The 72,089-nt window shown below is 39.6% G+C and overlaps 1 protein-coding gene and 1 non-coding gene across 3 annotated transcripts; both read left to right on the top strand.

Moving 5' to 3' along the window:
• The first annotated feature begins 36,057 nt into the window (after positions 1-36,057).
• LOC110628543 (universal stress protein PHOS34) lies at positions 36,058-40,192 on the top strand. 2 transcript variants are annotated; one of them, XM_021775264.2, is made up of 3 exons: positions 36,062-37,013; positions 39,468-39,509; positions 39,880-40,192. In XM_021775264.2, exons 1-2 carry the CDS (start codon positions 36,272-36,274, stop codon positions 39,488-39,490), a joined length of 765 nt encoding a protein of 254 aa, XP_021630956.1. In that variant the 5' UTR covers positions 36,062-36,271; the 3' UTR covers positions 39,491-39,509; positions 39,880-40,192. The 2 variants fall into 2 exon arrangements, with proteins under 2 accessions (XP_021630957.1, XP_021630956.1); XM_021775265.2 differs by lacking the exon at positions 39,468-39,509 and having other exon boundaries at positions 36,058-37,013.
• A 26,553-nt stretch (positions 40,193-66,745) lies between these two features.
• Positions 66,746-66,817, top strand: TRNAN-GUU. Its single transcript has one exon. It is a non-coding gene; the product is annotated as a tRNA-Asn (tRNA).
• Positions 66,818-72,089: the final 5,272 nt, after the last annotated feature.

The raw sequence follows: 72,089 nt of genomic DNA, 5'->3' as shown, positions 1-72,089 counted from the left end.
TATTTTTATAGGAAACAACTGATCTCATAGATTGAGATACATTGAGATATTTAGAACTAATATGTAGGTTGATGACCACTGGATTTCCCCACCCCAGTCAGGGGCCAAGCCCTCGATCGCGGCCCATCGCTCAGAAGCCCACACATCCTCTACACTAACAGGTCAGGCCCTTTCGAGCCTTGATACCGGGCCCCTCCGAATTTTTCAACCAGGCCGGCCTCGCCTTCACTGCACCTCAAGCCGATCTCCTTTGGGCCCAGCTTTGCTCCCATCTTCCGGCCCAGTCCAGAACCAGAAGGAAGACTCATTCATCTGCCTTGTGGACCCCTCTATACACGCACAGGGAGAATTAAAGGTCGTTACGTATGGAGCAGAGATCTGATTCCCTCGTACGTTCATATCAACGTAGCAGAGACAGGTGGACCAATGGTATACGTTCTATTAGCACGTCACTAGCAGACAAAAGGAAATATATAAAAGGAGAAATATTCTCCTCTAGGTATAAGCTTTTTTTCAGTTTTACAGAACCCATTGTAAAACCCTATTTCTCTGGATCTCAGATCATCAATTGGCGCCGTCTATGGGAAAACGAAGCAGATCTTTTCATCACCGGAGTTCCACTCTTAACAAAACCCACTGAGATCCACGATGGCTAATCACAATGAAAGCAACCTTAACATCCCAAATGACCTGAGCTCTGCCCAAGAGGGGCAACAGTTCTCCTTTTCTAGCCCTACAACACTAAATAACCAAACACCCATTCCTCTCAATCCCTCGCCAAGCTTGGCAGGGAATGCTCCCAATGCTGCCTTATCTAACCAGGACCTTCAAACCATAGCCCTCCAACTACAGAACACCGCCCAATGGTTGGGGCAGATGATGCAACAAAGGGACCTCAGCACCCCTATAAATACACTCCCAGTGGTAGAAGAACCCCAAACCAATGAACCCTAACCTGCCCTTGACCGTCTTCAAACCAGCAGCCATGGTACCGGAGAAAGAGGGAGAAGAGCCGGGGAAGAGGAAGAACCGGAGGCTCGAGTCCATGGAAGGAGGGTGAGGGAGATGATAGAAAATGATGAGGCTAATAACTATTCCGCCGGGACAACCAAGTGGACGAGAAGTGAAGCAGAGGAGGAGGAATACCACCTAGAGAAGAAACCTAGGCTGGAAGATGAGAATGTAGACCAAAAGCTGCAGAAGTTGAGAGAGCAGCTCTTGACCGAGCTAGGAAAGAAGGATCAGAGCCAAACCTTCTTGCCCACTTCTTCACCTTTCTCGAAGTGGGTACAGCAGGAGACTGTTCCAAAGAAGTTTATGATGCCATCAATGACGGCTTATGACGGAGCTGGAAACCCACGAGAGCATGTCCTCAACTACAAGACTTTCATGGAGCTGCAGACTCTGTCAGATGCCTTGATGTGCAAGGCATTTCCAATGACGCTCTCGGGGCCAGCGAGGGCGTGGTTTAATAACCTTGAGGCTGGAAGTATCAGCAGTTTTGGAGATCTGGCCACTCGCTTCATTAGCCGGTTTATTGCCGGGGTGCCTGCGGATAGGAAGACGAGCTACCTGGAAATAATCAAGCAGAGAAGAGACGAATCGCTCAGGGTGTACATCGCTCGTTTCAATACGGAGGCTCTGCAAATTCCCGAGCTCGATGAGGGAAGGGCGGGAGGCCATGCAGAAGGGAACGACCTCTGCTGAGTTCTTCGGCTCACTAAGCAGGAAGCCTCCGACCTCACTAGCCGAGCTGATGCAGAGCGCTGAAAAGTATATAAGGCAGGATGATGCCTTAGTGACAAGCCGATTCGCCAAGGGAGCGGTAGGTAAGGAGAAAGCCCTGGAGGAAAGGAGGCCGGAGAAGCATGAGAAGAAACATGGCAAAAGGCCTGAGCCTTACAGACAGCCCTGAGAACGAAGGGACCAAAGACCTCTCCCCCCTCGGGTCTCAGAACAAAGGCCACTCCCTCCGTGGGTCCCAGAGAAGCTGACCCCACTTAACGCTTCTAGAGCTGAAGTACTCATGGCCGTCCAAGGCAAAGAATTCGTAGAGTGGCCCAGACCCCTGAAAACAGAAGCCGACTAGCGAAATCCTGACAAATACTGTCAGTTCCATCGCACTCATTGCCACGATACCAATAACTGCTTCCAGTTGATCGCAGAAATCGAGAGGCTGATAAAAAGAGGGCACCTGAAGAATTTCGTGAAGAAACCGGAAGGACAAAGACCTCAACCCAATTCGGCAGTCCAAGCGCCGAGAAGAGTGGGAGCAGTGAATGATGGGTCTAGTGGGACCATTAACATGATTGTGGGGGGAACAGGAGGTCGGATGAGTCGTAGAGGAAAGAAGAGGAGTCGAGAGGGAGAAAGCAGTGGCGCCGAGGTCATGCAGGTCGTCGAACACTTTCCAGTGGCCATCACTTTCTCTCCGGAGGATGCTCAAGGTGTTCAAATGCCTCATGACGACGCCCTTGTCATTGAAGCTGTCATCCACAACTATCGGGTGAAGAAAATCCTAGTGGATGATGGGAGTAAGGTCAACCTGCTACCCTACCGGGTCTTCCAGCAGATGGTAATCCCTGAAAAACAGCTGGTCCAGGATCAGGCACCGGTCAAAGGAATCGGAGGAGTCCCAGTACCCGTAGAAGGGAAGGTGAAGTTGGCCCTCACCCTAGGAGAAGCACCGAGGACTCGCACTCATTATGCGGTGTTCCTGGTAGTCAAACTTCCTCTGAGCTACAATGCGATCCTGGGAAGACCTGCGCTGTTTGACTTTGAGGCCGTCACCAGTATCAGATACCTGGCAATGAAGTTCCCAACAGAAGCAGGGGTGGGAATAGTTCGGGGAAGCCAGGAGGAAGCAAGGGCAGTGTACCTAGCCACGATAGCAGAGCCGAGCCCAACAGAGGAGAGGCTGGATTCAGAAGTCCTGGAGGTCCGAAACGAGAAAACAGAGGCCAGGACAGAACCGGTGGGGGAACTGGAGATTTTTCCCTTATCAGAAGTAGAAACAGATAAAGTCTTCAGTCTCAATGCCGACCTCACCAAAGAACAGAAAATTGAGGTCATGGCCCTGATCCGAAGTCACGCATCAAGCTTCGCCTGGAAGCCTTCTGACATGCCAGGGATTGATCCTAAAGTGATGACGCACAAGTTGAATGTCCTCCCTGAAGCCAGACCGGTAAAGCAGAAGAAGAGGGTAGTAGGAAAGGAGAAGCAACAGGCTACCAAGGAGGAGGTACTGAAGCTAGAAGAGGCAGGCTTTATTAGGGAAGTCATGTACCCACAGTGGTTAGCTAATCCTGTACTAGTCAAAAAAGCTAATGGCAAATATAGGATGTGCATAGATTTCACTGACCTAAATCAGGCCTGTCCCAAAGATTGTTATCCCCTCCCTGACATTAATAAAATGGTTGACTCTACGGCCGGTTTCGATTACATGTCTTCTTTGGATGCTATGTCTGGTTATCATCAAATCCCAATGGACAGGTTAGATGAAGAGAAGACCTCGTTCATAACAGAAGATGGGACGTACTGCTACAAAGCCATGCCCTTCGGGCTAAAAAACGCCGGGGCAACATACCAAAGATTGATAAACAAAATCTTCAAAAGCCAGATCGGCAGAAACGTAGAGGTTTATGTAGACGATATGGTAGTCAAAAGCCTAACTTTCCAGCAGCACATAGCAGATTTGAGGGAGGTATTCGAAGTATTAGACCAATACAGAATGAAGATGGACCCAGCAAAATGTGCCTTCTTCATCAGAGGAGGAAAATTCCTGGGGTACATGGTGAGTGGGAAAGACATCGAGCCCAACCCAGAGAAGGTAGAAAGCCAGGATCACCAAGATCTCCTGGCATCAAAAGATCTCACTGAGATATAGAGATCTCAGAGAGATAGAAGACCTCACTGAGATATAGAGATCTCAGGGAGGTAGAAGACCAGGATCCCAAAGATCTCCTGGCACCAAAAGATCTCACTGAGATATAGAGATCTCAGAGAGATAGAAGACCTCACTGAGATATAGAGATCTCAGAGAGATGGAAGACCTCACTGAGATATAGAGATCTCAGGGAGGTAGAAGACCAGGATCCCCAAGATCTCCTGGCACCAAAAGATCTCAGTGAGATATTGACAGGAGCGGTTGTCGAAGCCGGTCAAAAATAACATTCTTGGTTACCTACAATTTACAACTGTAGACAGTGGTGAAGGATCGTATCCACAGAGAATTGAATACCTATTTATTTATATCAAACAAGACCAATAGAACTAATTGAAAGCACAAGTGAAAGCAAGTAATCAAAGAGAAATAGAAACAAGTACAAGGAAAGTAAATAGGGGGGTTTTGAGATGATTTGATTAACACTATTGAAAGCAATTAAAACAGCAAGTAATTAAAATAGAACAAGAAATCAATATGAGAAAGGTCTAGTTGAAGATATGGATCCACTTTGGTTGTTTGGGTTGATCATTGAAACATGGTTATCTTGATTGATTCAATAGGTTGGTTATGGGGGTGGAAGACGCTTCTCACCACCATGTCTTTCCTTATGAACAAACTGATTAGGAAACGTCCTCTAACCAATTACTAATCAACAAATTGATATGAGAAAGGTCTAGTTGAAGATATGGATCCACTTTGGTTGTTTGGGTTGATCATTGAAACATGGTTATCTTGATTGATTCAATAGGTTGGTTATGGGGGTGGAAGACGCTTCTCACCACCATGTCTTTCCTTATGAACAAACTGATTAGGAAACGTCCTCTAACCAATTACTAATCAACAAATTGCCAAGGAATGTCCTTGGGCCTTAGGCATCAAAACAATTGCCAATTGCATGAAGAACAAGAAAGATCCAAACCCTAACTACTCAAACGCATGAGATGATGTTAGATCATACAATTTCTTGGTTTTTATACCAAGTGTTCTTGGATCAGAATATTTCCAGCAATTACGGACTAACAAATATCCTAATCAACAATCAATTAACTTTGCAATCAAGAATCAAGTGGCCAATTTGATCAAAACAACAAAGCAATCATGGAATTAAACATCAATTGCATGAATATTGAATAAAATCAAAGACAAAAGTTTCTGTTCAGATCTCACAACCCTTTAAACAACCTTAGTTTCAACCAAACTTCAACTAGAAAGAGGGTTTCAGCCACTCATGGCTGAACCAAACAGAAAATAAAAGATAAGAAAGCAAAAGATGAAGAACTAAGGTGGGAGAGAGGCTTGGAGAGCCTTGCCGAATTTCTTTGAGAAGAGGTGGATCAAAATCTGTCTTCTTGTCTTCTTGAAGCCTTTAAATATGTCATGAGGAGCTGCCTAGGGTTTCATGAAAGTCCAGGAGAGTTTTAGAGGCTGTCCAAAGTGTCCTTGGTGTTGCATGTGCCTTGTTTGTGCATGAGTGAAGGCAAAAACGAGTCACATGTGTTAGAAGGCAAGTGGGGGCACTTTGGTCTTTTCATAGCTGCCCAAAATCCTCAAGATGCTGTACATTAAGTCCAAGAGATTGGCCATGCACTAATGAGGAAGGTGGAGCCTTCTTTGGAAACTTGAATGAAGTGGGAAACATGTGATCTTTGGATTTGGCTTCCTTAATAAGCTTGATCTTTGAGATCCAATAATTGAATGTGAATCTTGAAGATTTAGATCTCAAGATATTTCTCTTATTTGGCTCCTCAAATATGGCAACTTGAGATATGGCTTCTTGAACAAGGAAAGAATGCATTAGAGTGCATTTTCGGCTGCCTAAATTGAGTTTCGGAGGCTGGACTCTCGGTTCTGGTCTGAAGGTTCGGGGGCCGAAGGTTGGGGTTCGGCGGCCGAAGGAGGCCAACTTTCGTCTCTGGAGCCAATGTTCGGTGGCCGAAGGTGCCGCCGAAGGTGGGGCAGTTTCGTCTCTGGACTGGGCTTTCGGCGACCGAAGATGCTGCCGAAGGTGGCTTTTTTAGATTTTGCACTTTTGAGCGTTTTTAAGAGCATTTTCTCTTGAATGTCCCTTTTCACCTAATATCTACAAAACATGATTAAAACCACAAAATTAGGTAGAAAAGATGTAAATAGACATCAAGAATATCATGATAATATGGGCTAATTTATGCTCTATCAAATACTCCCACACTTAAGCTTTTGCTTGTCCTCAAGCAAATAAACATAGTCAAATAAGTTCTCTTTGCTCTAGATCCTTGTTACCACTTAAGCTCATACTCTAGACACTTATTTTGAAGCATTGCAGTGAAGAATATATGCATGAAGATTACTTACCTCTTTCCTTGTTTCTCTTTGCTTACCATGGCTAGGATTTGTTTTCCTCAAGAGAGACATACACATTATGTTAAGACTTTTTCTAGCTTTTGGATTGACTTGCCCTTACCTTGAAGTACTTTTATTCAGGCTTTTGCACTTTAGATCTTGCTTGGAAAGGTCACCAACCTATTTTTGATGTCATGGTTTATATTTTTCAGTTGGTCACCTATCCAAATGGCTAGTAGCTCTTATTTTTGTGCTTTTGAGGTCTATGCCTTTGCTGAATTTTCTTTCTCTCAATGATTTGGGCAAATCAACACCAATTGCTAAATCAAATCATATTAAGTTCATTCACACAACTTTAATTTATTCTCAATCAATTGAGGGTCATCAATACATTTTTCACCATGGCAAACTCAAAGATTCAATTCAAAAGGCAATTCTCAAACATGAATACAACTCACTGCAATTGATTCAACATAAGTTTAAAGAGTTTTCACATCAATGGGATCATAGAGAGAAAGACTTATCCAACATAGTTCATCAGTTTGAGTAGAGCAAAATAAAAAGAAGAAGAAGGTTGTGGTTGTGTGTGTTTTATTGAAAGCATAAACAAATTAAAATTTAACTGTGGCTAATTAACTTTTTTGCAATCTGAAAGCATGAGAAATCGCAGAAGAAGAGGGGAGGAGAAGAAGGAAAAGAAAGGGAGAAGAAGAGGAAAGAAGCTATATGCACCCCCACACTTAAATTATGCATTGTCCTCAATGTGAAAGAAAGAAAAAAAGAAGAAGAGAGAAGAGAACAAAAGAAACTGAGTACTTCCCTGGGGTGTGGTGTGCTTGGCATGATCCTCTAGGCAGAATGAGTGACGAATAGATGTTCGTCTGGGAACTCTTCTTTGACTGGGCATGGTGCAGAGCTGGAGGGAAGTCGGCTGAGGTGGTCTGCAACAAGGTTTTCTTTGCCTTTCTTGTCTCTTATCTCAAGATCAAATTCTTGTAGAAGTAGAATCCACCTAATGAGCCTTGGTTTTGCTTCTTTTTTCTTGATCAAATATCGCAAGGCTGCGTGGTCAGAATAGACAATGACTTTGGTTCCCAAAAGATATGGTCTGAACTTTTCCAAAGTAAATACAACTGCTAAGAGTTCTTTTTCAGTTGTTGTGTAGTTGCTTTGTGTGGAATCCAATGTGCGAGAGGCATAGTGAATGACATGGAGGGAGTTTCCCATACGTTGCCCCCAGACTGCTCCTACTGCATAATTGCTTGCATCACACATGATTTCAAATGGCAGGTTCCAATCAGGCCCTTGAATAATTGGGGCAGTCACAAGCAATTCTTTAATCAAATCAAACGCCTTTTTGCAATCTGCATCAAAATCAAATGTTATATCTTGTTGGAGCAATCTGCATAATGGCAAAGTAATTTTTGAGAAATCTTTGATGAATCTTCTATAGAATCCTGCATGTCCAAGGAAGGAACGGATGTCTCTAACATTTGTGGGGTAAGGCAAATTTTTGATGGTATCCACCTTAGCTTTGTCCACTTCAATGCCCTTAGCTGAAACAACATGTCCTAAGACCATACCTTGATTAACCATAAAATGACATTTTTCATAATTAAGCACAAGGTTAGTCTCAATGCATCTTTGCAAGATCTTTTCTAAATTGGTAAGGCATTCATCAAAGGAATTTCCATGAACTGTGAAGTCATCCATAAATACCTCAATTGTCTTACCCACATAGTCAGAAAATATGCTCATCATGCATCGCTGAAAAGTGGCAGGTGCATTGCATAGTCCAAATGGCATTCTTCTAAAGGCAAAAGTGCCAAAAGGACAAGTGAAGATAGTCTTCTCTTGGTCTTCTGGAGCAACTGGAATTTGGTAAAAACCTGAATAACCATCAAGACAACAATAGTGAGATTTACCTGCAAGCCTTTCTAGCATTTGATCAATGAAAGGCAGTGGGAAGTGGTCCTTCCTTGTTGCAGTATTGAGCTTTCTATAGTCCATGCATACTCTCCATCCATTTTGAACTCTAGTGGGTACAAGTTCTCCTTCAGCATTTGGAACAATGGTAATTCCAGTTTTCTTTGGAACTACATGTACAGGGCTCTCCCATTTGCTATCAGAGATTGGGTATATAATGCCTGCATCAAGGAGTTTGACTATTTCTTTCTTTACCACTTCCATCATGGGTGGATTCAATCTCCTTTGAGCATCTCTGACAAGTTTGCATTCATCCTCCATGTGAATTCTATGCATGCATGTGGAAGGAGAGATACCTTTTATGTCATCAATGGTCCATCCTATGGCTCCCTTGTGTTTCTGTAGTACCTTTAAGAGGCTTGCTTCTTTATGTTGGTTCAATTCATTGGACACTATGACTGGAAGTGTCTTGTTGGCTCCCAAGTACATGTATTTCAGATGGTCTGGGAGAGGCTTCAGATCAGAAGGTTGTTGCAGAGGAGTTTCAGAGGAGCTTGCTTGTGATGAAGGCTGCTGGGAGAGGTTCGGCGGTCGAAAAGTGTCTAAGTTCGGCGGCCGAATTTCTTCAGTTTGCGGAATGAGCTGTGGCGATGGATTCGGCTTCCGCAAGTCGGTGGGGTTCGGCGGCCGAAAGATGTTCGGCGGCCGAATTATATCTTCTTTTTGCGCAATGTGTTGCAAAAGTGGTGCAACAAAATCTGGTGTCTGTGGAGCAGTAGGGTTCGGCGGCCGAAAGTGGGCTATGTTCGGCGGCCGAATGTCTTCTGTCTGCTCGATCTCAACTTGCTGAATGCTGCAGATTGTCTCTTTCAGTTTCAGGTTTTCAATCCTGCAAAGATCATCATCTAAAACAGAGTCTTGATTTTCATTAAACACATCTTGGCTCAAACAATCAATAATATCAAGACCATAAACAGGGGATGTATCATGAGGATATTTCATAGCATCATAAACATTGTACTTGATTACTTCCCCTTCAAACTCCATGGTAAGAGTACCATCATGCACATCAATTTTAGTTCTAGCAGTACTCAAGAAAGGACGTCCAAGAAGAATATCAGAACTAGTATTGCAACTATCTTCCTTAGTATCAATCACATAAAAATCAGCAGGAAAGACAAGTTCATCTACTTGGACTAACACATCTTCTAGAACACCTATGGGGTATACCACAGATCTATCAGCCAATTGTATCACAACTCTTGTTTCTTTTAGTGCACATGCATTGAGAGATTTATAGATGGAGAGAGGCATGACATTGATAGATGCACCAAGATCACACATGGCTTTCTTGATACCAACATTCCCAATTTTGCAAGAGATAGCAAACATACCTTTGTCCTTGCATTTAGTAGGGAGTTCTCTTTTAATAACAGTAGTAACTACCTCACCTACACTTACTTTCTCTCTTTCAGCTAGCTTTTTTCTGTTGGTGCACAACTCTTTCAGAAATTTTGCGTACCTTGGAATCTGCTTGACAGCATCTAGCAGTGGTATGTTGATCTCCACTTTTCTGAAGGTCTCAAGGATCTCTTTTTCTTCTTTTTCTTTTTGAGTTCTTTCAAATCTTTTTGGAAAAGGAGGTGGGATGTAAAAACTTACCTTCGGGTCAGCTCTTTGCACAGGAGGTGGTGCAGAATGTGATGAAGAGGCTTCAGACTGCCTTGGATGTTGTGCAGAGGGTGTCTCAGATGATGCATGCTTTGGTTCAACTTGCTTTTCCTCCTCAAATCTTGCATCTTGAAGCTCTTTCCCATTTCTCAAAGTAATGGCACTTACATTTTGTTTGGGATTTGCCTCAGTCTGGGATGGCAACTTTCCTTGAGCTTCCAATCTGTTTATGGAGGTGGCCATTTGTCCCATCTATTGTTGTATCATTTGCAAGGTCTTCACTACCTCATTCATAGTGTTATTGTCCATTGGAGGTGCTGGTTGGACTTGGCTTCTTTGGTAACCTTGGTGATTCTGATCAGTGTTGCCCTTTCCATAGCTGAAATTGGGATGGTCTCTCCAACCTGGATTATAGGTGTTGGAGTATGGATCATATCTAGGCTGGTTGTTGTACCTCCCAATGGCGTTGGCTTGCTGATGGTTTTCTTGGAGTGTGGGACATTGATCAGTTGGGTGTTCCACACATAAACAAATCCCACATGGCCTAGCTGGCTGGGGTGCTTGAATCTGTTGTACAACATCCACCACAGCATTTTTTATAACAAATGTTAGTTCAGACATAGTAGGAAAATTTACCTCATTGGCCCTTTGTAGTTGCCTCTCTTCTCCATATTGCCTAGATGAGGCTGCAAGAGTGGAGATTAATTCTCTCATTTGTCTAGGTGTTTTGTCTTCAATGGAGCCTCCACAGGTTACATAAATGAATTTTCTTTCTGAGGGAGATAATCCTCCATAGAAGAACTGTATAAAGGCCTTGTCTGACATGTCATGTTGAGGGCATTCTGTGCAAAGTCTTGCAAACCTTTCCCAATAATCATATAGGTCCTCTCCTCAGATGGTTTTTGCTTTATGCTTGTAATTTCTCTTATTATGCCAATTGATTTATGAGTTGGGAAGTATTTATTCAAAAAGGTTCTGACCATATCATCCCAAGAAGTAATAGATCTAGGTGGCAAGTAAAATAACCAATCTTTAGCAAAGTCATCTAATGAAAAGGGGAAGGCTCTCAACTTAATTTGGTCTTCAGAGATACCTTGAGGTTTCATAGATGAACAGATTATATTGAATGCTTTTAAGTGCTTGTGTGGATTTTCATTTTCTCTACCTCTAAACTTAGGGAGAATGTTTATCAAACCTGTCTTCAGTTCAAAGGGAACTGTCAGAGGTGGGTAGGTGATGCAAAGTGGGGCATAATCACCTATAGGAGTTGCCAATTCTCCCATGGTCCTTTCTCTTTGTTCTTGGGGCCTAATTGCTGGATTTTCTTGAACCACTTGGCCTTGGACAGCATGTCCATCATGGGCAGCAGCTGGTGCTTGAGGTTCTGCCATTGGTGCAAGATTCGGTTGCTGGAGTTCAAGACTTTCGGCGGCCGAATCTTGAGGAGGTTCGGCGGCCGAAGGTTGGACAGATTGCTCTACGGCTTGCTTTCCAAGTCTTCTGAGAGTGCATTCAATTTCTGGATCAAAGGGTAGTGTGTCCCTGCGTTCAGACCTGGTCATGAAAGAAAAAATAAACAAACAAGTGAAATCAATTCCCCGGCAACGGCACCAATTTTTGACAGGAGCGGTTGTCGAAGCCGGTCAAAAATAACCTTCTTGGTTACCTACAATTTACAACTGTAGACAGTGGTGAAGGATCGTATCCACAGAGAATTGAATACCTATTTATTTATCTCAAACAAGACCAATAGAACTAATTGAAAGCACAAGTGAAAGCAAGTAATCAAAGAGAAATAGAAACAAGTGCAAGGAAAGTAAAAAGGGGGGTTTTGAGATGATTTGATTAACACTATTGAAAGCAATTAAAACAGCAAGTAATTAAAATAGAACAAGAAATCAATATGAGAAAGGTCTAGTTGAAGATATGGATCCACTTTGATTGTTTGGGTTGATCATTGAAATATGGTCATCTTGATTGATTCAATAGGTTGGTTATGGGGGTGGAAGACGCTTCTCACCACCATGTCTTTTCTTATGAACAAACTGATTAAGGAACGTCCTCTAACCAATTACTAATCAAAAAATTGCCAAGGAACGTCCTTGGGCCTTAGGCATCAAAACAATTGCCAATTGCATGAAGAACAAGAAAGATCCAAACCCTAACTACTCAAACGCATGAGATGATGTTAGATCATACAATTTATTGGTTTTTACACCAAGTGTTCTTGGATCAGAATATTTCCAGCAATTACGGACTAACAAATATCCTAATCAACAATCAATTAACTTTGCAATCAAGAATCAAGTGGCCAATTTGATCAAAACAACAAAGCAATCTTGGAATTAAACATCAATTGCATGAATATTGAATAAAATCAAAGACAAAAGTTTCTGTTCAGATCTCACAACCCTTTAAACAACCTTAGTTTCAACCAAACTTCAACTAGAAAGAGGGTTTCAGCCACTCATGGCTGAACCAAACAGAAAATAAAAGATAAGAAAGCAAAAGATGAAGAACTAAGGTGGGAGAGAGGCTTGGAGAGCCTTGCCGAATTTCTTTGAGAAGAGGTGGATCAAAATCTGTCTTCTTGTCTTCTTGAAGCCTTTAAATATGTCTTGAGGAGCTGCCTAGGGTTTCATGGAAGTCCAGGAGAGTTTTAGAGGCTGTCCAAAGTGTCCTTGGTGTTGCATGTGCCTTGTTTGTGCATGAGTGAAGGCAAAAACGAGTCACATGTGTTAGAAGGCAAGTGGGGGCACTTTGGTCTTTTTATAGCTGCCCAAAATCCTCAAGATGCTGTACATTAAGTCCAAGAGATTGCCCACGCACTAATGAGGAAGGTGGAGCCTTCTTTGGAAACTTGAATGAAGTGGGAAACATGTGATCTTTGGATTTGGCTTCCTTAATAAGCTTGATCTTTGAGATCCAATAATTGAATGTGAATCTTGAAGATTTGGATCTCAAGATATTTCCCTTATTTGGCTCCTCAAATATGGCAACTTGGGATATGGCTTCTTGAACAAGGAAAGAATGCATTAGAGCGCATTTTCGGCTGCCTAAATTGAGTTTCGGAGGCTGGACTCTCGGTTCTGGTCTGAAGGTTCGGGGGCCGAAGGTTGGGGTTCGGCGGCCGAAGGTGCCGCCGAAGGTGGGGCAGTTTCGTCTCTGGACTGGGCTTTCGGCAGCCGAAGATGCTGCCGAAGGTGGCTTTTCTAGATTTTGCACTTTTGAGCGTTTTTAAGAGCATTTTCTCTTGAATGTCCCTTTTCACCTAATATCTGCAAAACATGATTAAAACCACAAAATTAGGTAGAAAAGATGTAAATAGACATCAAGAATATCATGATAAGATGGGCTAATATATGCTCTATCAGATATAGAGATCTCAGAGAGATAGAAGACCTCACTGAGATATAGAGATCTCAGAGAGATGGAAGACCTCACTGAGATATAGAGATCTCAGGGAAGTAGAAGACCAGGATCCCCAAGATCTCCTGGCACCAAAAGATCTCACTGAGATATAGAGATCTCAGAGAGATAGAAGACCTCACTGAGATATAGAGATCTCAGAGAGATGGAAGACCTCACTAAGATATAGAGATCTCATGGAGGTAGAAGACTAGGATCCCCAAGATCTCTTGGCACTAGAAGACCTCACTGAGATATAGAGATCTCAGAGAGATGGAAGACCTCACTGAGATATAGAGATCTCAGGGAGGTAGAAGACCAGGATCCCCAAGATCTCCTGGCACTAGAAGACCTCACTGAGATATAGAGATCTCAGAGAGATGGAAGACCTCACTGAGATATAGAGATCTCAGGGAGGTAGAAGACCAGGATTCCCAAGATCTCCTGACACTAGAAGACCTCACTGAGATACAGAGATCTCAGAGAAGTAGAAGACCTCACGGATCCCAGGGAGGTAAAAGGACATAGTTCCAACCTCTCACAAAAGATTGAGGCAATCATAAGAGGCACCGACCTCGAAAAGTGACCGCTAGTCCTGAACCAGCTCAACTAGCCCAGAGAGAGGTCTAAACAGCAAAGAACCGAGCTCCCAGCTCGGATAGACTCGCAACATGCAACACTCAGGTAGAATGAAGCTAAGTATAGCGGAAATAACAGAGAACCGAGCTCCCTCTATGACAAGGCCCATAAAGGCAGGAACGTATAGGAGGATAACTGAAGCCATGCAAGTACGAATAAGGTACAGGGATTTACTCCCTCACTAATTATGTAATAAGTACTGAGAAAGTAAAGGGGCAATCCGAGGAAAAGCTAATGACACGAAGCAAATAAAACCTCAGCTCCAGCCCCTGTAAAGATAGAACTAAAGGCAGAAAGACGAGCCCTGCTCATCATCGAGACAAGTACATGATCTGACTTACTATCATTCAGCAAAGGTTGTGCGCCCGAGCTCAATTAATAAAGTAACAAAACAGAACTCACGAGTGCAGCTAGCCCAGCTCGGAAAGAGCTTACGAATACGAATGCCTTGAGAAAAAAGGAAAAGTTTATAAGTCAGAGACTAAACCCCTGGTTAAAATTTTCAGCCTTGATTAGCTGAGAGACAAGAGATGAAAAACGATGTAATCCATTCTTTACAAAGTTTATTAAGCACAACTTAAGTGTTTCTTGTCAAAATCTTTAAAACTTAAACAAGTCAGACTGTTTAACAGAATAAGTGGTCCGATGAGGCTAAAACAACAAGCAAAGTAAATGCAAGTGAAATTTCATTAGAGCATATTACAACTTATTCATCTGATGAGGTCGAAGGAAAAATAGTCCTTAAGGGACTTACATTTCTAAGAATGTCATCGCCTACATTATCTTTATTTACATTCGCATCTGAAGGAGATCGGACACCCTCCAATTCAGATTTCCCAACGCCCACAACAGGTGCATTCTCCAGCCCTGGGCCGAGGTCACCCCCTTCAGGCTCGGGGTCATCTCCTTCAGTTCCGAGGTCCTCCATATCTTCCCCGTCCAGCTCGGATTCTTCCTCAGGAGACCCAGCTGCAGTGCGAGAGGTTCCTCTAGGCAAGGGGAAATCATCTTCCCCATATAACACATTCTCGCCATCAAAATCCACTTCGGCAACTCGAAGTTCTGCCAGAGGAGTATCAGGAGCATGTCTGGCTTCTCTTAAACCTCGATTATAGCCAGTCCTGAACATGCGGAAAGCTTTCTGCCAAATAGCAACCTTCATCTCCACAGAGGCTTTATACTCCGCAAGCTGTGACTCACAGGCCTCAGCTATAACTGCCTTCAGCTCAGGGGAATCCTTGTAGTCCTGAAGGTGAGCTTCACAGGCCTGCTCAATCTTTCTTTTTAGCTCATCCGACCCCTGATACTCCTCCAAACGCTTCTCACACTCCAGCTGGATCTTACCCTCAGCATGTCTGACTGCCTCAAGCAGGGCCGAACATTTACGTTCTAGAGTCATGACTTCATGGCTAAGCTATTGATTACGAAGTTTGAACTCCTCCGCCGATGAAGCCAGATCTCTGATACGTTCAGAATTTGTGCTCAGTTCCTGCTCAAAGACCTCCACCCGAGCTAAGGCCGTCTCTTTTTGAATGTTCACCTTATCCAGGTGAACTTGAAGTCTTCCTAACTCAACCTTCAGGGCCTCATACTGGCACTGGACCTCATCCTTCTGGCTTATAGCCTCATCCCTCTCACGAAGGGCCCCCACCATGGAGGACAGCTGCTTCAAAACCTCCTCACAGCGGACCTCAGCAGCAGCTGCCCTCTCGTCTGACTCCTTTAAAATCTCCCGGGTGCGAGACAACTCTGCTTCCAGGGATTTGGCATGTTCATGCGCCTCGACTGTTCTCACATCAGCCCTTTTGAGAGCCTCCAAAGCTGTATGAAGCTCGCGTTGGAGAGACTCAGAGTGCTCTTGAGCAGCTGTGAGATTGCCCCTAGCGTCGCCGGTAGCAGATAAGTTCTCTTCCAGACGCACCTCCTCGATCCGGTGATTCACAGACTCTCGGAGAGAATGGTCGCGAGCATCTACCTCCATGAAGAGGCCCGTCACCTAGTACAAAAGAACAACCATCAAAAGAAAGAAATCAAGAGAATCAAAAGAGAAACAAAAAGACAATTTACCATCAGAAGCATCTCCCTGATTATATCCCCGAGCTCCTCTCGAGACCGAGATCGGAACGACGCTTGCTTCCTCGTAGAACTGGCTAGAAGACCAGTAAGAGCAAGCAAGCGTTGATCTGAGGCCTCCGTAATCCCACCAAACATCCGTTCTTTAAGGATTTTGGCAACTACACTGGCCGGAGATTGATGGTGATGTCCTCTGTGTTCATAATATCGTTGTCCGAAGCAGACAACAAAGGCACAACAGGAACATCTTTTCCTTTCCCAATAGGAGGGAGGGCTAGAGATGATCCTTTAGAAGCCCTGTGCTTCTTCCGAGCAGGAGCTGGGACAAATGCTTCAGGGGGGGATGGACGCTTATCCCCGGCCTTTGCTATGACGCCCACAGACCCAGATCCAATCCCCACTGGGGCAGGGGCATCTCTGGTAGGAGCCTCCGGGACACTGTCCTCAACAAGAATGACCTCCAGTCCCGTCCCAGGAGCCTCCTCTTCAATAATGGGGGATTCAAATCTTCCCCTTAGTGCCTCCTCAAAAGGAAGAGCAAGATCTGATCTCGCCTGTTCAATGTCCCCTGCCTGCTTCACAACAACTAGGGGAGCTCCCTCCGCATCCTCCGTAGAACCCTGACCAGACTTAGACTCCTGAACAGGTTTCAGGGCAGGGGCCGACCTGCCATGGCCAGACGGTCGAGAGGACCTGGCACCGTGGGAGCTCGGCTTAGGAGCTCTAGAGGAAGCTCTGGCAAGAGATCGGCCGACCTTCTTAGGAGACACAATCTGAGCCACCTCATCAACAACCTCAGACACGCGGTGCCCAGCCCGAAGAGCATCTAAGGCGGCGTTCATGCTCTCCCGAGACAGAACTAAGTTTTTTGGGGGCTTGACCTAGTCCATCTTAACGTCATAAGCTGCCAAAAAACACAAAACCAAAAAAAATTAGTGTACTTTCTAATATCACTTACAAGGAAAAAAGCAGAATTGTTAAACAAGGCACTATACCCGTGTCTCGGATATCCCTAAGGTTAGACACGAACATACACTTCTCGACGTCATACTTCTTATCAACAGAAGTCAGTCGAAGATACCCCACCTACTTGGTAAGGTTTAGTTGGGGCAGGTCATTGCAACCCAGGGGGACATCCTCCCAGCCTAGCCCCACTCCCCACGATAAATCGGTCTCTTTTCTCAGCTCTGCCACAAGAAAATTCTCTACCCATCCCTTTATTGAATCCTTGTAGCCCGTGAAAAGAGACAATCCACTACGGGGAGAAAAATAGTAAAAATTCTGAACCGATCTAACGAGGCGAAAGAAAGTGGCGAATAGACACGCCGTGGGTGTAAAACCCCAACTCAAGCAGATAGATTCAAAACAACACATGAACAAAATGGAATTTGGGGACAACATCTGGGGGGTTATCCCAAAGTATTGGAAAACCTCGATGAAGAAAGGGGTAAAAGGGAAAGTCAGACCGAAGTCCCTCTGCTTAAGGAAGAAGACTATGCAACGACCCCTCTGGGGATCTATCAAACCAGGAGGGGAAGGGTTTGGAAGAACTATCCTTTCATTTTGGAGAGGAGCTCGAATAAGATAAAGCGGAGTGTCTAAATACCCCCGAGAAATATACTTAGTTATGGAAGAAGGAGTAATGTGCGACTCGAGGTTAGCAACATCGGGAAGTTTAGAACCCTCCATGGAAGAATAAGAGAGCGTACCTGAAATGCAACGAGGTTGAAAAAGCAGAAGAAATCGAAGGAAAACAGAGAGCAGAAGAGAACAAGTTTCCTCAGAAGGCAGAGAGAATTCGAAATGAAAGGCAATAATGAAACGAAGAGTTACTCTGGACAGTTTTGTCTTGGAGCGGCTCGGTCATTATTACTCTCGAAGTTCACCCTCTCATCAGTCGGGCAATAACCGCCGAGAAGGTAAAGGGGCAACAATTGAGGACCGCTAGACTCCCCCATCCCTGTCAAGGGTTAGGCCCACGGCAATAGCCCATCATCCAAAGGCCCACACGCTATCTGCATAGAACAAACCCAACTCGTCCAGACCTTAAGGCCGGGCTCCACTTGGATCTCTCACCTAGGACGGCTCGACAGATAAGATCTACCTCATCACCACTCATACGATAAATACTGAGGAGGCAAAAGGGCACGTCGTTGAAAGATCCAAGGACGCAAGCAGAGGGAAGCATGATAAAGACCAGACCTGCGTATCACCTAAAAAGGGACATGATCCGACTTATCATTGTTAAGCAAAGGCTACGGGTCCGAAGTGATGAGGACGTCGTGGAATCATACAAACCTGTGGGTCAAGACCTCAGCTCACTGGTTAAAAACAGAGCTCACGGGTACGGTTAGTTCAGCTCAGAAAGAGTAAATCGAAAGCTCAGTTGGCTAAATGAACTCTAGTTCTGATTGGCTAGAAGGCGAGAAGGAAAAAATGATACAGCGAATTCCTCAGGAAAAAGTACGAAGCACGCAGTCTAAATACTTCACTCATGATAAGGAAAGAACAGCTTGAGTATGAACGAAAAACAAAAATTTCATTAAAAGAAAAACACATTACAGCATGTTACAAATACCTACATTACAGGATAAAACGCTATCCCTAAAGGATTTACATGCCCAGATACATCATCATCTATGTTTACATCACTGTCACCTACCCCACCGTCTTAACTTTCGATTCAAAAGAATTCTCATAGTTCGGAAGATGCGCTTCACAGGCCGGCTGAGCTCTGTCTTGTTATTATAGGGGAACTGAACAAGTTGATCCCCATAAGCATTTCTCACTGTTCCATCATAGGCAGGCTTCCTGCCGCCCAAGTATGCTGCACGATACACTCGAGCAAGCCGAGGAAAACCGGCGAGGCATTCTGAAGAGCAATGGAACAAGTGAATGTTGCAAATCTACACACATACTATGTTGGACTAATTTTAGCAGGTTACCCTTGCTAATATTACGTGTGTAGACAGCATCTTGTGTCTCATAATAAGCCTCAGAAACCATGTTATTCCATGAGTTCGAGTCAGGAGCAGACATCAGGGGCACCACGAGAATCTCCTCCTCCTCCCCGGAAGAAAGAAAGACAGGAGCCCGGGCAGGAGCGGGGGGAAGAGGTCGTCCGGACGGCCTGGAAAACATGATTCCGGCAACTTGTCGAATAACCTCCCCCACCGATCGCCCCACTAGGAAGACGTCCGAAGCAACGTTCAAGCTCCCCATGGGCAGCGTAAGAATCTTAGGAGGCTTAATCCACTTCATCTTCATCCCAAAGGCTGCAAAAATCACAAAAGCAAGGTTAAAACAGACCCCATGAGAGACAAAGTAGATTCGAAAGAAATAAGGGAAGGGTAAACCGTACCTCTTTCGCATGACAAAGAAAACTAAACTTGCATCTTTTGGGAGATTGATCGAACCAGAGGAAGGAGGATCGGAAAGAGAGATCCCGTTGTCCCGATAATGAGCCCAAGGATGAGAAGGAGGTGTTATTAATATATAGCCAGAGGCTGAGATTTTAATGTAAAACAGGGCGACCTTATACTCTAGGCTAGCGGCATCAGAATCCTTAAAGGCTATTCATAAAAGAGGAAAGAAAGCGTATCGGGAAGATAAAGGCAGGAAAGTAAGGATAACAGTGCGCACAAAGAGCAGAGGAAAGCTAGAAATAGAAAAAAGACGGAGAAGATTTAAAGCTACATGTGACAAAAAGATGAAAGGGCGTCATGAAGCAAGCCGAATTCAAACAGGCGTGGTCATAATGATTCTCGATGTTTATCCCCTCGACAGTTGGGGCAATAACTGACGAAGAGGTAAAGGGGCAATTGATGACCACTGGATTTCCCCACCCCAGTCAGGGGCTAAGCCCTCGATCGCGGCCCATCGCTCAGAAGCCCACACATCCTCTACACTAATAGGTCAGGCCCTTTCGAGCCTTGATACCGGGCCCCTCCAAATTTTTCAACCAGGCCGGTCTCGCCTTCACTGCACCTCGGGCCGATCTCCTTTAGGTCCAACTTTGCTCCCATCTTCCGGCCCAGTCCAGAACCAGAAGGAAGACTCATTCATCTGCCTTGTGGACCCCTCTATACATGCACAGGGAGAATTAAAGGTCGTTACGCATGGAGCAGAGATTTGATTCCCTCGTACGTTCGTATCAACGTAGCAGAGACAGGTGGACCAATGGTATACGTTCTGTTAGCACGTCACTAGCAGACAAAAGGAAACATATAAAAGGAGAAACATTCTCCTCTAGGTCTAAACTTTTTTTCAGTTTTACAGAACCCATTGTAAAACCCTATTTCTCTGGATCTCAGATCATCATAGGTGTTTATTTTATAATAAGTGCGCTGAATTGACTTTCCTGAAAAATTCATATGGAAAATAACATGTGTCTATGGATTACTCAAGTGATAGTTGTGTAAGTGATCATTTAACTTGAAATCAATAAATAATCTTATATAGGAACTTTTATATTTTGATTTATCTTACACATTATTTGGTTCATGAGTAACAAATGGGAATGAATTGGATATATTAAGAACTGTATGGAGGTGTTTATGTGATTGAAATATAATTCATCACCCTAGGTTAAATTAGGCAATATCCCAAATGTTCTCTCCTAATATTGATCATGAAATCTTTGCATAAGGTGGAATGAAATTAGCAAATAAAATTTAGAATTACATTCAATAGGTCAATAGCTAATAGATGAGAACTAATATAATTTAATATTATAGATACATTTCATACATTAAATATTAAATCGAAACATTTGAAAAGTTAAGTCAAACTACTTTTGACATTATGAATATTTGGATAATCCTTTTAGTGTTAAAATTTTGAATAGTAATAAAAGGTCATGTCATATTTCTTACATTACCAATTTAATATGTGTTCTTAAAAAAAAAAAAAGCTATTTTCTTATTATTCATTGGTAATAAAGCTAATAAATGCAAATATTTATTAAACATTTTTTATCCTTCTTTATACCATAAAGATATTGAATAAAATGAACTATTTTTTTTTATTACTGTAACTTTGAAAATGTGCATTAAGATGTCCGTCAAAAGTAAATAAATAAATATGTTATTAGACAATATTCTTGACCTTCAAATTAATAGTTAGTTAATTATATTTGTTACTAACATACTTAGAATCTAATAGGTCACACATAGAAAATAAAATTAGGAATTAAATCAAATAGGATATGATTGCATATAATTTGACATTGGAATAAAATTGTAATTTGAAAAAATTATGATTTTGATCTAATTAATTAAATAGAGACTTAATTAAAACGGTCTAAAATTTATATGCCTTATTAAAGTTTTAGATTATTATTTTTTTTAAAGCAAAACTACTAGTTGTATTAATAAAATTTTATCAAACAAAAAAAATGTCATCCCAAATATAGAGACAATCATACCTAATAGATTCTCTAACCAAAGTATGAGCAACTAGAGTGACATGACGACAAACCTATCTAACAGAAATATCAGTTCTAGAGTCTAACAAAGATTTAAAATCAAACCCAATTCAGAAATGTTTAAATGTGAAGACTGAAGAGTTTGAACCTCCTTGCAAACAATCCATAAGAATGTAGCCATTAAAAGGCAATCCGTCGCAAAGAGCAAACAGTGACAGAGAGCTAAAATTTCAACAATTACCGGCGTACCATTAGAATATCGCTGGATCTCTTAATAGGGACAACAACATCTTCTTCTTCATCGATAGTCAATTGACGCAGTCAATAGTCAATTGACGCAGATCGTTTTCCATGGAGAAAGGGAAAGAAGAAATTAGGTTTAAGGAAGAGGAAAAGGCGAGAGGATTGAGACACAAAGGAACCACAGAGGAAAACTTAAAGTTTTAGACTATTATTGTAATTTATTTATTTAATTAGTTAAGTAAATAAATAAATACTGTTATACTGAAATTCTAGAGTTTTAGTATAAAAATATATTTGATGAGAGTTTGAAAAGACTCTTATGAGAAACCCTTCCATGAATCTTTAAAATTCATAGGAAAGATGGAGAACTAACACTTAAAATCTTTTGTTTTTCTTTATGAACACTTGAAGAGTTTGTGATTTATGACTACTTAATTATTATTAAAAATTTTATTTTTCTATTTTTATCGTTGTAGTAATTCAATTCAAACTAAATGGTAATATTAGAGTCTGATTTAAAGGATTAAAGTATTAAAGTGTAATAGAGAATTATATTTATTATCACATTAAATTTTATATGGTAATAGAATTTGGTGTTTTTCGAAAATCTCAGATTTAATTTTGTGAAAATTGTTCTTGATCTAAAAATTAAAAAAGTTTTATTTTTTATCAAAATTTTTTAAAAAATAATTCTGCAAAATATGGATTCACAATGAACAGTCATGTGAACCGAGAAATCGGCAAGGACCAACTACAGCCAACCATCAACTGCGATGGCCACAGGCGAGCATGCGATGGGTCTCACCGCTGACGCGTGCTCGGCCGATGACGACTGGTTGTCGAAGCAATGCTGGCGAGACCGGTGGCGAGAGCTGGAGGCTTGTCGCACTGTGGAGAAGGCCGAGAAAGTCTCGGTTCGAGATCCCCTTGCAAGTCGATGGCCACCATCGAGGTACGCAGCCGCCTCACACACATGATGAGCGATGGCAGACGGTGAAGCTGCAGATGGCGTGACCGCTATGCGCAAGCCCATCACGCGTCGGTGGTGTCTCATTTTTCTTCTCCTCGTGAATATGTCGCGAGAGAGGCACCTCGATGCCGGCGATCTCGTCGCTGCAGGCTGGTCGGTGGAAGCGCAAGAGTTGCGCGGTCGGTGTCTCGTGCTGGTGGCGGTGATGGCTGGCCTGGTCGACGGTTGAGAGTTGGGAGAGGCGTGTGGCGGCTAGGACTTCTTCCTAGGGAAGAAGATGACTCTAGTCAAATTTTGATTTGGTCCCTGCAATTTTAAGAAGGTTTCAAAATAATCCTTTTTGGGCAGAAAATAAATTTTAGAAATTATTTTCAGTCTTTAAATTAAATGGCTATTTAATTTAAATAGTTTTATTAATTTGGGCCATATTTAAAGGACAGAAATTAAAATTAATTTTAATGTATTTACTAATTTGATTAGAAATATGAATAAAATTATTTTATTCATTAAATTAATTTTTAGAAATTAATGACATTAAATTTAATTATATATTTTACTGTTAAAATTAATTTTTTAATATGATTAGAAGTCTAAATAAAATTATTTTATTCATGAATTATTATTGTTAACGCTAAAATTAAAATATTAAATTTTTTAATTTTTAATTTTTAATTTTAGCACATAAAATTAATAATGAATATAAAATAAATTAATGGTTAATTTATATGCATTTAGTATGATTTATTTGCATAATAGATGGTTATGGACAAGTTTTGAAAAATCTAATGTGTTTGGACGAATTATTTGATTTATTTTTTATCATTTTTCTATAGGGACGACATGTTCTACCTTTCCTTATTATTTTGGGTTGTAAAATTTTCTTCTCATCTAACTCTCCTTAATGTAACTCAAGTTTTTTATTCAAATTATATAATAGTTATGTAATTAGAATATATAAATAGAATTATTTTTATAAACCCAAAAAGAAAATGAGACGTTTAAAAATTACAAGGAGCATTGGACGTGATGTATTGGAGGAGTCGTTTTTACTTCTGAAGATCAAATAAGCTGCCACCTTTGTTTTTAAACCATCAAATTCCTTTTATGGTTCAAAGAGAATTATTTTTAAAAAATGTCCATAATCATCCAAATTAGAATGGTATGTTAGGGATGTATGTTTATATATATGATATATACAACAACAGTGACTATGCATGAGATCTTAATAGAAAACTTAGAATTAAAATTTCTAATTAAAATTTTAAGTACACGTTAAAAACATGATGGCTTACCACCCATTGTTATAACATAAAATTAGAGTTTGATTTTTTATTAACTTGTTAGACACACTCAAGGTTAATTTCACCCGAATATGTTTAGTGCTCTGAAATATTAAATATTTCTGAACAATGGTTCTACTTAACTAAATTATTTGATTTGGATGGACAAACTCATGATCATATAAGTTTAGGGTAAGAGTTAGGTATAACGGATAAAATATGATAAAAACAAAGAGTTGTCATCCAACTGATCTAGGAGTCGCGTAGAGATGTGATAGATAAATCATGTTATTTACCTAATTTAATTTATAATAATATGTTGGGCAAACCCAATATTATTTAAATTAAATGGAATCCTAGCCTACTAAGAGATCTATCGCTGGATTTTTCAAATTAATAAAGAGGGCTATTAATTTGAATAAAATAGTGGGAGAAAAATTAAAAGCTTAAAAACTTTATCTACTAATTAGGAAAATATATGAGACTAACAATTAAAATATCTCTACATGAATATAATCTAGTTCCACCATGAGTAAATCTATCCCTACGTAACATACTTGATAGTAACAAATTAATCAAATTGAACTTCTTGGACTAGTATCGAAATTTGAAAATGCTTCTCAAGCAAGAAAAGAGGTTATATATTCTCGATCAAGACATACTTGATGTTCTTGATGAGAATACTAGTAATGATATTAAGGACAAGTACGATCATCATATTGATGATAATGTGCAAGCTACATGTGTGATGTTAGCTAATATGAGTTTTGAGCTTCAAGTATATTTATGATTGAGGAAATGAGAGGTTGACCAATGAGTGGCAAGTGGAGCAAAAGTTGCTACATTAGCTGTATAAATTTATTATATGTCTTTACTTTCTTGCTTAGTATTAGAATTGAATAATTGTTATTTTATTCTAATACTTTGTAGAAATATTATTTCAATTTCATTTTAGCCTTGAATATTGGATTCAAGTTTATTATCGAGAACAATACATGTTCTTTTATAATAAAGGAGCTTATTATAAATTTGAAATTTATATAGATGTTCTATATAATGTTTCTTCTAAAAGCCTATTCTCAATATAAAAGAGACTCAAATTAGATAATTAACTTCTATCTCTATTCTAGCATTATCACTAAGTTATATAAAAATAGATATCATGATCCATTTGATTATGAATCATATGAAACTTGTGAAACTTGTTTAATGAGCAAAATAACCAAAACACATTTTAAAAGAAAAGGTGAACAATCACAAGAATCATTGGGTCTTATACATATGGATGTACGTGGACTAACGACTACTCAAGCCATAGGTGGGTACCTGTATTTTATTACACTGATAATTATACTGGATTTGGTTATATGTATTTAATGAAATTCAAATCTGACTAATTTAAAAAGTTCAAATAATTCAAATTTAAAGTTGAAAAACAGACTGGCAAAAGTATTAAATCACTTAGATCCGATCAAACTAATGAATACTTAAGTCATGAATTTTGTGATTATCTAATAGAGAATGAGATTCTCTCACAATGGACTTCACTTAGAACACCACAACACAATGGAGTTTCAAAAATGATAAAACGTACTTTATTAGATATGGTATGGTCCATGATGAGTCTTGCAGATTTACTTTCATCCCTTTAGGGATATGCCTTGCAAACTGCGATATACCTTCTTAATAGAGTTCCATCCAAATTGGTTGATAAGATCCATATGAGATGTGGACTCACAAAATTCAGTCTTATTACACATTAAAATTTGAGGATGTAATGCTTATGTGAAGCATCTGTTATCTGATAAGCTAGGAGCTAAGTCAGATAAATGTGATTTTGTGCAATATCCAAAAGAAACTATTGAATATTACTTCTATCATCCTATTGAGAACATGTATTTGTCTCAAAATATACTATCTTTGTAGAAAAATATTTCTTTTAAAATAAGTAATGGGAGTCAGATAGAACTTGAAAAAGTTCAAGAATCACAAACAAACATCCAAGTGGAATCGGAACCAGAGATTGTAATGTCTTTTATGGAAACACAAAATTTCATGAAGATGGAACATATGTTTTGATAAAATGATCAAACTGTTTGATTTTATCATGGATGAACCTTGTGTACAAGAAGATTAGTGGGAGTGGAGTTATATTTCCTATTTTATATGTGGATAATATATTAATAATAGAAATGATATTTCATTCCATTATTATAAATCTATAAAGATTTAGTTGTCTGAAAATTTCTTCATGAAGGATTTGGGAGAAGTCACTAAGATTTATAGAGATAGATTTAAAAGGTTGTTCCACTTACATTGACCAAGTACTAAAACAATTTAGCATGGAGGAATTCAAGAAAGGATTCCTGACTATGTCACTTGAAGGGAATGTCTAATTAGATTTTGATAATAACAAATCTCAATCTAGTTATAATTTTATTCCAATGGTGAAGCAGTAAGTTGGAAAGGTTTCAAATTAGAGATCACTGTAGTTTCTATGATAAAAGTCAAGTATACTTCTGTGTCCTAGGCAGCAAGGGAGACAATTTTGGATCAAAAGTTTATTTCTAAACTTGGTGTGGTTCCTATCATTGTTGATCCAATTACAATGAACTGTGACAACAATGGAGCCATTGTATACACAAGGGAACCCAGGTCTCATTAGAGATTCAAGTATGTACTTAGGCGATTCCAAATGATTAGAGAGATAATTGAAAAAAAATATGTGGAGATAAAGCGAGTTCTACTAATAAGAATCTTAAAGATTCTATTACTAAAGAATTATTCTGGTAGAAACATAATTACCACATTTATACTTATGTGATAAGTCATATGGGTGATTGGCTTTAGTACAAGTGGGAGATTGTTAGAAATATGCCCTACAGCCAATCTATTGGTTGTAGTTAGACATTATTGTTTGTATATTCTAAGTATTTAAATATAATATTATAAAGGCAATTATTTATCTTTAATATTAATTTAATTGAACCTCGAGTAAAGATAAAACTCATGAGACTATATTACTGTGCAAAGAAAATTATAATGTGGTTATAATTGTGAGATTCCTATTGCATTTAAGTAACGTCTCCAAATATTCCTGGTCAATATTCTTATCATGATTGGACAATTATTAGAGCTGTTGAGACTAGTACATATTATATTCTTTCCTTTTAGAGTAAGCAACTAATCTCATAGGTTGAAATATGTGAGATATTTACAACTAATATGTAGGTGTTTATTTTATTTCCTTTTATAGCAAGCAACTGATCTCATAGGTTGAGATATGTGAGATATCTACAACTAATATGTAGGTGTTTATTTTATGAAAAAAGTGCGCTGAACTGACCTGCCTAAGAAATTTATATGGATAATAACTTGTGTCTATAGATTACTCAAGTGATGGTTGTGTAAGTGATTCTTTAACTTGAAATCAATAAATAATCTTATATAGGAACTTTTATGTTTTGATTCATCTTAAATGTTGCTTGGTTCATGAGTAACAAATGGGGATGAATTGAATATATTAGGAACTATATAAAAATATTTATGTGATTGAGATTAGATTCATCAACCTATGTTCAATTAGGAAATGTCTCATTTGTTCTCTGCTAGCATTGATCATAAAATCCTTGTGCAAGGTGGAATAAAATTAGCAAATAAGATTTAGAATTTCATTCACTAGGTCAATGGCTAATAAATGAAAATTAATATGATTTAACATTGCAGACACGTTCCATACATCAAATGTTAAATTGGAATATTTGTGATAAAGAGATATTAATTACACTCATAAACCGTGCACTGAAAGGTTAAGTCAAACCACTTTTGACATTCTGAATATTTGGGTAGTTTTGACATGTTGCTAGACAATGTTCTTGATCTTCAAATTAATTAATTAGTTAATTATATTTATTGCCAACATATTTGAAATCTAATGGATCACGCATATAAAGAATTGTATGAGAAAATAAAATGAGAAGTTAAATCAAGTAAGACTTAATTGCATATAAATTGATATTGGGATAAAGTTATAATTTGAAATAATTATGATTTTGATCTAATTAATTAAATAGAGATTTAATTAAATCTGTTTAAAATTTATATGGCTTACTTATTAAAGTTCTGAATCATTATTGTAATTTATTTATTTAATTAGTTAAATAAATAAATACTATTATATTGAAACCTTAGGGTTTTAATATAAAAAGATATCTTATAGAGTCTGAAAGGACTCTTGTGAGAAGCCCTTTTGTGAGTCTTTAAAATTCGTAGAAAAGGTAGAGAGTTAGCACTCAAAACTTCTCCTATTTTTAATCCCTTAGAATTGTTCTAAATTTTTCGATTGTTATTCGGTGTGGATATTGTTAGAGACAAGATGTTTGAATGGTTTGTGATTTGCGACAAACCAATCAAAATGATCAATCTCGTGTTTTGCTGTAAAGAAAAGAAAAGAAAAGAAATTTATTTTCTCTTTAATTATTATTGTTTTCTTCATTTAAATGTGATCCAGACACAAAAAATTTTATTTTTCTATTTCATCCGCTGCGTTTAATCCGATTGAAACCCAACGGTTTTAGTATAACAATATATCTTTTGTTAGTTATAGATATAAGTTGAACTTTAAAATGAAATATGTTAGCACAAAATAATCCTTATTAATGGATAAAAATAAAATAGTAATTTATATTAATTATGTACCTTTTAGATAATTCTATTATTAATCCTTATCACTTTTATATTATATATAATAAGTATAAATATTATAAACAGTTAATCTTATTGAATATAAAAATATTATTTTTGTCATCAATGCAATTAATCTAAAAAATTTATGAGTACAAATCATTGTTTGAGAATAATAGTATATCTAATCAAAATTAATAAAAAAATTTAAGAGTACAAATCATTGTTTGAGAATAATAGTATAGCTAATCAAAATTAATACAAAAGATTAACATAGTATAAAATTAATAAGATATATTTTAGTCATTTATTATTATAAATGTAGTAAAATACAAAAAAAAATTTATGTAATAATTATTATTATATAATAAAGTTATTAAATATATAATTCTTTAAATATTATTATATTATAAAATAAATTGTAGGTAAAATAAATAGTGTATTAATTATTATCTTTATCTTAATATAATAAAATTTAAAACTAATAATTTTTATTTTTATTTTGTATAAAATATTTGATTTGAGATTTAGTTATTTATAATTGAAAATTATTAATAATTTTATTAGTAATGATTTTATTTATAATTTTTTTTAATATAATAAAATCTTTGTTTTTAAAATTTTAATCATATTAAAAAAATATTTTGCTTATTTATTTTAATATTTCTTTTAGTAGTATTAACATTTTAATTATTATAAATAAAAATTAATATGTTTAAATTATTTTAAAACAATAAAATAATAATATTAGAAAATAAATATTATGTAGATGTAACTTAGCAAATAAAAGGTTAGTCGCTTAAAATTATTAGTGACACAAATGTTGTGGTTAAAGGTTTTAGGTATAAAAATTTTAATGATGCATTATGGCGATGAACTAATTTTATTTGACTGCAGAAATTTATTTGTTAAAAATTTTAGGTTATAACTTATACTAAAAGTCTTAGCTGCATAATATAGTGACGAATAAATTTTATTAGTAACAACTATATCGTCACTAATTTTATTATTAGTGACAACTTCAAATACGAAAATTACTAGTTTTTTAATGTTATTATATGTCATTTATTAAGTCTCCACATTGGACTCTAGCTATCTCTAAGCCTAATTATGGAACATAGTTTTGCAAGAATTAAATGTTACTTTGGTGGCTTATTTCTTATTGAGGAGATATTTCTTATATTATTGGCTAATAAGCTTCAAGTTGTAGGTTGCTTATTTTCTCCTACTTCTTCTATGTGTTTAGGTTCTTACTTGAATATGCTTGTGCTACTGTTATCACTTGCATTTTTAAATAGTGGATTGATATTAATGGCATTAATTGGAAAGGTATCTTGTAAAAAATCGTCCTTCTAACCTTATGATACATTACTTTAAAATTCCTTATCATTTAAGAAAGCACATCGATTCTTAGCAAGTACCTCAAGCAGGCATGTTAGTACCCTCTAAACACTTTTTGTTAGTAATTTGCTCTGACTTGCTCGACACAAAATTTCTTTTATTTTAATGTTTGTCATTTTTTATTTGATCTTTCGATATTTTACTTATTAAATTCCTTAAACATTATTATAGGTCATATTTATTTTTAGCTATATCTCAATATATATATAACTTATATGTAATGTAAGTAGTACCTCTAAGTACAACTTTTGACACTTTATTTATAAACAAGCTACGTGTCAAGTTGTTCAAGATTAAGCTAGCACCTGTGTTAAGTAGCTTAAGATTAAGCTAGCTGTTAGTATATTTGTCCTAGGCCATTATTTTAGACCTTTTTGTATGTCATTTTGGTTATTAATAAAAAGAGATTTTATTATCATTATTATTTGTTTGCATATTACATAATAATGATTAACATCCCTGGTCACTTATTATTATGTTGATAATAATAAAAAAAATATAACTAGTATGATTATTGATTGATAATTATGAGATGATTATGTATATGTTGATATAATTCAATAATCATAAATACTTGTTAGAGAACAAAGTATTGGATGGACCCGCATTGAGATCACTACATGGGTTATTGTCATAAGTGAATCTCAAAGCAGTTATGTCTTAATCCTTTGACTTGAGATTGTCATAGTTTCCAACATAAGGACTGTTATGTTTTAACATAACCAAACATTGTCTTTAATCGGACAATCATAAAGGTTATGATTGAGCATAATAGAAATTATGTAGAGGATATTAAACAATCAAGATAGAATTTGTCCCTCTCTTTGAGAGAGATATTTTCTGGGCCCCTCGATAAGTGAGGCTGAGAAATGTATGGCCGTGCTCAAATGAATTGATAGTGTGATCAATATCATATGATTTTATCAATCTACTTAGAGATCAAGAAATCACAAGTTTGAACATTATAAGTTTGACATTGACCATGACTTATGTTCAAAATAGATATCGTGTGACAAAGGGATCAATACATGTTCTATTTATTAGGCTTTATCGGACTATCGATCCTCATATTAATTGGGTAGTCATAATATCTTGCTAGAGGCAGCTTATGATTTATAGGTGTTGTGGGACTGGGCCTATTGTCAATTAATATCAGCCTATTGGATCACACACAAAAGAACGTTGTTGATGTGCTATGTCATATTAATGGGCTAAAAGCCCATTAGTATAATTAATAATAATAAAGATGTTATTGTTATTAATATTAATTATTATTATAAGATAATAATATTTAAAAAGATTTGCAGTTTATCTGTAACTGTTACAAATAAAAGATTTTTCGATTTCCTTATCAAAACAAACTATCACGTAAGATATTTGAGTATCCGTGAGATTGTGATAGTTGGTTATGCACACAACTCTTTTATGAAAAGAAGTGTGGGAAAACAAAAAGACTTAAAACGTATAAAAACTCCTTCTGCGAATTGTGGGGGTAACGTTTTAGAGAATTTGTTTTTGAGCTGCAGATTGGAGAGCACATATCTTATCCAACTTTGAGAGAGCTAGCACTCTAGAAGAATAAACGACGTTCGTGTGGATACCATAGAGGGTATTCGTTTCAAAAGCAGCACCATCAGTCTGGAATTGTATCTTCTCGTCGAGTCTGACATGTTAGTCTCGTATCTTTCCTTTCGAAATAAATGAAGCACTCGGATCCTGTGAAGGAAACCAGAGATTTTTATTTTTCCGTTATGTGTTTTGGGTTGCAGTAATCTCTGGATTTTCTAATACTAGCACCTCCTTTGAAGCCACTTACTCTAGCTTTAGGAAAGCACAACTTATGTTTAATGATACCGCTATTTCTATTCAAGGTTTTGGAATGTGAAAATTTTACCCTCTTAAGAAATTGTCTTAAAAATTTTACCCATACTTAATAATTGTGGGTATTTTTGCCTCATCACCTCTTCGCTTACCCATGTAGCCTCATCTGCATTATGGTTTTTCTATAGAAATTTCACTAAGGGAATCTTCTTATTTTTTATATCATTTTTCTTTTGTGCTAAAATCTTCATTGGTTTCTCCTTGTAAGTCAAATCAGTTTGAATATCAATGGTCTTAGTAGAAATGCCATAAGAAGGATAAAATCTTTATCTCTTTAGCATGGATTTATGGAAGAGTTTATGTATATTGTTTAACTCTCGAGGTAAAACCAGCTTATAGACTACTAGATCTGCATGTTCAATATCTCATGTGGGTCTATAAACCTAGGGCTTTGTTAGTGTATTTGCCCTTAACCATTATCTTGGATATTTTGTATGTCATTTTTTTATTAATAAAAGAGATTTTATTATTATTATTATTATTATTTATTTGCATGTTACAAAATAATGATTAACATTCCTGATTACTTATTATTATAATGATAATAATAATATATGACAAGATGTGCAAATATATATATTTATTGAAAATTACAAAAGATTACATAAGAGGAGGGATGTCTTCAGTTTTTTCCTCCCAAGTCTATATTACATTAGTGTTTTCTACATTTATTACATTATCTGCAGAGACCTGGTTGGTGGAATTTTCCTCAGCTTTTCCCTCTTTCTCTTGCTCATCCTCATCGCCCTCCTCCTTCAGAAAGATGTCATCTATCCAAGTAAAGTCTTCAGAAGGGAACTACTTCTCCAACTATCTTCCCAGCCTTGCCCTCATAATCAATCTTGTACAATCCAATCCACTCCCTAAGAGTGTTGGCATTGGGAATTGTTATAGAGGCCAACACTATGGCCAGCACAAAGCCCTTTCATAAGTTTAATATAGTCAGCCTAATTGCAGTCTTCAACCAATACATAGAGTTGGACAGCATGTTTCTCGATCACTTTCACACTTCATGAAGACCCGCCTTCAGTTGCTCTTCATAGACCATAATGGTATCCTCCATATAGATCTGATCATCCACGCAAGCACTCAAAGATGGTGCATAGACACGAAAGATTTCTCGAGAGATGCGGTATTGGTCATGAAGGCGTTTTATGTCCTTCTCGGTTAGTATGGAAGGGATGTCGTTGATTAGGATGCTTTCACTTTCATGGACAGCCCTTCGTAGGACAAAGGAAGCAGGAGTGCGAATGGGACTGTCGAAGGAAGAGCTCGAGGCGGAAGTTCCACCAGAGGAAGAAGAAGAAGAAGAGGAAGTACTCCTATTCATTTCTATAAGAGGAAAAGCAAATAGGAATTACCTTGAAGTAAGGGAGTGTGAATGAAAAAAAGGAGTGGTTGAGTCTTTTCTAAAAACACAAATATAAGTTATGAGCAAAAGTGATATTTGGAGAAGGGTTTTATACAATGGCCTTGCCAACAAGTTTTGAATGCAGCTCGAGAAATAAAGCGATCGTCATTTATGGATAGGAGCAGGCAAAATGATGCGAGTATGGAAGGTCATTCTAAACATGCTACGTGCCCTAGATCGTGAAGACAACTGTCACTTTCAAATCTGAATAATCAAAGACCAGCATGGGGACCTCTGATGTAATACAACAATCGCTCAAAATAAACCATAAGTTGTCATCATAAGACATGGTCATATGGCACGAGTCTGATAAGCCAATACGCAGTTACACCCACGAAAAGGAAGATCCGGACACTGTAGCTTTCGGTTCTTCATCAAGACTCGCACTCTTCTGAAGAGGTCGAGTCTTCATATGAAGTTGCCGTTAGCAGGTACAATCCAGCAGATCTCCATTGTACTTATAATCACGGGATCACCTATCAATTAGTCAGTGGGATCTCCTATCAGTTAGTCAGCACCAGCCGAATTTCCAAGAATGTTATAATTAACTCCATATTCTTGCAATATAAAAATTAATGATCACAGAGACAAAGAGATGCAATTCTTACATAACTGCTCTTGAGTTCTAAACAATTTCTTACATTCGCTCTTTTTTTTTTTGGTTACTGACTTGAGTATCAGAATGTTTGTGTTAAGCACCCACTACCTCACATTCTCTTTCTTACAGGATTGATCAATCGTAGCACCATTTTCTTTCTTACAAGATTAACCAATCGCAACACCATTCTATTTTGACCACATCAAAAATAATATTGTATAAACTCTTATATTATGTAGTTGCAATGAGTTATATATTATATTACTGTAACATAGTATTTATATATGTGTATTATGATAAGAAAAATAATAAAAGAGTTACCAAATGCTATCTTTATCTAAGTAGTTACAATAAATATTCTTTATTTTAATAATCTTTACCTTGAAATTTAATTTTAGATTTCCATCTAATTTAAATGTACCTTTATTTTTTTTATATATCTTTTGATATTTTTTAAATAACTTAAAAATAATTTGAATAATAAAATTATTATCTATTTTAAAAATTAAAATTCAAATGATAAAATTATCCATTATTTTAAAATTAAATAATATTATAAATAATTTAAAAGTTTAAATGCTAATATTTCCTTCTACTCAGTTTTATATATAGTATAGATTACCAAACACTTGGTTTAGCTGTTTAGATATATATCAGCTATTAATTGCATTCAACAGACAAACCAAATTAGAGGTGTGCTCTAAACAGTTAAAACCAAAAAACTGAACCAATTATTTTATTTTGTTCATTTTTTTAATTGATCGGTTTGGTTTCGATTTTCATTTTTTTTAAAAAAAATTTAACTTTTCAATTCGATTTTATTAGTACAACAAAAAAGCTAAATTAATCGAACCGAATCAATTTTTCTAAAATTTTATTGTTTTATACTTGTATAAATATACATTACTTAAACTCTAAGACCCCAATTCTTTTTTTATCTGTGTCATTCACTATCAGTCTTTATTTTTTGCGTTGTTTCTCTTCTTCTCCTCCTTTGATCCGCTCTTCCACTTTTTCTACTTCATCTCCTTTGATGATATGTTCTTTCTCTTATTTTTTTTCTTCTTCTTTTTCAATAATCAATTATATGATCTACACTATCTGTCGCCACATAATCAAAAAACTTCTCATCTCCTCCCACACAGGTCTAGCTCTTCTATTGGTTCTTCTTATAATTACTTCTTGAAGATTGAGATCTAAGTTGATGGTATGGAGGCTCAAGTACACCTAAAAAGTGGAGAAGCAAGTTTGATAGCAACTTCTCTCTATCCTTTTGCATGTGTTCAACGAGACTTTACCTCATTTTCTGCTCTAATTTTAATGGATAGTTGCATGTTGATTTATTGTGTTGTAATAGATTTGGTAGGTAATTTTAATTATATCTATGGTGGGTCTTTTGCTTTTTATAGTGATTGTATTTGATAGAGAGAATCTCTGTTTGAATTTTTAATTTCTTTTCCTATATGTTTGAATATGTGTATCAAATATTGTATTAATGGTTTTTTTTTCCTTTGAGAAATTTAATATGAAATCATCCGAAATTGATTCATGGGTTAAAGTAAAGAGGTTTAGTACACTTTGTATTGGAAATATGGGGTATGAATTTTTGGAAAAAACTATTATCTCAATCTCAAAACCAATAGTTTTTAAGTAAATCGAATTGTTTTGGTTCACGATTTGATTGATATTTTTTATGATTTTGATTTTTTAAATTTGATTTGATTCGAAATCGAACCGATCAATTATATACCCTTAATTACCAAATACCTTTTTAAGTTTTTTAAGCAAAATTAAACCAAATATTAAACCGGTTTCTAATTAAATCAATTCAGTTGATTAAGTTCAATTTTGACATCCACGAAAAAATTCATTGCGGAATAGTTTTAAAATACATCTACTCTCTGTTTGATATGAACTTTAAAAACGTTTAATTTTATAAAAATATTTATTAATTATTTTTTTCATATTTGAGAGTATTTTATAATTTTTATAATATTTAATAATTAAAATTAATAAAAAAAATTAAGTAATAAACTTAATGAAAAGTTTTAATGAATTTTATAAAATCGAGTGGCTAATATATAATTTTTTTCTCTTTACCACTGAACGCATATAGTAATTTTTGCAAAAAATTTAGATCCAAGTTAATAAAACAAAACAATTAAGGACTAGATTAGCAAAAAGGGTAAAAAGTACCAGATGTGTTTCGTCGATACAAAATCCTCTTGACTATTAAGACGAGACGAGCACGGAGCTCCGCTGCATTCGTCCGTCTAACGCTTCTCGCTTTAGCATATATTTTCTTTCTTTTGGCATTCCCTGTAAAGTCAACCCGAACCTCAAGTCCTCAACCCCTTTTCCACATTGCAGCAACACCACCATCCTCCTCCTTCCGCCATGAACCTCCAATCAGACCAACTCGAACCGGACCTTCCACTCCCACGCCTCCGCATCCATCCCTCATCTCCTCCTCGCTTCCCCATCACGGCTCCCATCCCCACATCTACTGGCCAACGCCGCATCGCCATCGCCGTTGATCTTAGCGACGAGAGTGCTTATGCTGTCAAGTGGGCCGTTAACAACTACCTCCGCCCTGGTGATGCCGTCATCCTCCTCCACGTCCGTCCTACCTCCGTCCTCTATGGCGCTGACTGGGGCTCGATCAAGCTCCAGATCAATGATAATAGCGATGACGCACCTCTCGACGAAAGTGATCAGCAAAAGTTGGAGGACGATTTTGATAATTTCACTGCCACGAAAGCCAAATCCTTGGCACAGCCGCTGGTTGAGGCGCAGATTCCATTCAAAATCCACATAGTGAAGGACCATGACATGAAAGAGAGGTTGTGTTTGGAGGTGGAGAGATTGGGGTTGAGCGCTGTGATAATGGGGAGCAGGGGTTTTGGCGCGGCCAGGAGGAACAGTAAGGGGAGGCTTGGAAGCGTCAGCGATTACTGCGTGCATCATTGCATTTGTCCGGTGGTGGTTGTGAGGTGCCCCGATGACAAGGAAGGGGAGAGCAACGGTGATGGTGGAAAAGAGGGTAGTGTGAAGAAAGGAATTATTGGAAAGGAGGTGGAGCTTCACCCTGTTCCTGAGGAGGACCAGGAATATCATGATGCCTCCGATGAGCAGAAAGGTTTTGTTTTTCTCAAACTTCCAATTTTTCTTTTTCTCTAAAATGCTCTTCGTATTTTGAATTTGTGAATTTTATAGTCAAATTTATATTCACATTCATGTGCTATTTGAGATTAATATATTAATACTATTAATAACCTAATGGATACTTGAATTGAGCACAAATGAAATAATGACTTGCAAAAAAAAAAAAAAAAGTTCAATAGTTTTACTTATTTTTTAGTTGTACTTTGAATTTTGCTGATGGGACTGGAAAATTTTTTCAAAATGGTAAAATTATTTTCTTCTAACTTCATTAATTTATAAAAATTGAAAGCAGTCATCAGTACGTGTGGTCAATTATATATATTAATGCCATAAAGGGGTGTAGGAATATATTCAGCTGAATTTATCGTTTACACGATATTCTGTTTATGTGTTTATGTTGCTTAGTCTTCTTATAATGATACTTCGGCTTTTTGTATTGACATCAGTGAATTTTGGTGATTGATTGATTGATAGGGTTTATGTTAAATTGCATTGATGAATGTAATTAAGTCAACACAGGAAATGTAATTAATGTTAAATTGCATAAGTTGCCTTTGTGTGGCTATCAATATCAACAAGGGGAATGTAGTTTTTTACTTCTTTTTATAGCTGCTTAATTAATGTAGTCTGGGCTTCAAAATAAGGGGAAAGAAAATAACAATAAAGAACAAAAGAGAAGAGGAAACCAAAATTCTTCCTTTTGCTTGAATAATTATTACTATTTGTCTTGGGTTCATAGAACACTATTTTATTGGAGTTGAATTACTTTTTTTGTCAATTTTTTTAATTAAACATCTGTAATAAATTCTTTAGTAGCTAGTAATTCATTCTAGTGGAATAGACTGTTATTATGCTTACGTTATTAATTATTGCACTTGTAGTAAGTTATTTGAAGTATCTTAAAAAAAATTACATGTTTTTATTTATTTATTTGATCTCTATTGTAGTTCTGCATTCTTTTTTTTTTTTTTTGACATTCAGCTTTAGGCTAGCTCAATTTCAAATGTCTTAATATGGTTTATTCATTCACTGAAAAAAAAAAAAAGTTAAAATATAATATACGAGCGTGCTTGTGGAGTTTTTAAACTGCAATCTTTGAATTTCTTTGTAGTATGTGCTGTATTTAATCATTCTCATCTTCATAGTATTGCTGTTATTTGATTTTTAATCTTGTCTGAACATCGTATTCGTATAAATACAATCATAAAATTGGTTTCTGATTTGAAATTAATTTTGTAATTATAGTTGGTCTTAATAAACTGAGGTTGTCATGTAAAATTTTAGCCCTAAAGCATAGGGAGATTGTTTAATTGGAAGTAGATTTGGATCAAATTTCATAAAGACAATCGAATCAAGGCTGTCATATATGAAATTGGGGGTCTTGGATGCCGTAGCAGTGTTATGAATGTGTTAAAGATTAAATGTACATGTTATAAGGACTTATTTGGTTGGTTAGTTAAAAGGAAAAATGGAAAAATATTTGGGCTAGTAATAATGCTTTGTAGGTGTCAAAAGTGTGCTTGTGGATGTCAACATTGTGTCCTTCCCTAATCCCATATACATTTAAAAATAATGAATTACCATTAGTCATTGAAATCAAATTTGTGTACCATTTTCTGCAGGACTGATAACCAATGACCATTATCTTTCTTCTGCTAAGAGATGTAAATATATGAACTAGCTTAGTGTTGTGAGATAACTATCCGTTTGGAAGTATGCTGATATTGTCATTTGTTTAACTGGATCCTTTAGGCTGATATATTGATGGGTGTCATGAACCCTCAGTGATTGAGTACAAAATTGGTAATATTACTCATCCAAGTTCTAAAAAGGAGAAATTGTCAATCAACTTTCTAAAAATGAAATGGAATATGCAATTGCTTCACTTTAAAAGTGTGGTTCATGTCTTTGACTATGCTTTTAGTCCCAAGAACTTTGCAGCCTACGCCTATGGGAACTATCAGTACTCTGAGACAAATGAATCTCTTGACATTAGTGAGACGGAATCCTTTGCTGTTGAACAAAAACAATTTATATCATCCATTAAGTCATATCTGCCATCTGTTAATTGTAATAGGGCTTAAAGCGACTCGTAATGCTAGCCTACAGTTTGCCATCTGTTCTGCATGTACACTTGTTCTATGTGTTGGTGCAGTGAAGGATAAGAGAATCTTACTCTTTTTTTTTTTTTTTTCACAATGATGGCATATTGCTATTAAGATATTTGTTTTCATCATGATGCTTTTGAAATTCTTTGTTGCATGTCAATGACTCATAGTTAGGACATTGGTGAACTTTTGTTTTCCCTAAATTTATCTTTCATTGGCTGATATTACTGATGTTCGTATCTTTTTTGTTCTCCTAGCATGTTTATGATCCAACACAGTTGATTTTTTCTGATTCTTTGCAAACTCTCTTTTGGTACCAGATTTTTACCAAGTCTCAGGTTGAAGGCAAAATCCCATTACAGGTGATGCTCAAATGGATGTTGTCTTGTTGCCATTTAAATCTTGGTTTTCTAGCTCTTTAGTCTTTTCCCTTGTTTTCGTCACAGAATTCTTTCCCTGGTTTTCAAAGTATACTGTAGAAGTTAATAATATGCTATAGAAAGAAGAATATCTGTGCCTTAGAACATATCCTGAATTATTTATTTATTTATTTTTTTACTTATGTTTTCTTCTTTATAAATGCCTCATCTGATGTGGTTTATGCATTATATTCAAAACCTTCTTTTTGCCTGTGCAAGCAAGCATGTGATATAATCAATAATCTCTGTAGCTGGACATGTTAGATGCTGCATTTTGCCGGCCTTCATGGATTATTTTCATTACATTTTGCAGGTAAAAGTTAACGTGCCCGATTACTGGTTGAGGTCATGAACTTCAGAGAAGTTGCAAAAAGAGCTTTCTTGTAGAATTTATTGTTGGGTCTGTGTGATTGCTGCTTTGTACATGTGGATGATGGGAAAAGTGTGGTTTCCATCCATGTTCTAGTATAATTCCTTGTCATGTGTTACTGCATATGTGAATGGTTACTGGGTTGCTTTGAGAATGCCACTAAGCCTTTCCATGGTATATAGCTATTGTATTGTTGGAACTGGCTTTTGGGTTGTATAAAATGATTTACAGCTTTACGTTTCGGTTTTACTCTTGATATGGTTCGTCTATTTAGATTTTCATTCCGAGAAATTGGCTACGCACCCTGCATGTCATGTTACCTTCTTTCATGCAGCACATGCAAGGAACGGGCCATTATGCCTCCGTCTGTCGGTGCCATACTAAACTTCTGATTCTCTAATTTTTAGAAATCATATAAGATTTCGATATGATTTTAAGCGATTTCAGTATAATTCTGATTTAATTTTTATTTTGATTTTTGTTTTTTTTTAATTTCATTTTAATTTTAATTTTTATTTTGATTTTCACAAATAAAATTATAATATTTTTGCATTTATTTTAAAATAGGAAATAACTAATCAAAATAATAATAAAATAGTAATATCAACATTTAAAAAAAGAATATATATAAAATTAAATTTTTAATAGAGTTCTGATTTGGTTAGGATTCGATACAATTTTGGTATAGTTTTGATAAAAAACTAAAACTAGAATTAAATGGTTAAATAAATTAGGTTAAATATATTTGATTTTGACTAACATTAGTTTTTTTTTTTTAGATTTTGATACGGTTTGATATAATTTTTTGATTCGAGATTTTAAAAACAGTGCAAAACTCTAATTAAATTTGACCTCGAACTGGTTTGGACTATAAATTGAACTAAAATTGAATCGGCCAATCTCTAGATTGAACTGATCAATCGGTTTGGATTCATAAATCAAATTGAACTTTTAGGAGGAGCTGGATACAAGGCTCTTCGTTTAAATGAAAACTGAAACTGAATTGAAATTGATTGGTTTAGATAACAGTTCGATTCAGTTTCGATTAATATTGACTTCAAGTTGTGTCATCCAACCGTAGGATCCATGTGGCAACCGTGGTTGGACTGGAGCTGGCTTACAATGGTCTAATTCACTTTGAATGTTTTGGAAACGATCCAAAAGTGGAACATTTTTCTTGATTTCTTTTTATATGTTTTTTTAAAATTTTTCACCTATAAATATTTAAATTCTGTCACACTTAAAATCATCTGAAAATTTTCTCAATTCTCAAATCTCAATCACAATCATTTCAATTCTCACAAATTATTCTCATTTTTTCAAAAACTTTAGTACCTCAATTTCTTCTCTTATAATATGGCAAGTTTTGAAAATTTATCAATGAAAGAAGATAAAAGCAAAACGATAATAATTAATTTTATCAATGAAAATATATTTTATCTCTATTTTAAATCTATGAGTACTAAGATAAACTGTTTGATAGTTATCTTTTATAAATCTAATAAATATTGGACCTCAACGTATAAATATAAATGATAGTAAAGGTGAAGTATTAACTCTAATGGTAGAGCCAACAACGGAATTTACCCAATCAGATCGTACGTCAAAGTCTAATATTTTTTTTAGTTCATTTCACAAACATATTCACTAATAATAAAATTAAAGTGAAATACAATTACTGCAATCACCTTTTTAAATTTCAAGCGGGAAGTGGATATGGAGCTTTTTAGAGATATTTTCAAAATAAACATTCTAGTGAAACTAGTGGTGATACAAAACAGACTCATATTTTAAAATTTGAAGGTATGCAATTGTCTAATGTTTTTAAATATTCTGATACTTTAGTTAAAGAAAAAATAACAAAATTAATAGGCGTTGAACATTTACCTTTTTCATTTATTGAAAAATTATGAGTTTGAAGATTTTTTCAAATTATTTTGTCATCAATATAAAAATATTCTCATTATTTTCCAAAGAGATATGTAATGTCATATTATAATAAAGCTAAAAATCAATTGATTTAATTGTTATTACAATTGAAACATAGAGTGTAATGACCCGAAAATCGGACCGCTACCGGCGCTAGGATCCGGGTCGACTTAAGGCCGCCGGGACCCGTAGCAAGCCTGACATAAAACCTGTGAACCTGTATAATCCCATACATGATCAACAACATGCATAAAAATTAAAACTTTTCTTTCCATACTCATCAACCAAACTCAACCTGAGCATAAACATTAACATAATATTGATCCCTCTGTGGGATCTCATCAATGTCCCCAATGGGTAACATAACATCTGTTGAGTTGGTTTACATAAACATCATAAAGATCTCTAAGATCATGTAATTAACAAGGGATAACAACAATCTATGGTCAAGCACAATTCTAATATCCATATACATCATCTCCGTACATATCTATACTAATTAAGACATTACATTACAATTTGATCATGTCCATTGCTAACTATTACATAAGCATGACTTCTTCACTCTAACCGGACTCCCGCACTATACTGTACCTGCAAGCCTGGGGGTAAAGGGAGAGGGGTGAGCTAAAAGCCCAGTGAGCTGAACTATTAAAAACACATTAATACTGTGCTCTATGAAATGCATCATAACACAAACAATTCACATGAGGGTTCAATTAGTCCAAGTTAACTCTGTGCCAGGCCTGTAGAATGGGGTCCTGGTCTTTCCTGTCAGAACATACATTACTTACCATTTTCCCAGGGCCTCCTCTGGGCTCCTGGTCTTCAAGTCCCATAACCGTGCTAGACCATAGGATGGGATCCTGATCTTTACTTACTCTGTGCCAGGCCTGTAGACTGGGGCCTGGTCTTTCTTACTCTGTGCCAGGCCTGTAGCATGGGGCCTGGTCTTCCTGTCATGGACTAACTGGGTCATCCGACATTCACCCACAACAGCAACAATTTATGCAATGCGGCATATTCGTGAAAACTAATGCAATCATCCTATTGCATAATCATGATGCATGAAACATGATAAAGCATTTAATTTAAAAGATTAAGTTTTAGTTCCACTCACCTCTGGCTGACTCTGACAACACCGAAGCAGCTGAACTCACTACTGGGGTCCTCGGTTCCTCGGGTCCGAACCTACACAGGTGGACTCAAATGAGGGACCAAACATGCTAGAACATAACTCTAAACTACTCCCCAAAAACCCCCTAAAACATCCTGAAAATATCACATAGAGATATGCATGAAATGGCTGAACAGGGCACCTTCGGCGGCACCTTCGGCGGCCGAAAGTCCCAGACAGAGACGAAAGTCTCTTTTCGGGGGCAACTTCGGCAGCCGAATGCTGCCTCCACAAAGGGGGTTCGGCGGCCGAAACTCCCTTCGGCGGCCGAACCTGGTTTCTGCCAGAAGGGCAGAAACTTGGTTCACATGAACCCCTTGCCTCCCAAAACTTCAAATCAAGCATATATCTCACCCAAATCATGCATACAAGTTCCTAGGGGTCTCAAACAGTCATATACCCCAACTACAACACTTCAAACATATTCAAACAAGCCACATTGTTCAAAACATCAATATTAACCCATAAACTCAACATATACCCTAACATGCATTTCTACCCATAGATCTTGCATAAAACTTATTTAAAATACATAAGGAGCTTAAGATCGGCTCTTACCTCTTGAAGATCGAGAGGGAGACGACCTAAACTTGGAGATCCACGAAAATGAGCTCCTGAGTTCCCAAAGCTCCAAAACTTGGTTTAAATGCTCAAAACTTTCAATGCAAGCTTAAAACTCAAGAAAAATGGTGGGGATTTGAAGGAAGAACACTAGATTTGCAAGAGGAAGGTCGGAAGCTCGCTGTGGCCGAAAATGGGAGAAAGCTCGCCCATTTCGGCTAAGTGCCCCATTTATAGTGGCTGGCCAGGCCACGTTCGGGGGCCGAATGTGCCTCCGCATCCATGCAATGTTCGGCGGCCGAACTTGACTTTCGGCGGCCGAACCTGAACTTCCCTAACTCATGCTTTCGGGGGCCTAACGTGCCTCCAAAACGCATGCATGTTCGGCGGCCGAACTTGACTTTCGGCGGCCGAACCTGGGTTTTCCTCCAATGCTATTTTCATGCAAAAACTCATTTTCTTTCATACTTCAAACATAAAACACATTAAAACCTTTCATAGAAACATGATTTTACCCTACTAGAGGCTTCCGACACCCGAGATTCCACCGGACGGTAGGAATTCCGGTACCGGAGTCTAGCCGGGTTTTACATTCTCCCCCCCCTTAAGAACATTCGTCCCCGAATGTTCCTCACTAGCATAAGCAAACAACACAACATAACATACACACATAAACACATAGAGATTAACCTTAAAAGAGATGAGGATATTGCCGGAGCATAGACTCCCGTGTCTCCCAAGTGCATTCTTCCATATTGTGGTGGTTCCACAGGACTTTCACCATCGGGATTTTCTTGTTTCTCAGCTTTCTGATCTGGGTGTCTAGGATCCGCACTGGCTGCTCAACATAGGTGAGATCCTCTTGGATCTCCACATCAGGCTCACTAAGAACCTTGCCCGGATCTGACACGAACTTTCTTAACATAGAAACATGAAAAACCGGATGGATTCTCTCCATTGAAGTAGGTAAATCCAGCTTGTACGATACATTCCCAACCTTTTGCAAGATTTCAAAGGGTCCGATGTACCGCGGAGCCAGCTTACCCTTCTTCCCGAACCGAACCACTCCTTTCATTGGAGACACCTTGAGCAATACCAGATCCCCCTCCTGAAACTCTACTAGTCTTCTGCGGATGTCTGCATAACTCTTCTGTCTGCTTGCAGCCGTCTTGATTCTCTCTCTGATTAAGGGTACCACCCTGCTGGTGATCTCTACTAGCTCAGGCCCTACCAAGGCCTTTTCTCCAACTTCCTCCCAGCAAACAGGTGACCTGCACTTCCTTCCATATAAAGCTTCATATGGAGCCATCCCGATGCTAGCATGATGGCTATTATTGTAGGCAAACTCCACCAAAGGTAAGTGTTGCCTCCAAGAACCGCCAAAGTCCAGTACACACATCCTTAGCATATCTTCTATGGTCTGGATGGTCCTCTCTGACTGTCCGTCCTGGCAGTCTTCACTAACTCTGGGTCCTCATGCTGTTTCTGAGCCACCTGCTCCAGAAACACGGGTGTCACTTTCATCTGAGCAACCAAGGCACCTGTACCAGACAACTCCAACTGTAGACCTTCCTCAATGAGCTTGTAAAACTCCTTCACTACTGGTCTTCTCCCTGTCGTGATGTGGGATAGACTGCCTAGTGACTTCCGGCTTAGGGCGTCTGCCACAACATTCGCCTTACCCGGATGATACTGGATCTTGCAATCATAGTCACTCAGCAGCTCTACCCACCTCCTCTGCCTCAAGTTCAAATCCCTCTGACTCAAGATGTACTGCAAGCTTTTATGATCTGTGAATATCTCACATTTTACCCCATAGAGGTAATGCCTCCACATCTTGAGTGCAAAGATTACTGCTGCCATCTCAAGGTCATGTGTGGGGTAATTCAACTCATGCTTCTTTAGCTGCCTAGAAGCATAAGCAATCACCCTCTCATTCTGCATAAGCACACAACCCAGTCCCACACGGGACGCATCACAAAAGACTGTAAAGTCCTCTCCACTAGATGGCTGAGCTAAAACTGGTGCTGAAGTCAACCTCTTCTTGAGCTCTTCAAAACTCTCCTCGCACTGGTCGGTCCACAGAAACTTCTGATTCTTCCTGGTTAGTCTGGTCAGAGGAGCCGCTATTTTTGAGAAATCCTGCACGAACCTTCTGTAGTAACCCGCCAAACCCAAGAAACTCCTGATCTCTGTCGCTGAAGTGGGTCTAGGCCAGTTAGCCACAGTTTCTGTCTTCTTGGGGTCTACCTCAATCCCATTCTCTGACACTACATGCCCCAAGAACGAAATGCTCCTCAGCCAGAACTCACATTTAGAGAACTTGGCATACAAGCCATGCTCCCTCAAGGTCTGTAAAACCAACCGCAGATGATGGGCATGCTCCTCTGCATTCCTGGAATACACTAAGATATCATCTATGAAGACAATAACAAAGTGATCCAGGTACTGGCTAAACACTCTGTTCATGAGATCCATGAATGCTGCAGGGGCGTTAGTTAACCCGAACGGCATCACAAGGAACTCAAAATGCCCATATCTGGTCCTGAAAGCCGTCTTTGGCACATCCTCTTCCCTGATCCTCAACTGATGATACCCGGACCTCAGATCTATTTTGGAGAAACAACCCGCTCCTGCTAGCTGGTCGAATAGATCGTCGATCCTTGGCAATGGGTACTTGTTCTTGGTAGTGACTTTGTTCAACTGTCTGTAGTCGATACAAAGTCTAAGGGATCCATCCTTCTTTCTCACAAACAAAACTGGAGCACCCCAGGGTGAGGTACTCGGTCGGATGAAGCCCTTGTCTACCAGCTCCTGTAACTGCTCCTTCAACTCCTTCAATTCTGCTGGCGCCATCCTGTAGGGAGGGATAGAGATCGGTCGGGTTCCAGGCATTAGTTCTATCTCGAACTCTATCTCCCTAGCAGGTGGTAAACTTGGCAGCTCGTCTGGGAACACATCTAAGAACTCTCTAACCACTGGCACCGAGGCGGGCTCTCTGACCTGACTGCTAAGCTCTCTCACATGAGCCAAATACCCCTGACATCCCCTCCTGAGCAACCTACGAGCCTGAAGAGCTGATATCAGACCTCTAGGTGTACCCCTCCTGTCTCCTCTGAAGACAACCTCAGACCCATCTTGACCTCTGAACTTGACTACCTTGTCCCTGCAGTCCAAGGTAGCACCATGGGTAGATAACCAGTCCATCCCTAGAATGACGTCAAAATCTGTCAAATCTAGAACCACTAGGTCGGCGGACAAGCATCTTCCCTCAACAAACACAGGACTACACTGGCAGACTGACTCTGCCACAGATGGATCACACTTGGGTCCACTGACCCAGAGAGGACACTCTAACCCAGAAGTCATTAGACCTAACCTCCCCACGGCTCTCAGAGCAATAAAAGAATGAGATGCACCAGGGTCCATCAATGCATAAACATCCGAACAACCTATGACGAGATTACCTGCCACCACGGTGTTGGATGCGTCTGCCTCCTGCTGTGTCATTGTGAAGATCCGTGCTGGAGCTGATGGACCTTCACCTCTGAAACCCGCTGAAGAAGAGGCTGCTCCTCTCCCTCTGCCTCTGCCACTGGCCTGAGTCATGGCTGGAGCTGCTGGCTGCGCTACACTGCCTGAAGCTGTCTGCTGGGACTGAGCCATCGGGGCCGCTCTTGGACAGTCTCGAGCTATATGCCCCTCCTGACCACATCTGAAGCAGGCGTTTGTCCCAAACTGACATACTCCCTTGTGTGGTCTACCACACCTCGCACAAACTACATTATCCGCACCAGAGCTTGAGCCACTCCCAAATCCCATACTGGACTTGACCTTGTTCTAGAATTTATTCTTCTTACCCTTGGGCTTACCCCATCTCTTACTGCCTGAAGCTGCTGCACTCAGGGTAGAGGGATCTAACCTTCCCCCACCCGGAGTTTTAGAACCGGAAGACTGTGCCACTGACTGCTTGACTGTCCCCTGAACGATGGCACTAGCCTCCATTTTCCTGGCCATATCTACTATGGCATGGAAGCTCTCCCTGTCCACTGACTGAATCAAGGAGGAATACCTGGAATGGAGTTTCATAACATACCTCCTTGACCTCTTCGAATCTGTGTCCAGACTCTGCCCAGAAAAAGGCAACAGTTCCATAAATCTGTCGGTGAACTCCTCCACACCCATTTCATCCGTCTGCCTCAACTGTTCAAACTCTATCATCTTCAGCTCCCTTGAACTATCGGGAAAAGCCCATCCTGCAAACTCGTTTGCAAACTCTTCCCAAGTCATGCTGTCCACTCTCGGGTTCACATAATTCTTGAACCACTCCCGTGCCTTCTTGCACTTAAGCGTGAACCCGGCCATCTGAATGGCTCTACTGTCATCAGCCCCAATCTCATTGGTGATTACTTTAACCCTTTCAAGGTACAGAAATGGGTCATCCCCTTTTTCATACTGAGGAGCACCCAATTTCATGTAATCGGTCATCTTAACCTTGCTCCCACTGGCTGAGCTAGGTCTAGGTGGCTGAACAACTGGGGCTGCTGGTTCTGCAGGTGGTGGAGGTGGTGCAACATTTTTTAAGGTAGGGTTTGCTGGATTTGGATAGTAGGGTGGAGGTGGATACATTGGGTACTGAGAGTACGGTGGGTAGTATGGTGGGTATGGCATCTGTGTGGGATAAGGGGTGAAACTAGGGTAATCCGATGTACCTCCCATCGAATACCCGGGATGTTGTGAGAAATGTGGGTAGTGAGGTGGCTGTACAAATCCCGAGGCCTGAGTGCCTCCTTGGGACTCTCCCACTCCTTCTTCTGACATACTGACTCCCAAACTGCCATCCCTCCTCTGTTCTACGTCCATATCATCCCCCATATCCTCTGACGCTCCTCCCTGAACAGTTCCTCTGATTGATCTGCTTCTACCCAGATCCAACGACCTTCTAGGGTCTCTTGCTGCTCTCTCTCTGTTAGACCTACTAGACATTGCCCTAGGCAATGCTGGAGGACGGGCGCTCATGCCCTCATCCTCAGGTGGTACTCCAGTCAATCTTGCTGATCGACGAGTTCCTCTCATCCTGTTTTCTGAAAAACAGTACACATCAAGCAAGCATTAGCATCATATGGTTCATGTGGGCACACATGAACCCTCATCACATACATCACATATCATAGCATATCATTAATGCACATGCATATTATCATGGCATTTCACATCATCATGCAAGACAGGACTCCACATCCTATCCTAGTGGACATGATCTTTTCCTATTGTGCTTGACCTTCTATAACATCTATGAGCCCGACACTCTAGGTCCGACCATATGAACCTAGGGCTCTGATACCATTCTGTAACGACCTGAAAATCGGACCGCTACCGGCGCTAGGATCCGGGTCGACTTAAGGCCGCCGGGACCCGTAGCAAGCCTGACATAAAACCTGTGAACCTGTATAATCCCATACATGATCAACAACATGCATAAAAATTAAAACTTTTCTTTCCATACTCATCAACCAAACTCAACCTGAGCATAAACATTAACATAATATTGATCCCTCTGTGGGATCTCATCAATGTCCCCAATGGGTAACATAACATCTGTTGAGTTGGTTTACATAAACATCATAAAGATCTCTAAGATCATGTAATTAACAAGGGATAACAACAATCTATGGTCAAGCACAATTCTAATATCCATATACATCATCTCCGTACATATCTATACTAATTAAGACATTACATTACAATTTGATCATGTCCATTGCTAACTATTACATAAGCATGACTTCTTCACTCTAACCGGACTCCCGCACTATACTGTACCTGCAAGCCTGGGGGTAAATGGAGAGGGGTGAGCTAAAAGCCCAGTGAGCTGAACTATTAAAAACACATTAATAATGTGCTCTATGAAATGCATCATAACACAAACAATTCACATGAGGGTTGGGTGAACTCGTCACCAATTAGTCCAAGTTAACTCTGTGCCAGGCCTGTAGAATGGGGTCCTGGTCTTTCCTGTCAGAACATACATTACTTACCATTTTCCCAGGGCCTCCTCTGGGCTCCTGGTCTTCAAGTCCCATAACCGTGCTAGACCATAGGATGGGATCCTGGTCTTTACTTACTCTGTGCCAAGCCTGTAGACTGGGGCCTGGTCTTTCTTACTCTGTGCCAGGCCTGTAGCATGGGGCCTGGTCTTCCTGTCATGGACTAACTAGGTCATCCGACATTCACCCACAACAACAACAATTTATGCAATGCGGCATATTCGTGAAAACTAATGCAATCATCCTATTGCATAATCATGATGCATGAAACATGATAAAGCATTTAATTTAAAAGATTAAGTTTTAGTTCCACTCACCTCTGGCTGACTCTGACAACACCGAAGCAGCTGAACTCACTGCTGGGGTCCTCGGTTCCTCGGGTCCGAACCTACACAGGTGGACTCAAATGAGGGACCAAACATGCTAGAACATAACTCTAAACTACTCCCCAAAAACCCCCTAAAACATCCTGAAAATATCACATAGAGATATGCATGAAATGGCTGAACAGGGCACCTTCGGCGGCACCTTCGGCGGCCGAAAGTCCTGGACAGATCCGAAAGTCAGACACTTTCGGCGGCACCTTCGGCGGCCGAAAGTCCCAGACAGAGACGAAAGTCTCTTTTCGGGGGCAACTTCGGCAGCCGAATGCTGCCTCCACAAAGGGGGTTCAGCGGCCGAAACTCCCTTCGGCGGCCGAACCTGGTTTCTGCCAGAAGGGCAGAAACTTGGTTCACATGAACCCCTTGCCTCCTAAAACTTCAAATCAAGCATATATCTCACCCAAATCATGCATACAAGTTCCTAGGGGTCTCAAACAGTCATATACCCCAACTACAACACTTCAAACATATTCAAACAAGCCACATTGTTCAAAACATCAATATTAACCCATAAACTCAACATATACCCTAACATGCATTTCTACCCATAGATCTTGCATAAAACTTATTTAAAACACATAAGGAGCTTAAGATCGGCTCTTACCTCTTGAAGATCGAGAGGGAGACGACCTAAACTTGGAGATCCACGAAAATGAGCTCCTGAGTTCCCAAAGCTCCAAAACTTGGTTTAAATGCTCAAAACTTTCAATGCAAGCTTAAAACTCAAGAAAAATGGTGGGGATTTGAAGGAAGAACACTAGATTTGCAAGAGGAAGGTCGGAAGCTCGCTGTGGCCGAAAATGGGAGAAAGCTCGCCCATTTCGGCTAAGTGCCCCATTTATAGTGGCTGGCCAGGCCACGTTCGGGGGCCGAATGTGCCTCCGCATCCATGCAATGTTCGGCGGCCGAACTTGACTTTCGGCGGCCGAACCTGAACTTCCCTAACTCATGCTTTCGGGGGCCTAACGTGCCTCCAAAACGCATGCATGTTCGGCGGCCGAACTTGACTTTCGGCGGCCGAACCTGGGTTTTCCTCCAATGCTATTTTCATGCAAAAACTCATTTTCTTTCATACTTCAAACATAAAACACATTAAAACCTTTCATAGAAACATGATTTTACCCTACTAGAGGCTTCTGACACCCGAGATTCCACCGGACGGTAGGAATTCCGGTACCGGAGTCTAGCCGGGTATTACATAGAGTTTCTATCTATTTAGATATTTAGATAGATCATCGGTAAGCTAATTCATATATGAGAATTAATTGTCATTGGGTTGATATTGATTATGTAATGCAAAAGATATTATTATGTTCTAGAGTTTTTAATGAAAGATACACCAGTCAAAATATTACATGATTAATTAAAAACTCATTGATGTCGCAGAGATTAGATTGATGACGTGGCCGGAATGGAGCTGACCTATGATTGGATAAAACCTGCAAAGAAGAGAACATGAGGTGTTGGTGGGTGCCCACGGCAGCCACTGTGACGCTTAGCTCAGTATACTAAAAATTAGAGAGAATGCAACTAACTACTTATGTAATACCCGGCTAGACTCCGGCGTCGGAATTTCAATTTTCCGACGAAATCTCCGTTGGAACCTGTAATCTCGAAGCTGGAATCTCCTTAGGAAGGGTAAAATAAGGTTTTTATTAAATAAATTTGAAAATTTTAAGATTTTAAGTTAAAAAGAAAAGAAAAGAGTTTTGAAGAGGAACCCCAGGTTCGGCCGCCGAACATTCAAGTTCGGCCGCCGAAGGTGGTGCCGCCGCGAGATCTCCCCTTTCGGCCCCCGAAAGTGGTTTAACCAGCCACCTATAAGAGGCCTTCAACCCGAAAATGAGAGAGCTTTCTCTCCATTTTCGGGCAGAGGTGAGTCCTTGCCCTTCCTTTGATAATTTTGTTGTTTTTCCTTCAGATCTTTTAGAAATTGATGAGTTTTCTCTTGTTTTTGAAGATTTGAGTTGAATCTAAGTTTTTAAACCTTGGAGATCTCCGGAGATCGTTTTTCTCTCATCTCCAAGTTTGGGTTGCTGCTATCCTTAGATCTCCAAGAGGTAAGCCTAGATCTTTGCTTTTCTTATGTTTTAAATAAGTTTTAAGAAGGGATTAAGGGTTAATAATGCATGAAATGTTAGATCTAAAGTTTTAGGGTTTGAGTTGGGTTATTAATGAATGTTTGCTCTTGTGTTGTTTTTGTTGTTGCTTGTTGGGAAATAGACTAGTTTCTATGTCTCTTATGCATGTTTGAGTGAGTATGCATGCTTTTGAGGAGTTGGGTCTGAGGATTGGAGAGTTGGGTGGTTGTATGCATAGGGCAGAATCGGGTTCTGCCTTGTTGGAGAACCCAGGTTCAGCCGCCGAAGCAAGGTTCGGCCGCCGAACCTGCTTGTGGAGGCAGCCTTTTGGCCGCCTAACCTACCCCCGAAAGCATGGACTTTCGGATCTGTGAAGAGGTTTAGGCCGTCGAACCTGCCCTCGAAGGTTGCTGATTTTCGGATCTGTGTGGAGTTTAGGCCGCCGAACTTGCCCCTGAAAGTCCCTGACTTTCGGATCTGTGAGGGACCTTCGGCCGTCAAACCTGCCACCGAAAGTCCCCTGTCCAGCCTTCCTCTGCTTATTTTATGTGCATATTTTGATATGCTATAGGAGTTTGGAGAGTTGTCTAAAGTCATGTAATAGTTATGTTTGGTCCATCTGTGTAGGATCGGACCTAGGAGACCGTAGAGGCCTTCAGTGAGTTAGCTGTGTCATTGTTAGGCAAGTGTCAGTTAGAGGTGAGTAGAACTAAACTAATCAATTGTTTTAAAGTAATCGAACTTTTCAAGTATGCTCATGTATCACAGATGCTATGTTTATATATTAGGTTGTTTGCATTAGAATTCACGAATATGATGCATTGCATAATTTACTATTGTTGTGGATGGATGTTGGATGACCCACTAGCCCTCGAGATGTTATGACATAGTATGATACGGAAAGACCAGGGCTGCCCATTCTACGCCCCTGGCACTATGTAAGGGAAAGACTAGAGTTGTCCATTCTACGCCCCTGACATTATAGATATGTTATGTTATGTTTAAGCGAAAGTCTTGAGGAGCTCCGTCGAGGGCCGGGCACATTGGAATATGTAAAGGGTTATTGGTGACAAGTCCATCTTGATGTGTATTGTTTGTGTTGAGACGCATTCTATGCGAACATATGTTTATTAAACTGTTTTTATGTTCTGCTCACTAGGCTCTTGTAGCTTATCCCTTTCCCCTAACCCCAGGTTTGCAAGGTCCAAGATAGCTTGGAAAGTCGGCATAGTAGCTGGTATAGTTTTTGTAATAGTATAGTGTGGACATGTAAATTTTTAATGGATTAGAATTGTGCTTGGCCCTAGTTTTCTTTATCTTTGTAATCCCTGTTAACATGATCATTACGTAAAAGTTTTTAATTATGAGTTATGTTTGAACCAAGCCTGAGGCATGTGATGTTAACCATACTAGAGCATTTGATGAGGGCTCTAATATGGGTTTTATGTTTTCAGTATGATACATATACAGGTTGAGCTTAGTTTCATGGAATGTTTAAGTTTTTGTGATGATGTATGATCATGTATGGGATTTTATCAGGTACCCAGGATGTGTAGTAGGCTTGCTATGGGTTTCGGCGACCTTAAGTCGATCTGAATCCTAGCGCTGGTAGCGGTCCGGTTTTTGGGTCGTTACAACTTAGAACTTGAATAGTATTAGAGAATAGTGTACTTTTGCCTCTGTAATGCTTATCCTTTTATACTGTAAGAAGGTGGAGATAAATATAGCATTTTCAAATAGTCCGGTAGTGATGTGACCGATTGCTTGATAAAGGATGTTGCCAGCCAATAGATTGCTGATCCCGTAATTATAGGCGTAATGGTGATATACTGGGTTGTTCCTGCTAACGGTAACTTCATGCTGAGACTCTCTCTGTTGAAGGAAGGGTGAGTCTTGATGAGAATTCAGGTATTACGGTGTTTGGGTCTTTCTTCCTTAGCCTGGCCCACATTTCCTACTCATTAGATCCTTTCCACGTGTGCCTATCTCACATTAACAGCTCATGGTTTACTTTGGATGATTGTTATGTAGCATCAGAGGTCCCCCTACTAGTCTTTGATTATTTAGATTCGAAGGTAATAATTTGTATTTTTGACTATGTAGTACGATTTGACTGTTTGCGTTGTTTTGTCTTCCCTTGGTCATGACGGTAGCCTTATTTTTTGATCATATTAAAGACTTTGTCGGCTATGCCACTGTATAAAAAGTCTTCTTTCTCTTTTGTGTTTGCGACTACCATCTACAGGAGACATGAAATGGGACACTTTCTTTCTTCTTTTTGAGGATAACCAAATTTGTGCGGAGGATATCATCATGGCCTATGAAGAGCAGCTGAAGGTGGGTCTTCATGAAGGTGTAAGCATACTGCTGAGGGCTACAATCAGCTTGACTATAATGCCTTTTTATTGTCGCAATCCTTGGGCTTTCATGAAGGTGCAAGTATACTGCTTAGTGCTGAGGGCTGCAACCAGCCTGACTATAGTGCCTTTGCAATGTTGCGACCCTAAGGAGAGGGGTTGGATTGAGCAAGGTTGATTATGAGGGCAAGACCAGGAAGGTAGTTGGAGAGACAGTCCTTCTTATGGTCTTTCAAACGGCATCTTCCTATAGGATGAGATTGAGTTTCTGCTAATAGACTTTTAGATGATTTTGATGTAATAGACACTTTGCCTAAGTCCCTTTTATTTGCTTGTAATCTTTTGTAATTTTTCTTGTAATCTTTTGTAATGAAAATGCTTATTTTGCCTATCTTATTTGACAGCAAAGACATTCATCTGTGGGTTTTAACGCCCGATTTAGCGAATATACCTTATATAACTTTTGTAAAATAGAATGAATAACTGGACATACGACCTGGCAGGTACCTGCCTTTGCACCATAAGATGCCTAGAGCGTTTTTGTAATAAGGGTCTTTCACTCTATTATTCATCTTGATTCTTGGTTATAAGGTTCGCCCTATCGAAATTATCCTTTGATTTGCATCCCCTTTATCTCTTGGGGATTAGTGTGCCCCCCTTATAGTTGTCTAGTGCAGATGACCTGTTTACAGGGACTAACGTCTGGCTCATAGGCCGAAGTATGTGTTGTGGTCTTGTTTAATGGGACCAACGCCCAAATAGTCTAGGGAGAACCGCCTTGTGGCCTAACTTAGCAAAAACTGCCTTGTGGCTTTATTTAGTGGGACTAATACTTGAATGGTCTAGTGGGAACCGCCTTATGACCTGGCTTCGTAAAAATTGCCTTGTGGCCTTATTTAATAGGACCAACGCTCGAATGGTCTATCGGAAACCGCTTTGTGATCTAGCTTGGCGAAAGCTGTCTCGTGGCTTGTTTATTGGAACCAACGCCCAAATGGTTTGGCAGGAATCACCTTGTGACCTGGCTTGGCGAAGAATGCTTTATAGCCTTGTTTAGTGGGACCAACGCTCGAATGGTCTAACAGAAACCGCCTTGTGACCTGGCTTGGTGAAGTATGCCTTATGGCCTTATTTAGTGGGACCAATGCCCAAATAGTCTAGCGGGAACCGCCTTGTGATCTGGCCTGGCAAAAATTGGCTTGTGGCCTTATTTAGTAGGACCAATGCATGAATGGTCTGGCGGGAATCGCCTTGTGACCTAGCATGGCGAAAACTGCCTTATGGCCTCTTCTTGTTTCTTTAGTCTTTCTTTCTTTCTTTCAAGGAAGGCAATCCATCGTTCCTTATCATTGGAATACACAATATATGTAAGACCCCGCTCGTTCAGACATCGGAATTCCTACCGTCCGGTGGAATCTCGGGTGTCGGATCCTCTTTGGGGGGTAGAGCAAGGGTAAAGGAAAGGTTTTCTAAAATGTTTTTAAGTGTTTGATGGTTTTAAATAGAAAAGAGTTGAGTTTTTGAAGAGAAAGACCAAGGAGGCGTTTGCCAGGTTCGGCCGCCGAAAGTGAAGTTCGGCCGCCGAACATGTGAAGGCTTCGGGAGCGCCTTTGGCCTCCGAAAGTCTTGTGGGAGCAAGCCAAGGTTCGGCCGCCGAAAGTGAGGTTCGGCCGCCGAACATGCATGAGTTTAGGGGGCACGTTAGGCTGCCGAAGGTTGATGACCAGGCCACCTATAAAGAGCCCTCAGATCGGAAATGGGCGAGCTTTCTCCCCATTCTCGAACTCAGGTGAGTTTCTGCCCTCCCTTGGTTGCTTGTATGTCTTCTCTTCAAAATCCTTCAAGTTTTCATAAGATCTACCCTTGGTTTGAAGATTTAAAGCTTAAAAGGAGTTTTGGGAGCTTGGAGCTTTTGGAGCTTGGATTCTCCACACCTCCGAGTTAGGGATCGCACCAACCCTCGATCTTCAAGAGGTAAGTGTAGATCTTGGTTTCCCTTGAGTTTTCATGAAGTTTTAAGTAAGTTTTATGAAGGTTTTATGTTGGAATGGGTAGATATGCATGTTTAGGCTTTTGTGGGTTTTATGCCCAATGTATGTTATGTGATGATGTGTTGAGGAGTTTAAGCTAGTTTCTTTGCTCTCTATGCTTGTGGGAGTGTGAATGCATGCTTGGGAGAGAGTATGTGAGGTTTGGGGTGTTTTGTGAGGTTATGGAGGCTGATGTGCACGAAGGCTGAGTTCTGGATGAACCCAGGTTCGGCCGCCGAAGGTGGTTTCGGCCGCCGAACGTGCCTTTGGATGCATGGTTTGGCCGCCTAACCTTGCCCCCGAAAGTTGAGTTTTGGCTTGAAAGCAGACTTTCGGCCGCCGAAGGTAATGTTCGGCCGCCGAAAGTGCCTGACTTTCGTCTCTGGAGTGAGGGTTCGGCCGCCGAAGGTGCCGCCGAACCTACCCGAGTTTCGTCTCTGGAGGAGACTTTCGGCCGCCGAAGGTGCCGCCGAAAGTGCCTGTCCAGCCTTTTCATGGCTGTTTTCTATGCATGTTTCAGTGATGTTTAGAGGGGTTTTTGGGGAGTTGCTTATGAGTTGTTAGCATGTGTTTAGTACCTCATGTGAGTCCATCTGTGTAGGAGTGGACCTGAGGAGAGGTGTCTAGCTTCAGTGCTAGTTGACCCTGAGTTTGTTGAGCAGTGGCTTCAGGTGAGTAGAACTAACTTAATCTTTTACTTTAAGAAAATCTAATGCCTAAGGCATACTCATACATCATGTTATGTACTAGGATGTTTGCACTAGTTCACCATGCCCATGCACCATGTTTATATGTTATAGGATGATTGCACTAGTTTCACGAAGGTGACGCATTGCATACTATGTTGTTGATGTGGATGAATGTTGAATGATCCATTAGCCCTTGTATGTCATGATAGCCTATGTGAGCCCAGGTGTGCCTGCTACGGCTCTACGCCCCTGGTACTATGACTGATTATGGTAGTCCGGGTGTGCCTGCTACGGCTCTACGCCCCCGGCATGTATAAGTAAGAATGATAGGGGCTAAATGGTGACAAGTTCATCCTTGTTGTGAAATGTTTGTGCTATGGCGCATTTCATGAAAGCATAAAGAAAGAGAAAGAATAGAATGAATAATAAAATACATAAAAAGGGTGGAACAATAATAATAAAATGAACTGTTTTCTCTGTTTCTACTCACTGGGCTCTTGTAGCTCACCCCATTCCCTTAACCCCAGTTTTGCAGGGCCAGAGTAAGTAAGCCAGAGTAAGTAAGCCAGAGTTCAGTCAGAAGAGCTATGGGATAGAAGAGGTTCAAGCATGGGTTGCCATGTTTGGTTGTAATAGCTTAGCTGTTTATGTATATGTTTATGGAGATAGTGATAATTATGTAATGTAAGTTGCTAAAGAGATGATATGATATGAAATGCTATGAATGCTTGTATGCTTGTATAGTTTAGTTGTGGACATGACGATATTTGGGCATGATAGATGGACTTGATGTATGGTCCTTATGTATATAAAGAATATGAAAGAATAGAAAGAGTAATGTTATAAAGAGATAGAGCCAAGTTAAGAAAAGTATAGATATGTCATGTGTTGTGGCATGAGATGTATAGAATTGTGCTTTGCCTTGAGTGTTGGTTAATCCCTTTTTGTTATGCATGATCTTGAGAAAATGTTTTAAATGTTATGAGTTTTGAATGGCCCGTGAGGGAAGAAAGGGTTCCAATCCCTTGACCCAAAGCGGATATGTTTTAAAGCAAGCTTGATGACCCATCTGGTATGAGGTTCTATGTTTTCATGCATAGGTCAAGCTGAGGTAAGGAAAACAAGTTTAAAGGTTTTTATGAGACCAAGGCTTAAAGTTTTATGAAAAGTTTGATCATGTACGGGATTATACCTAAAGTTCAGGATGTATAGAGGCTTGCTACGGGTCCCGGCGGCCTTAAGCCGATCTGGATCCTAGCGCCGAACAGTTTGGAGCCGTTACGGCAGGGTACCGGTTTCCGGGCTGTTACAGTTGGTATCAGAGCATCGGTTCCTCGAGAGTACGGTGTTTTGATGCGAAGGTGCTCAGACATCGGAAAGAGGTTGTGCTAGATGTTAGGAGGGCAAGCACATTAAGAGAGATTAAGAGTAAGATCATGTCCACTAGGATAGGATGAGGAGTCCTGTCTTGCTATGATGATGTGTAATGCCATGTGTGATGCATGTGCATTTATGTTGTATTATGGATGTTGATAGTCCCTTAGCTACAAGATGGCATGATATGTACTGATATGAGATGAGCTGAGCGACCAAGAGTGGCCCTTGGCACAGTTGGTCATGGCATGTTCTGCTATGTTGTAGGCTGTAGGTGACAGGTTCATCCATGATATATGTTGCTTGAGGGGTCATGTGTGTATCACATGGACCATATGATATGATGCTATGCTATGTGTTGTGAGTTCATGTGTTTGTCATGGACCACATGATGTGATGTGATGCTTATGTGTGCTTGTGTGCCTGTTGTGTTTCAGACAAGCTGAGATGCAAGGTGCTAGGAGCTCTATGGAGTCAGATCCATCTGAGTGGGAAAGTGAGCCTTTTCCCTTTGCAAGGTCAGGTGGAGATGACGGAGCAAGAGACCCTGAAAGGTCTGTTGAAGTCAGCAGAGAAGTCATGGTGCAGAGGAGGGATATAGGTGTGCAAGTGAATATGGATGAGGACTGCATGGGAGAGTCTAAGGCTTCTAAGAGTTCAAGTTCAGGAGAAGTTGATCCCTCCATGCTGAGTACAGCTACCAAGAGAGGTAGAAAGTGGGGAAGAGCCAGAGCCCCTAAGCAATGGGGCAGAACTAGAAAGGGTAGGCTATGGAAGAGGTTTAGGCTTGATGCTGAAGATGGCTCGAGTTCTGGCCAAGGTCCTACAAGATGTTTGAGGTGCGGAAGGTTGCACAGAGGGCCTTGTCGAGTTGGGACAACGGCATGCTTCAGGTGCGGTCAGGAAGGGCACTTCGCACGTGATTGTCCTACTGCGCCCAGGAGAATGTGGTCCCAGCAGCGAGTTTCAGGTGCTGTGGCTCAAGCCAGTGTTCCAGGAAGGGGAGCAGACACATCGAACGCAGTGATGCCAGGTACGCTCACTTGTTCATGTTCTGATGTGTGTGTTTGTGCTCTAGTGTGTTTCCCTTTTCTGTTGTTGCTCTAGGAGCCTTTGAGAGGTTGAGTTGATAGCTTCTGGGTGTAGAGTGTTCTCTTTGGGTTAGTAGACCGGATAGGATCCATCTGTGGCTGAGATTCAGGCCAGTGTCCGATGAGGGTAGATGCTTTCCACCCGTGCATGAGGTCCTAGACTTGAGTGTCTGGATGTCAGCCGGGGGATGGATTGGTTTTCTACTTGTGGAGCTGGTAATACTTGCGTCTGCAGCGCAAGGTGGTCGGGATCGAAATGCAGAGTGGGTCTGAGGTAGGCTTCAGAGAGGACCGTGTAGGATGCCTAGAAGGTTGATGTCAGCTGTCAGGCTCGTAGAGTGTATGGGAATGGTTAGTAGAGAGTTTTAGTTGAGTTTGAGAGGGCAGCAGGCAGGTCTAGGAACCAGTCTTGGTGCCATAGATAGAGCGAGTGTTCAGAGGTTTCAGGCTAGTGTCAGGTTGGCCATCAATCAGGGAGGTAGAGTTTGGTTCAGAGGTGGTGCTTGGTACCCATAACCATTTCTCTCTTTCCTTTCGGGATGGTACCTGCAGAGAGTAAGAGTACAGCAGAGAAGAGTAAGAGTAGAATAGAAAGCAGAAGAGAAGAGTAAGATCAGTGAAGAAAGAAGAGAGAAGGATCAGAGTAGCGCAGCAGAAGCTTGTGGCGTTCAAGCGCAAGTTTGAGGTTTTGATTGTTTGTTTGTGTTTTTGTTTGAACATTCGGGGACGAATGTTCTGTAAGGGGGGAAGAATGTAAGACCCCGCTCGTTCAGACATCGGAATTCCTACCGTCCGGTGGAATCTCGGGTGTCGGATCCTCTTTGGGGGGTAGAGCAAGGGTAAAGGAAAGGTTTTCTAAAATGTTTTTAAGTGTTTGATGGTTTTAAATAGAAAAGAGTTGAGTTTTTGAAGAGAAAGACCAAGGAGGCGTTTGCCAGGTTCGGCCGCCGAAAGTGAAGTTCGGCCGCCGAACATGTGAAGGCTTCGGGAGCGCCTTTGGCCTCCGAAAGTCTTGTGGGAGCAAGCCAAGGTTCGGCCGCCGAAAGTGAGGTTCGGCCGCCGAACATGCATGAGTTTAGGGGGCACGTTAGGCTGCCGAAGGTTGATGACCAGGCCACCTATAAAGAGCCCTCAGATCGGAAATGGGCGAGCTTTCTCCCCATTCTCGAACTCAGGTGAGTTTCTGCCCTCCCTTGGTTGCTTGTATGTCTTCTCTTCAAAATCCTTCAAGTTTTCATAAGATCTACCCTTGGTTTGAAGATTTAAAGCTTAAAAGGAGTTTTGGGAGCTTGGAGCTTTTGGAGCTTGGATTCTCCACACCTCCGAGTTAGGGATCGCACCAACCCTCGATCTTCAAGAGGTAAGTGTAGATCTTGGTTTCCCTTGAGTTTTCATGAAGTTTTAAGTAAGTTTTATGAAGGTTTTATGTTGGAATGGGTAGATATGCATGTTTAGGCTTTTGTGGGTTTTATGCCCAATGTATGTTATGTGATGATGTGTTGAGGAGTTTAAGCTAGTTTCTTTGCTCTCTATGCTTGTGGGAGTGTGAATGCATGCTTGGGAGAGAGTATGTGAGGTTTGGGGTGTTTTGTGAGGTTATGGAGGCTGATGTGCACGAAGGCTGAGTTCTGGATGAACCCAGGTTCGGCCGCCGAAGGTGGTTTCGGCCGCCGAACGTGCCTTTGGATGCATGGTTTGGCCGCCTAACCTTGCCCCCGAAAGTTGAGTTTTGGCTTGAAAGCAGACTTTCGGCCGCCGAAGGTAATGTTCGGCCGCCGAAAGTGCCTGACTTTCGTCTCTGGAGTGAGGGTTCGGCCGCCGAAGGTGCCGCCGAACCTACCCGAGTTTCGTCTCTGGAGGAGACTTTCGGCCGCCGAAGGTGCCGCCGAAAGTGCCTGTCCAGCCTTTTCATGGCTGTTTTCTATGCATGTTTCAGTGATGTTTAGAGGGGTTTTTGGGGAGTTGCTTATGAGTTGTTAGCATGTGTTTAGTACCTCATGTGAGTCCATCTGTGTAGGAGTGGACCTGAGGAGAGGTGTCTAGCTTCAGTGCTAGTTGACCCTGAGTTTGTTGAGCAGTGGCTTCAGGTGAGTAGAACTAACTTAATCTTTTACTTTAAGAAAATCTAATGCCTAAGGCATACTCATACATCATGTTATGTACTAGGATGTTTGCACTAGTTCACCATGCCCATGCACCATGTTTATATGTTATAGGATGATTGCACTAGTTTCACGAAGGTGACGCATTGCATACTATGTTGTTGATGTGGATGAATGTTGAATGATCCATTAGCCCTTGTATGTCATGATAGCCTATGTGAGCCCAGGTGTGCCTGCTACGGCTCTACGCCCCTGGTACTATGACTGATTATGGTAGTCCGGGTGTGCCTGCTACGGCTCTACGCCCCCGGCATGTATAAGTAAGAATGATAGGGGCTAAATGGTGACAAGTTCATCCTTGTTGTGAAATGTTTGTGCTATGGCGCATTTCATGAAAGCATAAAGAAAGAGAAAGAATAGAATGAATAATAAAATACATAAAAAGGGTGGAACAATAATAATAAAATGAACTGTTTTCTCTGTTTCTACTCACTGGGCTCTTGTAGCTCACCCCATTCCCTTAACCCCAGTTTTGCAGGGCCAGAGTAAGTAAGCCAGAGTAAGTAAGCCAGAGTTCAGTCAGAAGAGCTATGGGATAGAAGAGGTTCAAGCATGGGTTGCCATGTTTGGTTGTAATAGCTTAGCTGTTTATGTATATGTTTATGGAGATAGTGATAATTATGTAATGTAAGTTGCTAAAGAGATGATATGATATGAAATGCTATGAATGCTTGTATGCTTGTATAGTTTAGTTGTGGACATGACGATATTTGGGCATGATAGATGGACTTGATGTATGGTCCTTATGTATATAAAGAATATGAAAGAATAGAAAGAGTAATGTTATAAAGAGATAGAGCCAAGTTAAGAAAAGTATAGATATGTCATGTGTTGTGGCATGAGATGTATAGAATTGTGCTTTGCCTTGAGTGTTGGTTAATCCCTTTTTGTTATGCATGATCTTGAGAAAATGTTTTAAATGTTATGAGTTTTGAATGGCCCGTGAGGGAAGAAAGGGTTCCAATCCCTTGACCCAAAGCGGATATGTTTTAAAGCAAGCTTGATGACCCATCTGGTATGAGGTTCTATGTTTTCATGCATAGGTCAAGCTGAGGTAAGGAAAACAAGTTTAAAGGTTTTTATGAGACCAAGGCTTAAAGTTTTATGAAAAGTTTGATCATGTACGGGATTATACCTAAAGTTCAGGATGTATAGAGGCTTGCTACGGGTCCCGGCGGCCTTAAGCCGATCTGGATCCTAGCGCCGAACAGTTTGGAGCCGTTACGGCAGGGTACCGGTTTCCGGGCTGTTACAATATATGAATGAAATATCTCGTTAACTCATTATCGATAAAATTTTCTCAAATTACAAATATTCCAGGCATGGGGAATAATTTGACCATCTAATTTGGTTAGCTTATATGACTCTGAACGGATAACCTTTAAGACCTCAAACGGTCCTTTTCAATTTTCGCCTAGCTTACCAGGTCCGACATTACCGCTTGTCATATCTATTATTTTGAGGACTAAATCTTCCACATTAAAGGCTCACGGCCTGACCTTGGAGTTAAACATTCTGGACATTTTATTTTTGTAGACCGCCATTCTGATTGCGGCATTTTCTCGTAGGAATTCGCTTGGTCTAGATCAAACTGCATCTCTTCGGGATGTCCTGAAATTTTAGGTTGTTGTGTCTTGAAGCTGCTTATTTGTATTTCCACGGGGATGACTGCCTCGGCCCCTATATAAGGGAAAAGGGTGTTTCCCCTGTAGTTGTTCTGGAAGTAGTCGTATATGCCCATAATATGTGAAGTAACTTCTTGGGCCATTTGCCTTTGGCTTAGTCGAGTCTTTTCTTTAGCCCTTGTAAGATGGTCTTATTTGTGACCTCTGTCATATTATTAGACTGGGGGTGATAGGCTATGCTGAACCTCAAGTCAATTTTCCATCTTTTGCAAAAGTCTTTAAACTTGATGCTTGCAAACTGAGTTTCATTATCGGTTATCACTATTTTTGGTATTCCGAATTGGGTGAATATATTTTTGTTAACGAAAGAGATTACTCGTTGGGTAGTGATGGACTAGGTAGCTTTTGCCCATTTGCTGAAGTGATCTACTGCCACGATAATAAACTTTTTTGACCTGGATGCCTTAGAAAAAGGGCTAAGGATGTCCATCCCCCACTGAAAGAAAGGCCAGGGGCTACCAATAGTCGCTTGCATTTCTCCCAAGTTCCTTGAGATGTTTGTGTGTACTTGGCATCTCTGACACTTCTAGATAAGTTGGTTTGCGTCCTGCATTAGCATTGGCCAATAGTACCCTTGTCTGAATTCTTTCTGGACGATTGGCACAGCTATTTCATGGCTCTCGCAATTACCTTTATGGATATCTTTTAGAATTTCTTGACCTTCCTCCTCTGTAACACATCACAGCCATGGCTATATGGAGGACCTCCTATACAACCAACCATCAATTAGCATGTATTAAAAGACTTTTGTATTACCTATTTAGCTGATAACTCATAGTTTGGAATATCATCTTGTGTCAAAAATTTATATATGGACGTCATCCATGGTTCCCCCTCTTCTATGGGGAAAGACTCTTCCACTTCCATTGTTGAGGTGTGAAATTCCTCGAACTGGAATGATCGAGTCAAGTGTTGTTCACCTACCACTACCATCTTGGCTAAAGGGTCTGCCTCTTCATTGTTCCCTCTAGCTACCTAGCGAAGTTCGCAGCTGCCTTGCCTGCCTATGACTTTCTCCATGAAGGACCGAATATTTTCCTCGTATTTAATGAGATTTGGTTCTTGGAATTTGAATTGTCCCTAGCACTAATTAATAACCAATTATGAGTCACTAAAAACAATGGATTTTTGGATCCTAGCTCTTTGATGATCCTTAGGGACATTATTACAGCCTCGTACTCAGCTACGTTTTCGCATACCGAAGCCTTATACCCGTTTGAGACTGCAACAGGATCCTGATTCTTAAACCCCCGACCCCACAAGCTCCATCTGCCTAAACCCTCCATTCTTCCATGGAACCTTCAGTGGACTCCAAAGGTTCTAGCAGCAGAGTCACCTCCGTGACAAAATCGGCTAGCACTTAGGCTTTCATGGCCTTCCTTGGAACATACCTAATATCATAGGCCAACAATATTACTGCCAAGGTGGACAACTACTCTAATAGCTCCAGCCTATGTAGAATCTTTCACAGAGGATAATCGATTCTGAGTTTTATGGTGTGTGACCCAAAGTATGGTTGTAACTTTATGGTCGACATGAAGACTGCAAATGCTAATTTTTCAAGAGGAGGGTAATTCAGCTCTGTTCCTTTCAAAATTTGGCTGGCGTAATATACAGGGCTTTTTTTCCTATTGTTTTCACGAATGAGCACAAAGCAAACTATTTTTTGTGTCACAGACAACAAAACTTTACCTTTGACAGACGGACTTAGTAATCGGGGAAATGATAAAAATGTTTTTAGACTTTCAAATGCCTTTACACACTCTTTCCCCCACTCAAACTTACCTTTTCCTTTTAAGGTTTTGAGGAACGGGAGACACTTTCTGGTACTGCATGATATGAATTGACCTAGGGCGGTGACTTGTCCATTTAACCTTTATACTTCGTTGATGGTTTTAGGTGCTGGCATGTTTTGAATAGTGCTGATCTTCTCAGAATTCGCTTCTATGCCTCTTTATGAAATGATATATCCTAGAAAATTTCCAGCCTTTACTCCAAAGGTACACTTTTTTGGGTTCAACTTCATGCCCGCCTTGTCTAGGATGTCAAAGACTTTTCTAATGTTTTTCGGGTGGTCCTCTAATGATCGGCTCTTTACCACCATGTCGTCCACATATACTTCGATAGTTGATCCTACCATATGCTTAAAGATTACTGATACCAACCTTTGGTATGTGGCCCTTGCATTTTTTAAACCAAAAAGCATTACCTTTTAGCAGTAAACTCCCTCGTCTATTATAAACGCGGTCTTCTTTGCGTTTTCAGTATCCATAATAATTTGGTGGTATCCTAAGATGCCATCAAGGAAGGAAACCACCACATGACCCGAGGTCGAGTCCACTAATCTGTCGATCGACAGTAATGGATAATGATCTTTCGGACATGCTTTGTTTAGGTTAGTGAAATCCATGCATATTCTCCACTTTCCGTTAGCTTTCTTTACCAAGACCGCATCGGCCAACCATATGGGATATTGGACTTCCTTTATCAATCTCCTCTTTGATCACCTGCAACCTCTCTAGTGTGAACTTTTTTTCTTTTATTAGACTGGTTTCACGTTCTTGTCAATAGATAACTTGTGGATAATAAGAGCTGGGTCTACACCCGTTACATCCTCTGGAGACCAATCGAAAGTTGTCACTCGACTCTTTAGCAACTCTACTAGACGAGCCTTTGTTTCACTGGTTAACATAGTGCCAAATTGTACCTTTTGCTCCTTACCTATCACGACATCCTCTACCGGGTTTGTTGGTTCTGGTTTCACATAAGATTTCGATTTTTCTAGTAAGTCGATGGACATGGTTGCTTTCTCGAAACTTTTTGCTAGGTGTCTATAACCTTCTTTGGCCAACCTCGGATTGCTTTTGACCATGGTTATTTCCCTTAGAGCTGAAATCTTAAGACACATAGCACCCATATTAATAAAAATACTATGGTAGTTTAGGACTGCACGACTGAGTATCACATTATATGCAAATGGGATATCTGTTAGGAAACCCAGAGAATACTGCAATCCAAAATTATGCAGCGAAAAATAAAAATATTTGTTTTCCCTTTCAGGATCCGAGTGCTTTGTTTATTTCGTCAGGAAGGATAAGAGCCACTTTGAGGTTCCCTATGAAATGAGGCATGGAACGAAGACACTATGAAGAAGTTCCGGGAGTTACGAAGGAAACTTCGAGCTCATATTGGTCATGGGTTGAGAACGGGAATTGAACTCTATGAGATCTAATCTCCCGTTGTTCCTCAGTAGCTCAGTGGTAGAGCGGTCGGCTGTTAACTGACTGGTCGTAGATTCGAATCCTACTTGGGGAGATTTGATTCATTCCGAATTAAAGAATTCGGAATGAAAAATGAAAGGGTTCGCTTGACTAACCTTTTGGACTTGACGAGAAGATACAGTTCCGGACTGATGGTGCTGCTTCTGAAATGAACACCCTCAATATATAGTATCCACACGAACGTTTCCGTTTGGAATGCTAGCTCTCTCAATGAATAGATAAGTTATGTACTCCCCAATCTGCAACTCAGAAAAATGATCACTCTAAAAAGCCTTGCTCCCGCAATTCAAAGAGGGTCTTTTATTCGTTTTTTAATCTTTTTATTTTTCCACACAATCTATTCATTTTTCAGTCTTTTTGTTTTCCCACACTTCTTTTCAAAAAAGATTTGTATTCATAACCAACTATTACAATCTCGCAGATACTCAAATATCTATGTGATAAGTCATTAACGAAAAAATCTTTTATCTGTAATAATTACAGATAGACTGCAGATCTTTTAAATATTATTATCTTATAATAATAAATAAATAATATTAATAATAATAACATCTTTATTATTATTAATTATACTAATGGGATTTTAGCCCATTGATATGACATAGTACATCAACAATGTTATTTTGTGTGTGACTCAATAGGCTCACATTAATTAACAATAGACCCAGTCCCATAAGGTCCATAAATCATAAGCGGCCTCTAGTAAGACATTATGACTATCCAATTAATATGAGGATCGATAGTCGGATAACACCTAATAAACAGAACATGTATTAATTTCTTTGTCACACGATATCTAGTTTGAATATAAGTCATGGTCAATGTCAAACTTATAATATTCAAACTTATGATTTCTCGATCTCTAGGTAGATTGATAAAACCAAATGATATTGATCACACTATCAATTCATTTGAGCACGACCATACATTTCTCAGTCTCACTTATCGAGGGGTCCAGAAGATATCTCTCTCAAAGAGATGGACAAATTCTATCTTGATTGTTCAATATCCTCTACATAATTTCTATTATGCTCAATCATAACCTTTATGATTATTCGATCAAAGACAATGTTTGGTTATGTCAAAACATAACAGTCCTTATGTTGGAAACTATGACATTCTCAAGTCAAAGGATTAAAACATAACTATCTTGAAATGCACTTGTGATGGAAACTATGACAATCACAAGTCAAAGGATTAAAACATAACTATCTTGAGATTCACTTGTGACAATGACCCATGTAGTGATTTCAATGCGGGTTCATCCAATACTTTGTTCTCTAACAAGTATCTATGATTATTGAATTATATTAACATACACATAATCATTTTATGATTATCAATCAATAATCATACTAGTCATATTTTATTATTATCACCATAATAATAAGTAATCAGGGATGTTAATCATTATTATGTAACATGCAAATAAATAATAATGATAATAAAGTCTCTTTTATTAATAAACAAAATAAAATACAAAAAGGTCCAAGATAATAGCCTAAGGCAAATACACTAACAATCTCCTACTTGCACTAGGCCTAATCATACAAATATCTAATACCCATAGACCTAGTGTGCTGATCATGCTTGACCTGTGAGAGAGGCTTGGTTAGTGGATATGCAATGTTGTCATTTGTGTCTACTTTGCATATTTTAATATCTCCTCTATCAATGATCTCTCGAATAAGGTAAAATCGCTTGAGTATATGCTTACATTTCAAATGAGATCTGGGCTCTTTTGCCTGTACTATGGCAACAACTCTTTTGCTTGTATTATGACACCATTGTTATCACAATAAAGGTGTTAGGAAACCCAAAGATTACTGCCACCCAAAACACGCAGCGAAAAATAAAAATCTCTGTTTCCCTACTAGGATCCAAGTGCTTCATTTATTTCAAAAAAAAAGGATATGAGACTAACCTGTTAGACTTGACGAGAAGATACTAGTGCAGACTGATGGTGCTACTTTTCAACGAACACCCTCTATGGTATCCACACGAATGTCTTTTATCCTTCTAGAGTACTAGCTCTCTCAAAGATGGATAAGCTATGTGCTTTTTCAATCTGTAGCTCAAAATGATTTTTCCAAAAACGTTACCCCCACAATTCGCAGTAGGAGTTTTATACATTTTTTAAAAGTCTTTTAGTTTTCCCACACTTCTTTTCATAAAAGAGTTGTGTGCATAACTAACTATCACAATCTCACAGATACTCAAATATCTTATGTGATAGTTTGTTTTGATAAGAAAAACCGAAGAATCTTTTATCTGTAACAGTTACAGATAGACTGTAGATCTTTTTAAATATTATTATCTTATAATAATAATTAATATTAATAATAATAACATCTTTATTATTATTAATTATATTAATGTGCTTTTAGCCCATTAATATGATATAGCATATCAATAACGTTCTTTTGTGTGTGACCCAATAGAATCATATTAATTGGCAATAGGCCCAGTCCCACAAGGCCCATAAATCATAAGCGGCCTAGCAAGACATTATGACTACCCAACTAATATGAGGATCAATAGTCCGATAAAGCCTAATAAATAGAACATGTATTAATCTCTTTGTCATACGATATCTAGTTTGAACATAAGTCATGGTCAATGTCAAACTTATAATGTTCAAACTTATGATTTCTCGATCTCTAAGTAGACTAATAAAACCAAATGATATTGATCACACTATCAATTCATTTGAGCACAACTGTAATACCCGGCTAGACTCCGGTATCGGAATTCCTACCGTCCGGTGGAATCTCGGGTGTCGGAGACCTCTAGTAGGGTAGAAACATGTTTTCATAAAATGTTTTAATGTATTTCATGGTTTTAAGTAAAAAGAAAATGAGTTTTTGCATGAAAACAACCTTGGAGGACAACCCAGGTTCGGCCGTCGAACCTCAAGTTCGGCCGCCGAACATGCATGCATTTCGGGTGTGCCTTAGACCCCCGAAGGCATAAGTGAGGGAAGTCCAGGTTCGGCCGCCGAACCTCAAGTTCGGCCGCCGAACATGGCATGCATGCGGAGGCACGTTCGGCCCCCGAACGTGGCCTGGCCAGCCACTATAAAAGGGTCCCTTAGCCGAAAACGGGCGAGCTTTTCTCCCCATTGTCGGCCAAGGTGAGCTCTCCGCTGTCCCTCACCAATCTTTGAGTTCTTCCTTCAGATCTTTCAAGATTTTCATGAGTTTTTGCTTTGTTTTGAAGATTTTCAAGTTTTGAGCAAGTTTTGGAGCTTTGAGGTTCAAGGAAACTCAACCCCTCCCATCTCCGAGTTTAGGTCGTCTCTCTCTCGATCTCCACGAGGTAAGAGCCGATCTTAAGCTCATTGCATGTTTTAAGTAAGTTTTAAGTAGATCTATGGGGTAAAATGCATGTTTAGCTTATGGTTAGGTTTATGGGTTTATATGTGTTATGAGCAATGTGAGTTGTTTGATGTGTTGTAGTTGGGGTTTTTGATGATTTGAAGCCCCTAGGAGCTTGTATGCTTGTTTGTGTTTGTTTGGGAATGTTGTAGAATAGGTATATGTATGTTTGAAGAGTTTGAGAGGAAAATGTGCATAAGGAACCAAGTTTCTGCCCTTTGGCAGAAACCAGGTTCGGCAGCCGAAGGACTTTCGGCCGCCGAACCTGCCTGGGAGGCAAGCCTTTCGGCTGCCGAAGCCTGCCCCCGAAAGAGGACTTTCATCTCTGCCTGGGAGTTTCGGCCGCCGAAACTCCCAGAAAATGCATGAGTTTCGCCTCTGTCTGGGGGTTTCGGCCGCCGAAGGTGCCGCCGAACCTGCCTGACTTTCGGCTCTGAAGGGACTTTCGGCCGCCGAACCTGCCGCCGAAAGTGCCCTGTCCAGCCCTCTCTTACATGTTTTTCTATGATTGTTTCATGATGTTTTAGGGGGTTTTTGGGGAGTAGTTTAGAGTTATGTTCTAGTTGTTTGGTCCCTCATTTGAGTCCACCTGTGTAGGTTCGGACTCGAGGAACCGAGGACCCCAGCAGTGAGTCAGCTGCTCCAGTGTCTAGTCAGAGCTATCCAAAGGTGAGTAGAATAAACCTTTACGTTTTAAAGTAAATCAATTGTAAAGTTTTGAGCATGTTCATGCATCATGAATGCCATGTGATGATTTAGGTTGTTTGCATTAGAATTCACGAATATGTTGCATTGCATATTTTAATGTTGATGTGGATGAATGTTGGATGATCCATAGCCCTCGATCTATGATGTGATGATGTGATCTGTATGGTACGGAATGTAAGACCAGTGGGACCCATTCTACGTTCGCTGGCACCATGTAAGGGAAAGACCAGGACCCATTCTACGTTCTGGCACAGTTGGACTGTTATGTGATGCTATGTTATGTAAGAGAAAGACCAGGACCCATTCTACGTTCTGGCACAGTTGGACTATGTAGAGGGCTATTGGTGACAAGTTCATCCTTGATGTGATTAGTTGTGATGTGATGCATTCCATGTTATCATATGTTTTAAATGTTTTATTATTCTGCTCACTGGGCTCTAGTAGCTCACCCCTCTCCCAAATTCCCCAGGTTTGCAGGTACAGGGTAGACCAGGAGGTCCGCAAGAGTCCTAAAGTCATGTGTATGTAATAGATAGTGTGGACATGATAAATGTATTAATGTTATGTAAAAGTACATTCTTAGTCATGTAATGATATTGAGAATTAGAAATTGTGCTTGACTTTATGTATAAGGTATCCCTTTTAATACATGATCTTAGATGTTTTATGATGATTATGTAAACCAACTCAACTTATGATGTATCGCCCATTGGAGCATTGATGAGATCCCACAGAGGGGTCATGATTATGATTATGATTATGTACAGTGCATGCACAGGTTGAGTTTGGTGTATGAATGAAAGAAAAGTTTTAATTTTTATGTATGTTGTTGATCATGTATGGGATTAAACAGGTTTACAGGTTGCATGTCAGGCTTGCTACGGGTCCCGGCGGCCTTAAGCCGACCTGGATCCTAGCGCCGGTAGCGGTCCGATTTTCGAGTCGTTACAACAACCATGCATTTCTCAGTCTTACTTATCGAGGGGCCTAGAAGATATCTCTCTCAAAGAGAGGGATAAATTCTATCTTGATTGTTCAATATCTTCTACATAATTTCTATTATGCTCAATCATAACCTTTATAATTGTCCAATTAAAGACAATGTTTGATTATGTCAAAACATAACAGTCCTTATGTTTGAAACTATGATAATCTCAAGTCAAAGGATTAAAATATAACTACTTTCAGATTCACTTATGACAATGACCCATGTAGTGATCT

This window comes from Manihot esculenta, chromosome 12 (genome assembly GCF_001659605.2).
Source record: "Manihot esculenta cultivar AM560-2 chromosome 12, M.esculenta_v8, whole genome shotgun sequence".
Taxonomy (NCBI): domain Eukaryota; kingdom Viridiplantae; phylum Streptophyta; class Magnoliopsida; order Malpighiales; family Euphorbiaceae; genus Manihot; species Manihot esculenta.
The sequence above is the reverse complement of the archived record's forward strand: the minus strand, read 5'-3'. Positions and strand labels throughout refer to the sequence as shown.

Bases quoted from the DNA above. Each gene is read 5' to 3' on its own strand.
- LOC110628543 (XM_021775264.2), top strand. From the start codon at position 36,272: ATGAACCTCCAATCAGACCAACTCGAACCGGACCTTCCACTCCCACGC. The intron at 37,014-39,467 runs GTTTTGTTTTTC...TTTTGGTACCAG, and splicing joins TGCCTCCGATGAGCAGAAAG to ATTTTTACCAAGTCTCAGGT.